Genomic DNA, 64,704 nt, shown 5'->3' on the forward strand with positions numbered 1-64,704 from the left:
CATCAAGATGGACACATGGGTGAGTTCCTCGCAGGAATTGTAGACGGACAGCCTTGGGCTGAGCACGTCCTTACCGCACGAATAACCGCGAATGGCAAAGAGAGGGGCATGGACTACAATTCGCTTTATGCTATGCTGGCCTCAGCCTTGACACTCGTAGACAATAGAGAAAAATCGGACACCTCATCAAAAGGAAATCCCGCTGACTCGGTGTTCTATGGTGAGACCTATGGAAAGCATATCCCAAGAAAAAGGAACACAACGAACAGATATAGCTCTAACAAGTTAATCCAAAAACAAAAACGCCCAGCGAACTTCAGGCTCTAAAACAAAGAACAAAATGTCTAGTCTGTGAAGGTTGGCCACTGGAAAAATGAATGCCCGGACAAAAGGTCTACGATGACAGACATTATCAGAGCTCGTATCAAAGAAAATGGAGGAACGGACAAAGCAGCTGCCCAAGTCCTTTTCCTTAGCCGACCAAGAGGATTCGTATGCAGAATATGCTGCACAAGCCGAAAATGGGCATGGCCCGTGCAACGGAAGCGAAGAACACAGCGCTCTCAACCCTTTCGAAAGCCTTTACAGCACCGCGGAGTCCGGTTCCGGTCTAGACGATTCTCTTCAGAATACATTCGAAACTTTGCGCACTGGTCTAGGAAGCGATGAGGAGCCCCAAGAGATATGCAACGACATAGGGGATTTTTGACTGCCAGCGCACCTTTCGTGGACAGTTCGCTGGCTAACAAAGCTCCACTACCTACATACTCACGATCCCCAACGCTTGCTACCGGTTCTAAGATGCATAGGTGTAGAACGATTTGTGGGACACGGCGGAGCATCGGTCAAAGGAAATGGCAACACAGTTTGCCCGAGGAACGGATCCCGATCGATATACACTACGTGAGAGACGCCTTTCTCAAATCGAAAAGGTTTTCTGCAGGCCGACCCCCGAAATTTGCCGGTGCATGCATTGACATTGGATCACCTCGATCCTTGATCGGGCTCAGCCAAGCAAAAGCTTACTGCAGGGCAATGTGTATCAAGCTAAATCTGTCTCCATCTCGGACCTGTTTCAGATTTGGCACCTATCCTACACGCTCACTCGGCAAAATAGCAATCCTACTACCAACTCTGGGAAGTACTATACCATTGAAGGTAGACGTAGTTCGTGAAAATATTCCGATGCTTATTGGACTAGACGTATTATTGCAGCATTGCTTGGAACCTTCAGTACTGAAACGATCCCTCAATTGTACGAAACAAGATTGGTCACTCCCTTTGCAAATGAAACATGGACATTTGTATCTCTGTTGGAACCCATGCTCGTTTTCAGTATTTTTCACTCGGAACCAATTAGAGAGGTTACATCGACACATGCTCCACCCTTCATCACGCAAACTTTACGACCTTTTGCGCAAAGCTGATCCCGAGAACCTGCAACCCGATACTCTGAAGACCCTCAAGGATGTATCAAAGGAATGCGAGACGTGCACTCTATATGCTCCCAAACAAATCACATTTCGCATCAGAGACGCAGATAAGATCAAATTCAATCATCGCATATTGATGGATATCATGTTTCTGAAAGACAGACGGCAAAAGTCTAGACCCGTGTTGCATGTTATAGACGCTGGAACTCGTTTTAGTGCCGCAGCATTTTTGAAGGACAGTAGCACAACCACAATTTGGAATACGTTTATCAAAATTTGGTCTTCAGTTTACGTTGGATTCCCGGAATCATTACTTACAGATCAAGGGTCTGTCTTTCTTTCTTGAGAATGGAAATACAATTGTGAATCCTCCCGAATTGAGCTACTTAACACAGGAACAGAAAGTCACAATTCCTTAGGGATTGGCGAAAAGTATCACCCCACACTCCGAACAATTTGTAGAAAAGTACTCTGTGATCACCGCGCCTTGCCCGAAGATATAGCCCTTGCTAAATCGGTCCAAGCAATGAACGAGACCGTCGGACCTCATGGACTGGTGCCCACGCTATTGGTTTTTGGGGTAATCCCGAAACTGCCCGATATATCCGAGCGTGATTTTCCTGTACAAAGGGAGCGACTGAGAGCGGCCTGCACGGCAAGAAAGAAATACGAGAAAGTGGTGGCCAAGAGCATTGTGCAGCGAGGCCTACGCACTGTACCGCCACCGGCTGCGGATCACGTTTACGTACCAGGAGACTTCGCGTACGTGTACCGGGAAGGCCTAAAACAATATACTGGTCCACATCTCGTAGCATCGGTGGAGGAAAAATGCATACGTCTGCACCTAGGAGAAAGTACTGGCCCACGTTCTTTTAACATAGCTCAACTTCGACCGGCACCACTGCAACGACACCCAACATATGACGAACAACTCTCTAGATCTGCAACCAACCATAACACAGTAATGCATACCGAAACGCTGGAACCTGGAGATGCTAGAGAACATCTGTTCGACGATGCTAAAAGAAAAGAAATACTCGGGCTAATTGAGAAGGGAACCTTTAAGATCGTACTGGAAGAGGAGGCAGGACCACATCCGAACATAGTCCCGTCACGATACGTCCTCACAATCAAACACGCAGATAATGGATCCACACTTTATAAGGCTCGCTTAGTCCTTGGTGGACATGGCGATAGAGAAAAGCACTCCGTCGTGCACAATACATTCAATCTGAAACAATCGTCAGTGCGCATTATGTTGGCATTGCCTACTATTCTTGGGTTCGAAGTATGGTCACTCGATGTAAAACAGGCGTATCTACAAGAAGCATCAGAGCTACAACGCAAGGTGTTTACTCGCCCAGCATCCATTGAACTTCGACCAGATGAACTAGTGCAAATATTGAAACCATTGTATGGATTAACTGACTCCGGAGATTATTGGTGTGAGACCAATCACAAGTTTCACCTAGGAAAACTGAGAATGGAACAGTAGACAGGGGATTTTGCTCTATTCTTTAGACGAATAAGGGAGCAACTAGTATCCGTATCAGGCTCGTACGTGGATGATGTTTTTCAAGCAGGTACAAAGGAAGAGAAAAAGCGCTTGCAAACCCACTTCAAGAATGAATTCGACATCAAACTGAACAACGAAACAAGTTTCACCTATACAGGGCTCCAATGTGACACCTCGGATAGGAATGAGCGAAAGTTATCTCAAAAGAAATATATCGAAAGACTAAGGTTCCTGACAAAGACCTCCACGTTTCAAGAGTTTAGATCTCTCCGGGCTCGTCTGGCCTGGGTCGTACACACGAGACCAGACATAGCATGCGCTGTGTCCTTTGCTGCACAGATCACTGAACGCATTCATAACACTCACTGTAACCAGGCTTTGAACAGAATTGTCAAGCATTTGAAGCAAACGGCAGAGGTTCAGCTGAGATTCCCAAAGCTCGACATAAATTCGGTCAGGCTGCTGGTGTACACTGACGCCTCACATAACAACAGGGAACAGAACAGGTCGCAGCTGGGGTACTTGATTTTGTTAGCAGACAAGTTTGATCGATGCGCGTTTCTGCATTACTCTTCATACAAATCCACGCGAGTGACGCGATCATCAATGGCTGGTGAAACTCTCGCTTTTGTAGAAGGCTTTGACTGCGCATACTTAATCAAACACGACCTTTCAAGAATTTTAGGGCGATCAATTCCGCTGCTGATGTTCACGGATAGCGAGGCTCTATTCCAAGTTTTGACTAAGTCGAGGTATACAACAGAAAAAAGACTAATGGTTGACATATCGGCAGCACGAGAAGCATATCAAACGAAGGTCATTTCTAATGTTGCCCTTATCAGCTCCGACGTTAATTACGCTGACGCCCTGACGAAAATTAAGAGCAACAGCGCTCTACAGGGATTGCTCCGCTCCCACCTTGTGCAACACGACGTCCGACAGTGGGTCATGGCCCCGCCGCACAAACAGGTGTTGTCCTCCGACAAGAAAATTGCGGGTGTGTAGAGAAACAGATGTGCTTGTCAGTCGTCAACACTCGTGTGTACTCACAACGGACACACGTGTGCGAGATGGGATACGTTGACACAGATAACACGTGTAGAAGCTCGTTGCTGATAATGTGGAAGAAGCAGACAGCATTTCGGAGACCTGACAGAAAATAATGCAGACAGCGAGCGCAACTCTTAGAGATGCGGCGTTCTCGTTACTGACAAATGTATGTACCCCACCGCTTTGTAGAGCGAGGAAAAGAAGAAGAAAGGGCACGTAATAAAATCACCAACTGTGAGTATTCACGATATTCTTTGGCAAGAATTTGCTACCGCGTTCGTACGCGAGACCCCGTGCGCTTCTGCGCGAGACGACCATCCTTTGGATATTGTCACACACACTGGAAGAATATTTTTGTATCTTCCCCCCCTGGATTTCACAACAACAGTAGACTCACTGATATGGCACGATCACGCAGTTGTAGTTGCAGTGGTGGCTAATCCGGTTGCTTCCATGAAGATAGTGGTCTAAATCGCGAAAAGCCGTAGACGCTTGCCACCCCATGTATTTGTGTTGTGTTGCAATGGTGCGTCATAGTAGTTGAGGGGGGTGGGCTTCATTTTGATGATGCAAATGCTTGAGAGTCTTGTTTCATGGACGTTGCTGGCAACGTTCATGTCAAAAGGAAGACCGAGTGTAATTTATGGAGTCGCTGCGTCCGATCATATGCGCCTGAGGATGCCGATCGTGGGGCCTTCATCACACGCCAGTGGATGTCGAAACGACGGCCTTTCGTCGCCGAAATGACAAAGAAGGACGAAACCGGGTTGGTTGAAATGCTTTGTCGCATAGCGGCATCAGAAGGGCGTGGCATTTAACAATTTAGGGGAGAGAGAATAGTTCTGGGACGACGGTGGAAGAACCAGCGAACCCGTTTGACTGTGCTGATTCGTCTATTGCTCCGAGTGATCGAACGTCGAAGGTGTATATCAACTTCGACAACTGGCTGCCCCGAAGGCTTGAGAGACCGGAGGACGAAGGGGACCCACTCCTCACTTCCTTTTGTGTTTTCGATGGAGACCTTGCCGAGGAAAAATTTGTTGAGGAATAATTGTTGGACGAGAGACGACAGCTGGGACAGCGTTTACGAGATGCCGTTAAAGCGGAAGGTACCCGCACTGAGAGCGGCATATTTATATTGAACATACGCAGGCATTTCACCCACGGGAAACTTCAAGGATCAATTGTTACTTGATCTCGAGGGGGCTTATTCGCTTTGGGGAGGAAGTCGAGCTTTACTATAGGCGGGTCATCGTCGACGAGCTCAAGCCGTGACCCCACAGAAAACAAAAGACACGGGAAGTTCGTCGAAAACTACGAACTTTTTTCGTTCTGCTAATTCCCAAGTTCCTAGTTGCCAAGGGGACGGAGGACTATAAATTATTCACTTTGGAGGGAAGTTTGCACCACGTTGCGTGCGCATGTAAGGGCGTTATGATTGAGATTTCCCCAACACCGGTTGCCGGTTTGGCGACCAAGGAGAGGAACCCCATATCAAGCGTTAATGGGTTTGTCGTCGACGGGATATTCAAGGGCGGTATGGAAAACCGAAAAACCGAAAATGATGAGGGCAACCTCGGAGACGCAACTGTGATGACCCACAAGCCAGCCACAGACTAGGCCACACCATTTGAGGTAGGTAGCAGCGCCAGGACCGAATAAAAGCGCGCCGTCGGCCGCCCCACCGCCGCGGGACGACCGGAGGCACGAGACTTACTTCGTCACAGCAACGAAGCGAGTCGGTTGAGGAAGGGAAGTAATTTATTCTGTCCCACGTGTAGCATAAACCCCCGGTCGCGTTGGGGGTTTAGCTGTGGTTCTTCGAAGACCTGTGTACGCGAGAGAGGACAAAAACACACACACCAGAAAAGAACGCGGGCGGTGGTAGCGTGGTAGAGCGGTGGGGAGCGGACGCGAACACAGTACGCGGTAGAGCGGTTCGACGCGCTCGACGCCCCGGGGCGGCGCTAGTTAGCGTTCTAGCACCGACGGGCGGAGGCGGATCCAGCTCGCGCGCGTACGTTCGCGACCGCTACCCGCGTTAGTTTCTAGTTAACGCGCTCGCGTTAAGAGAACGCGTTTAGAATAAGCGGACGGGGTTAGACCTGCGGTGGAGGATCTGGTACCAAGCCCGTGCTTCTCCTTCTCCTCCCCCCGCCGCCGGTCGCCCTGTCATTTAATATACAAGTAAATAATCTATCATAACATATACTACAGTATCTAGGTAGCGCCTTACACGGTAAGCTCGCGCGCCTTACTCCGGATCGTCACGCTGTACACATGCACAGCGAGCAGCAAGCGCGTACTTACAGCCGCGCGCACACGCGCTGTAAAACGTGTCATGGGTGTACAGTAGCCGCCCCCAGCAGTAAATAGTCCCCTTCGCGATTATGCTACATAGCCCCCCCTTAGGCGTGAACGTCCGCGTTCACTCTTTTGGTAGGGAGCGAGGGGGGGTTCTAGTCGAGAACGACGAGTCGAGTACCCATGCTTCGGCATCCACACGTCCACTTCGACCCTCGGCCCGGGGTGTATGCACCGCGTCTAGCACTGCCTGTGTCTATCCGGTGCGCGCTTCTGATCCCTCATTCACCGTCACGGTCCATCGACATGGCCTCTTCCATCGCCCGTGAAGGCGTGCTGGGCCCCGTGCGACCAGCAATACGCGATTTGCGTTGCCGCGGTGTACTCTAATGAGCGAGTAGGTCCAATTTTTCCCTCTGCGTCGCCGTCCGGTCCTTCGTGAGGCTCTGAGCGTGTTCTTGCGCATTCCGGGGTTCGACCCGTCATCAAGCGTGGATCCCCTCATCCCCCTTCCGCTTCCCCTCGAACTCTTTCCGATACCCTCGCATTGCCCATCCGCGAGTGAGCCGCAATCGTTGTTCCGCCTCGTACCTCCCCTCCTGGGTTACGGCCTAACGCGTTCGTGGAGGTCAGCGGTGACCTATCCATCCGTGCGTGTGCGGCGACCCCGTGTGTCATGCGCGCGAGCCGGTCTGAGGGCGCACTCATTAGGACGCATTCAGTATGATACGGCGCAGGGGCAAGCGGAGTGCATACGCTTTGCTCGTTGGCTCGGCGGTGCGTCGTGCGTCCTTCGTGAGAGACGAAATCGGGGTGTAGAATGCAGATGCGTGCGCAACCGACGCGAAAAAGGGAGAAGTAGTCGGGAGAGCCGCCTCGAGGACGGTAGCCGGAAACTGCTGGCTAGAGGTCGTTCCGCACAGCGGTGCGAACCCCCTTTGTATAGCCATTGCAGTTCACGAGAACTTAGATTCCGTCATTCGCAATTGTCTCGGCAGACTGCTTTGTACTCACATTCGAGATGTCTCTAATGGGCTCTGCGTCTCACTCAATTCGCTACCGCCTACGGTGCAGTTAATGCGTAACAGTAACATTCCAGGTTACCACTGCTTCCGTGCAAACCGTACATACTCTGAGTCAAGCAGCGGTAGGCGTGGTATTGTAATCAGAGGACACGTAAGCGATTTTCAGTCTTGACCGCGACCCTTTTAGCACGGTTCAGTGCTGCGTCACGGGGAGGATGGGTGATGTATGAACTTGCGTCGTGGTTTTCTTTCAGTGCAATTTTCTTCTCTTGTGGTGCTGGCTGATACAGAGGCTTCGTGTTCTGCGGTGCCACCGTTGTGGTTACTTGCGCCGTGGCAAAAAAGGGGTATTGAATGTCTGTGGCTGAGGCCGTGGCTTTGGCTATGCTGCATAGGTGACGTAGTCGACATGAGAGGCTCTTGGGGCATCGAGGAGAGCACATCCGGTTCTTGCTTTCGTTTCCCAGCGAGCATTATAGGCTCTGCAGAAGCCTTTGGCCAAGCATTAGCCCCGGCATTACTCCGTCGATCCGGCTTTCCACGTCTCACACGCAGACTCGCGGTTCCGAGTCGCTCTGAATACCCGCCTGGACTAGGCTTTTGGTCTCCGACTAGAACGGCCCTCCTTCTTGTCTTCACACGCGCTCTCGTTGTCCGTAACACGTGCGGAGATGGGCCCCGTTCGGCGTGTCTGCGGCCGTCCCCTCTCGCGTGACCTGGGATCTGGCAGCCTGCACGCCACGCCATATGCTGAAAATGTGCTGACGAGGTGAAAATTTGCCCTCCATTTTTTCCATTTTTTTTTCTTCCACAGCCACGACGGCGGCGGACGCGTCAACTGATCGAGCGCCAAAAGCTCTGCCCCGCACCCCGCTAGTCGCGGGCTGTCCTGTCGTGCCGCTGGAGGTTTTTGCTCTTGACGCGCTCTCTTCCCGTCTCACCGCGCTCGGTCCTCCTCTTCAGATGCCCAACCACGTCAACGACAGGAACTCGGGCCCGCGGCCTTCGGGCTCACTTCCTGACCCGCTATCGACCCTGTCGGCCAGCGACGCCGGTCGGGGTACCACAGTGTCGCCAAGTGCCTCGGGGAACCCTTTAGGGGAACACCGTTCCCCGTTCCAGAGGGCCCGCTCACGCGATTCCACGGTTTCGGTCGTTCTCGACGTCTGTGCGATACCTGCCTCGCAGGGGGAGAGCGCGTCCATGCCGCGCGTAGGCGGGTTTCCGTTGGCTCCCGCCCCCACGGGGATGCTTTACCAACCCGAAGAGGGTTCATACGGAGCTTGTGGGAGTTGCCGCTGTCCCGGAGCGCCGGTCAGTGAGCGCGTACGCACTGGGGCGGAGGACACCACCGCCGCGCCGTCCACCACCGAGTGGTTGGGGATGCCTTGGGAAGGTTCCGTGCCGCTCCCCCTCAGCCGACTGCGCTACCCGTGGCGTCGTCATGCGCGGATTCGAGTCACAGTGGCGGAGTTGCTAGCACGTTCTTGCCTCCGCCCAGATCTCGTGCGCATTCGTAAGATCCATGAGGCGGGCTTCGCGGCGGAGTCGTCAGCGGCTCTCGGCCGCCTTATGGCCGAGGGTGGGGGCACGGCGTACCAGGTGCCGGACGAGATTCCTTGCGATCGCACCTTCGCGTACAGCCCGGCGGAGGCGGAGTACATCGATCGCATGGCCTCCGCCATGTTCTCTGGCCCCCGCGGTGGTCCGCACCAGTTCGTGTTGTCTGGAATCTCGTCGCTTTACGTGTGCCCTCGGCCGTACGCGTATTCCAAACCACGCGTGTCTCTGCAAAAGTCCGCGAGTGCGTTGATGCGCCTCCACGGCATTGCGGTGGCGCATCACGATTGGTCGGCGTACAGGAGGATCGATGAAGTCGACGGTCGCGTTTTCCGTTCCGCCTCGTTCGAAGGGGGGCTCACCCCCGCTGACTTCCCGGCCTTACCTGACGCGGTCCGTACTTCCTTCCCATCTTTGGGCATCCATCCGCTGCTACCGTTCATCCTGAAGCATTTTGGATACGCATGTCTCGACCGCCGCCATCCCGCTTGGGGCCTCCTCACGTATAACTGCGAACGCGAATGGGCTTGGTCTATGACCAGCGCCATAATGAGCGAGGTCTGCGTCAACCGGCGGTTGTTTATCCAGCCCCCCGCCACGCTTGCATATTTGGAGAGGGTCGCTATGGGACTTCCAAATGTGGCACTCCATCCTCTGGAGTGGCATTCTACGCACTTCCTCTGGACCTTCGGCTCTGCCATTGAGCTTCTGCAACGCGCGCTTCGCGTCGACGAGGAGGCCCGGCGCTTGTGGACTGACTTCACGTTCGGCGAGCGGGCGGCGTTCCTGCAATACGATATTCGAAACGATACGTTCGCGTCCTCCTCCGAATCGGGTCCGACAACTCTCCCTCGTACGGGCACGTTCGGGGGCGTAGGCTCCGAGGCGCGTGAGGCGCGGCGCAAGAGGTACCGCGATTTGGACGCGGTTAGTCCGACCCTCGACGTCGTAGGTGGTACGCCTTCCCGAGTTGCCAGGCCGTCGGTGGCTGGCCCTGCGGCGAAGCCGGCTCCTGTCGTGCCCCCAGTTCCGCCCCTGGCGCCGCTGGGGTGTGGGCCTATCCGCGGGTCCGAGGTGCGCGACCTCCCCGTTGCCCGGCGCGAAGTGGCAGACATACCCAAGCTCTCTCGAGCTCTGGGTAATTTACGGGACCGCGCCTGGTCGGTCGGGGAATTATTGGTAACGTTGTCCACCTGGTTCTTGGAGCGAACGGATGACGCGCACCGCCGAGCCAGTGAATGCGAGCGGCTGTCATCGGAGTTACAGCTCGCTACGGAGGAGTTACGACGGTCTCGGGAGGATAAGCTCCAGCATATGGACGCGTATGAGCGCGCGTGCGCTGACCGGGACCGGTACCGCAGGGAGCGTGACGCACTCCGCAACAGCAGAGCGATGTCTTCCCGCGGGGGTGGCCTCCCGCCCCTGAACCCTACTCCTGTGTGGCGGGAGCCTGTCCGCGATCCGTACGCGCACATTCCAACCTACGCCGAGGTGCATGAGGTCCCTCGTCATCCCAGCTATTGTCCCCCGGACCCCTACGGTGCGGGTCCGGAGGGTGCCCCGGGTAGGGCTAACCAGTGATTTCGAGACTTGGTCATAGTTGCCCGTCGGTAAGTAGTCGTGCGTGTAGATGGTTACCGTAAAAAAGAGGGCTGCTCAACGGCCGTCTTCTTTGCACCATTCTTTTGCAACGCGTCCAAATTTTGCAACGCAGCAAGTTATCTTTTGGCAGTGCCGACCGTTTCACACATCACAGAGGCGGGTTGGCGAATCGTCCGATAGCACGCCGTACCTCCCGTCTCAGCTGACGGGGGACCTTTCTACAGCGCCATCTGCGCGTATCGCTCCTTACGCGACCTCCTCCGGTCTCCTTTTTGGCACATACCCTCCCCTGTCTCGCTGTGCTCGACGGGCGACGAAGAGTGCCAGAAAGCAGCGGTCAGCGCGGGCAGGGGCCACGTGAAGCATGGGGGGGCGTGCCTGCGCGGCGCGACATGCGCGCGTACGCATAGGACAGCCGGATGCTCTTGATCAAATCACATAAAATTTTCCGAAAAAACTCCGGAGGCAATTTTTGGCCAAAAATCCGGCATGATCGGTGATTGGTGCGCTCTCGTGCGCGTGCCAAAAATTTCCGGAAATTAAAATACGATGGCGTCGGGCGTAGCCCCTGCGGTGGCACGCTGCTCGGCGTACAGTACGAATGCCATGCCGAGCTGCAGCGCCCCAAGAGGAGCTGCTTCCTCGCTTCCGCCGGGACGGCCTCTGCATACGGCTTGCGCTTTCGCTCGTACTCTGCAAACGCCTCAAGGTGCCCATCGTTGGATCCGAATACGTCTAAGGTCACCATTCGCACCGCGAGTTTGTATATCATCCATGGCATGCAGTTTGTTTCGCAGAGGAAGATGTATCATGACGTGTGGCATGAGATGGATAATGCGTCGGGCTATTTGCTGGCCAGGGGAATGCAGATTGAGTTTGAGCATGTCGGAGAGGTGGCGGCGATCGATGAATGGAATCAAAGAGCACAGGAATTGGCGAAGGGTGCGGCGGGCGGTGAGCCGCATATTGATAAGTTCTCAAGGTGTGTGACTTGCGAGATTGACTTCGATGATGGCTTTGTCACTGTTGTCTCGCATTTTAAGGATATGCACCTCGATCCAGCGCCAAACGAGGAGGAAAACACTCCCGTGCGTGCCATGCCGAAGGAAACATACAACTGCAAACTCTGCCCCAGAGTCCTGGCAGACGGCTTCGCACTTCAACAACACTTGTTGGATAAACATGGGCGTTAGGGCGCTGCTTCTCACCAACAGTGATCCAGCCGAGTCGCCTTCTCCTTTTTTCCACGCCCTGCCTCTCATGGGACATGAGTAGGAGAAGGTAAAACTCATGTCCATGCTGACGATGCGGTGTCTCCGGCTGCGTCGCCCCTGGCCTCCAGTCCCATTATTAAAAATGTACACAAGGTTTCTGAAGGACAAACTCTTCCATCTCAACACTGCTGGCAGTTGCAGATGACTCCCTCACCGGCCACAACTGACCTCATGGGGAATTCTCCATTTCTCCCTTTTTCATCTCACCCAAACGTCATTAACCGGAGATGTGCCATGTCCAACACCTGCTTCTGTAAAGAGCTGCTTCTTAGTCCATCAACGATGGATTCTTCGCCCTCACTGCGACACAATGTCCTGAACTTCAGTCGCGGCGCCAGCGTTTCCCCCAATGCCGTTTTCCACAAGCGAGCACCCCGCATTTGAATAACAATGGTGAACAGTCTTACTCATAATAAGCCCAAGACAAACAGCCGTTGTGTGCAGCTATTTCGCCTAACGACAATGAGAATTGAGGAGAAACAGCATCAGAGACATGATATACATGCACAACAGTCCTACGTCAAAAACATATTTCATTCAGATTTGATTCCACTTGTGCACTTGGCCATGCAAAAAGGGCAGTGATGGCTTTGACAGCTATATGAGGCTGAGGCATCGCATTGAAAGCAAAACGGTTGTAGATGGCGCGGAAAACCGAGAGGTTGGAAGGCGTTATTTCGGATGAGCTCTTCTGGAATCACTGCTGTATCTTAACATGTCTCTCTTCGTTGCGGAGGATGTATGCCTTCTTGCGATTGCGGCGTCATGGGTTGCCTCAAGCCTTCAGGGTGAAGGCGCCGGGGCAGGTGGCGTGCTTGTTGAGGCGGTCCGAGGCGAGGTCGTAGACTTCGCCGAGGAAGTGGGTGGCGAATTGGGTGAGCAGGATGAAGAGCCAGCCGCGGAGGAAGGTGGGGGGGGTGCAGCGAGGGGACCAGGAGCGCGGCCGCGAGGTAGGTGGTGGCCGAGAGTACGGTCATCTTCGCGCGCGAGAGCTGCACGAGATGGCGCAGCATCGGCGCGGCGGTGGAGATGGCGACTGGTGGCGGAGGGTGTCATGGTGGCGGTGGCGGCGGCAGTGGGGCGGACTGAGGGAGAGCGAGAGCAGTGCAAGTCCATATCACGAACTGAGAGCCAGATCGACGCGCGTGACTCCCTATCTGGTAGTGCCGTGTGCAAAAGTTGCTCTCGAGGCCCCGGTCACGTGAGTGTAGAGTCCAAAACGTCCGGCATGGTCGTCGCTCCACTGACAACTCCAGTATTTTTAGCTCCAGTTCGTCAACCGCGATCCGGATTTGGTTGATCACGCGGTTATCAGCTCCTCCTGCGCCTCCGGCTTGACATTCCTTATGAAGCTGCACAATTTGTAGTAATGCGTAATGTCTTGAATCCCGAACGGTGTCAATATGGGGGTCTTTTGTCGTAGGGTGCGCCATTGCTCTGTTGACTTGGCGTCGGTTATGGCAGAAACTATGCGACGGCGTTCTCCTCAGGGCGGCCTCGGGAGAGTAAGATACGAGGGCATGAAAGAATTGGCACGGGTCTTCCGGACCAACGAGACGAAAGGCGTCTGGTCACCGGTTCACAGAGGCGTATACGCCGCGAGTGGGGGGTTGGCCTTGCTCCTTGGTGGAGCGGGGTTTCGGGCACATTGGCAAACTATATTGCTCCTCCTGATCCTTGCGAGTCCGTAGCAACGAGTCGGGCTGTGCCGCAACTGTGCGCTTGCGAGCGAGGATCTGTGCTCGGGCGACGTTTGGTTGATCATGTGGCATGCCGCGTGGTAACAGGCCGCAGGTGTGTCGGTCGAGGGTAGAGTTATGCCGTCAGGGTGGTGTCCGAGTAGCCGGGAACGTTCCGGACGTGGTGTGGATGGCGGATTTCTTGTAGGGGCCTTGCTCGCGGTGGTAAGAGTGCGCCATTCCTTGGTATCTTCTATGGCCACTTGGCCTCTGCCCCGTTGAGCGGCAGTCTTATTCATCTCCTGTTCGTCGCGCGACAGTCTTCTGGTCTTCTCTTCTCTTCCCGTTGTTCATGCCCCAAGGGTGTGGACGTAACTCATATTGGTTGTCGCGCGACGAACTCCTGCTTCGCGTGCGCGGTTCGCAAAGACGACAGATAAGTCAGAGTCAGTGGCCCCCGAAGGGGTCATACGTGATTGGAGAGGCGTCTCGAATGTGCATCCGAGTGACTCAGATAGCGCTTGCGGGACGATCGCGGCTGCGCGGACATGTCGCGTATATATGGCCGCGACTGCGCGATCGTTAGCATAGCTAGCTCCGGGCTGCTTCGAGGGCGCGTTCGCGTACTTGATGCGCGTTTGGGTATCAATCGCGGGACGATCGCGTCTGCGCGGCCATGTCGCGTGCAATTCGGCCGCGGCTGCGCGATCGTCCACAGGGTCCGTACCCATGATTTCCAAGGATCTGGTGGCGAGGACGGGTGTCGGCCGCCTGGATCGGGGCGTGGTGCGAGTTACCCAGAATTGCGTGTCCCGCGTACGGGGCGCCAGTGCACGCCATGTCGCTGACCGCGCCATACGACCTAATTTCTCGTTAAATTTCCGCCTGGCGGCGGCGGCTTGGCCACTGCACGCAAGCGCACAGTACCGGACGTCATCTCCTGCCCATTCATGAGGCGTTGGCTCGTCTCGTGACTTGCGGCGTCTCACGTCTAAGTCCTGGCGCCTATCTCTATTGTTCTTCTTGCGCGTGTGTATCTCTGCGCGTCGGGCGTCGCGTCGTTTGTCCCGCTACTGATCGTGGGGTTTCCACGGCGTGTTCTATGCTTCAGTTGTCCATTGCAGAGACCTAGAGTCAGCATAGGTATAGTAGCCCCGCCGAGCGTGGAGCTTCATTGCGCGTGTACTGTTCTCTCTGCTGTCTGTCCGTGGACCCAGTGTTCCATCTCACCTTGCGTATTATTCCGACGTCAACCGTCTCGTTCCAGCGTTTGGTATGGTATCTTCAGCCTTCTGGTTTTTTCTAATACAGTCCGCGTTCGTCTGCCTCATTTGCACGGCTGCTCAGGGTCCAATTCTTTCTTGAATGTCGACTCTGCCGTAGGGCACGCGTCCTTCGTTTCTCTGAATTACTTCGAACGCGATGCGTCCGAAAGCGGTTGAGGGCCCCCCCTTAAGGTTGAACGTCCGCGTTCAACTCAGTTGTCAGGTCCCTACCCGTGCGTGCGCGTAGTCGGCTCGCGTAACGCGAGACGAGTTCTTCGGGGATATGTGTCCTTGCTGTCCACGTGGGATCCTCGTAGTCTGCCCACTTCACCTTGAACTCCGCGGTCCCGTTTTCCATTACGCGATGATCGAGAAGCCGGTCCACCGCGTACTGTGTCCCCGTGGTGACCTTGTCAGCAAGGTCACCGGGCGCGGTTGTGCTTGCCCGTGGTGCGTCCACAGGTAGTGGCGCGTACACACACCTATCAGCGGACACGCGTTCTGTGACCCCATCACGATCAATCGTGATGGTACGTTGGTCATTCGCGAGGACGCGGTAAGGTCCCACGGCTGGTGACGCGAGCTTATTTGATGTCTTCGCTCCGTCCGTAGGGTCGAGGTATACATAATTTCCAGGCTTGACTCGCGTGTTTACGCGTCTCACGCGTTTGTCGAAATCGCGTTTGTAGCGAGCCTGCGTTCGTCGCAGGCTGCTATATGCCTTTTGAATTGTCTCGTCCAGTTTCTTAAGGAACTCCGTGCGATGCGTTTTTCTATCTGGAAGGGGCGCGTTCCCCTCCGTCCTTCGAAGCGAAATTTCTGGGGGAGGTCGACTGAGTACAAGCTCGAATGGGGTCGTACCCGTAGACCTGTGTACGTGGGAGTTGTACGCGTAAGTTAATGGCCCCACGTACACATCCCAATCGTCTTGGTGTTCGTTGACGTAGTTACGCAACATAGACGCGATAGTGCGGTTGTAGCGCTCCACTTGGCCGTTGGTCTGGGGATGGTACGCGGACGTATACAAGTTCGTAATCCCCAGGATCCGGCACGCGCTGTGGAAGAACTTCGCGTTAAATTGAGGTCCATTATCGGACAACAGAGAACGCGGAATGCCGTACTTGAAAACCCACGCGTCACAAAACGCGGTCGCCACTGTGTACGCGGTCACTGTCCTCAACGCGACGACTTGAGTTAACTTTGTGAACCGGTCCGTTATTACCAGAAGGTATTGTTTTCCTTCTTTGGTCTTCGGAAGCGGTCCAAGAATGTCTATCGCGAGGCTCTCCAATGGACACGTAGCAGGGAACAATCTCAGCCGGTTGAGATGTTTTCGGAGTTTGACGCGATTCTTCGCGCATGTCCGGCATACTCGTACTGTCGCTGCCACGTCCGCGGCCAAATGTGGCCAGTAATACCAGCGTCGGAGCGCGTGATACATGCGGTTCTGCCCCGGATGTCCCGCGATCGCGGGGTCATGGCAGAGCCGCAACAGACGCGCGCGTAGTGACTGAGGGACCACCACTTGAATGATTTCAGGATCGTAGGGGTGCTTGCGCTTCAAAACCCCTTGGTGGTCCTCAAAGAACGCGGAGTCGCGACTTTCCGATTGTCTGGCCAGTACGGTTTGGCAGAAATCGTCGACGCGTTGCTCCTCGGCTATCTCCTCCAGGGTGAGAGGGGCCGGCAGGTCGTCCTGTGGAGGAGCGACCTGGGAGCCTCACGCGTCAATTCCTGGTTCTTGAGCGCGTTCAATATCCACCGCGTCGAATTCTTCTATCTCAGCCCATAGGTCGCCGCGTTCTTGTAAAGCTGGGGCTTCTTCGTCGCCCACTGGCCCGTCGCGTGAACGCGCTTTTCTCCTTCTCCCCGCCTTGTTTCGCGTTGTGACGAACACGTGGTCGCTCTTGTGGTCGCATTTCGCGGTACAAGTATGGTCGCGTAATTCATCTGACACATCGCGTACGGTAGTGCCGTCGTAGGTGGGAATGTCGTCATCCACCTCGACGGCCTTCCGAGGATCGTCGGCGGTCCTCGGGGAAATGAGAAGCGACAGCGCGTCGGGTACTTGATGAACGCGTCCAGGTCTGTATTGGATGGTGAAGTCATACTCCGCTAACCGTAGTCGCCAACGCGTCAGTCGGCCGGAGCTTTCTGTGAGGGACATCAGCCATCGTAACGCGTCATGGTCTGTCCTCACGGTAAATTTGGTTCCCTCAATGTAGGGCCGTAGTGTGCGGACGGCCCACACTACGGCGAAACATTCGCGCTCAGTCGCACTGTAGTTCCGCTCACTATCGTTGAGGGAATACGACCAATAGCCGACGGGACGCCAATCGTTGGTCCCGTCGTGCTCTTGTAAAAGCGTGCACCCCAGTTGATACGCGCTCGCGTCAGTATCAATCATATACGGCCGTCCGTATCTCGGGAGCGCGAGAATTGGGGGCGCGATCATCCGCCTCTTGAGCTCTTCGAACGCGTGAACCTGAGCCGCGGTCGGGTTATCGTAGTCCGGATCCGCGTCCTTCCGCGTCATATCGGTGAGGGGCGCGCGATTTTCGCGAACCCCTGCACAAAGCGGCGGTAGACATTACATGCCCCGAGAAATGACCTGACTTGTGTCAACGTTCGGGGAAATGTAAATGTCTTGAACGCGTCCGCTGCGGTTTCTGTCACGCTTAACTTCCCTGGGGATATCACATGCCCCAGGTAGTGTACGCGTGGCTGAAAGAAGCTGCATTTCTTCAACTTGAGAGAAATGCCGGCGCTTCCCAAAAGTCCCAGAACCGCGTCCAAATGTTTCGCGTGCTCTGCGTGCGTACGCGAAAAGACGATAACGTCGTCCAGATACACTAGGCAAATCTGCCATCGTACGCGTGATAGAATTATGTCCAGCGCGCGTTGAAAAGTGGCTGGAGCTCCGCGTAACCCGAATGGCATCCGCAAATGTCGGAACGTTCCCATATGGGTGGTAAAGGTAGTTTTGTCGCGGTCTTCCGGCGCGACCGGAATCTGCCAATATCCTGAGTTACAGTCCAGCGTAGTGAACACAGCCGCGTCCCCCAATGAATCAATACAGTCGTCCATACGCGGAAGCGGATACGAATCTGCCAGCGTTTTCGCGTTCAAGCGACGGTAGTCCACACAGAAGCGTAGACTACCGTCCTTCTTTGGGAAAAGGACAACCGGGGACGCCCACTCCGTATTGGCGGGCTCTATCACTCCCGCGTTCAACATTTTCTTCACTTCTTTCGCGACCATTTCGCGCATCGCGGGCCCTTTGCGGTAGGGCATGGCGCGTATCGGCTTCGTGCCGGGCTCAAGTGGGATGCGATGTTCTGTCGCTCGGATCATTCCGAGCGACCCGCTCCACAAACTGGAGTGTTCGCGTAGCATCTCAAGCACCTGTACGCGTAATTTCTTGTCCTTCACATGTGATAGATCAATCTCCTTTTCCCAATCTTGTGCGTCCGATTTGGGATCCTTATATTGTACGCGTCCGGTATCTTCCGCGAAATTTTGGTACCTCGCGTGCTCCTCGTCCGCGTTCTTGTTCGCGTTCTTATTCGCGGTGGAGTCCGGCCGTCCTGCTCCTAATGTTCCTTCTTGGCCGTCCAAGTTGGAAATGTGCAGCGCGTGCGCGATCTCCTCTGCCACCCGACGCTCCGGTGTCAGAATGGCAAGAGGGTTCCGTTTCGCGTATCCGACGACTGTATTTTTCGGCAGTCGTCGTACCTGACGCGAAAAATTCGCGACCATAACCTCGAAGGCCTGGTTTGGTAGCACTTCCGCGACACCGTTGGTCAGCCGCACCCCGTGGCGGTGCTGCAGCGACGGCTTGGGCTCCAAAAATACCAGGCCTCTCCCCGCTGTCGTAACGCGTACGCGAACTTGCGACATAGCGGGGACATTTACCCCGCGCGCGATCCGAATCGGGTGCTGGGCTTCTTCGCGTACTTCTGCCCGGTTTGTCTCGCGTCCATGTCGCCTTGTAGGGGGAGACGGCTCCCCCTTCGCGTTCACGATGGCCACGGCGCCCCCATGCCGAAGCTCGAGCCTCTGGGCTTCTATGTCGATGCTCCGGACATGCGCGTCAATGAACGCGGTGCCCAGAAGCACGGGAACAGCCAGTTGGTCCGCGACGACGAACGGGACTCGGAACATCGTGTTCCGAATCCGGACAACCAAGCAGACCATTGCTCTCAGCCTCAACGGATTGCTGTTTGCTCCGGCCAGCCTTGGCAATGGCGCGTCGCGTATCGCGTGTCGCGTCCAATCGGGAGGAAGGTCGGCCTTCCTCACCAGATTGTAGCCAGAACACGTATCGACGGCGATAGTGTACGGCTTGAACGCGTTCTTCTCAGTAGCTATCGAGCCCAATATATTGTAGATCTTGGACGTCATCAGACAGACGACGCCCTCGACGATCTTAGGAGGGGCCGTTCGCGCCAGGTCATTTCGCTTTGGGCGTCGGCGTCGCGTCTTGCCCTTTCTTCGCGTTCTTCTTCCTTGACCGCCGGGGTCCGAGGCCTCGCGTTCGTCTTTCGGCCCTTGACTCCGTGGGCCCAAGGGGGGCCCCACGCGTTGTTCACGTGTTACTTCTTCATGCGGCGCCTTCTTGACGCGCACGTCGCGTTCTTCTTCTTGCACCGGGCTCTCGCTGGCCCTGGTGCCTTCACGGCGGATCCGTGGCATCCGACCTCCGGCGGTCGGGAAATATTCGCGTTCGTGGGGTGGTACCGGGCTTACGGAAGCCGCCGTAATTTCGCGTTTGATAAATAGTTGTTTTTGCACCGGACTGGCGGGGGTCTCGGTGGCTTCGTGTTGCGGCGAGGGGAATATTATCGGTAAATATTCACCTCCCCCTTGATAGGGGTATATGGACGGGTCGGGGGTATAAGAGCGAGACGGTTCACGTGACCGCGTAAACGTGACCGCCTTTACGCGTTTTTTGAGCTACCTGAACTATCCGTGCTAGTCGCGCCGCTATCTGTAGCCAACGCGGCTCCGGACCTCCGTTCGAGTGGCTGGCCTGGCCCTACCCACTCTGGAGCGGCAGCATCCGCGAAGTACTCGGGTAACTCGCGGGGTTGATTTTCAACGTTCGGACGTTGTAAAATCTGGGGGGCGGCGAGAGTCGGCTCTCGCTCGCTTTCCTGTAGGGGCAGGGGATTCGGATCCCCTGCCCAGTCCTGGAGGTACATTATCGCGTTCTGTACCCCTGTCGGCAATCTGGACCGACCGCGTTCTCCTCTTCCATCTTGACGCGGGTATCGCGTGTCGGCTTGTCGGAAATCGCGTTGTTCGCGCCTGTATCCTCCTCCGCGAGGGGCAAAACGGACGCCGCCTCCGGGGCGATTCGCGTGGCCCGAACGCGGACCACGGTCACCAGCGACCGACTGTTGGAGGAGGTTCCTCATCCCTGGACGCGTCTGTAGTTGGTACCGGTAGTTTCGATACGCGGTAAACATCCGCTGCTCCGGCGCGAGGAAGGGGCACGCGTACATGGCATGGCCGTGCGTTCTGCACAGCCAGCAGACGTACGCGCTCCCGTCGGCTGAGGCGAAGGTCGCCGCCTGACGAGCCTCTTCCTCGGTGAGCCGGGGGACACAGGAGGGTATGCGTCCCCCTCCTTGACGCGAAATGTCCAATTCCGCGATGCGGTGGTCCGGACCACCTATCCCCGCTGGGGTATGCCCGAACGCGGTGGCAAAGCTGCCCGTGGTCTCCGTCGACGCCGGCGTTGACGGCCGGCCTCCTGTAGCCTCCCCGCCTCTCATGACGAGGACGGGGTCAGCTTCCCAATCCTCCTCGTTAACGTGGAGGGCTGACGCGGGGGAGCTCGTCGCGTTCGACCTGGCGGCTCTCCCTCCTCTCGCTGCCGATTTCGGGTCCGGCAGCGGTAGTCCGCGTCGGGCGCGAAACGTGGTTCCTTCTGCGGTCGCGATGCGTCTGATAATTGACAGGTCCGTCTTCTGGTTCGCGGGCAACCTCTGGACGGTCTCTGCCACCGCTGCTCGCGTCGCGGGAGCCAATCCGCGTACAAAATAATGAGCCAAGGCTTGCTCCGTAAATACCGCAGTGCACTTGAACGCGTTCGATTCGAGCCTATCCGCGAACGCGTTTTCCGTCTCGTGCGGCTTCTGATGAGCCGACGCGACGGCATCGTGCGCTACCCCCAGTACGTCATCAGTGAGGTAGCGCTTGATGAATTGATTAATAAGCCCAGGCCAGCTCACATCGTCATGGAGCTGGCCTGCGCGGATTCCGCGCATAGTGTAGCTTGTATATAATCTTTCCGCGTCGCGTTCAAGAAAATGCGCGAGTACGCGAATCGCGACCCCTTCCGTCAGATGTTGCGAATTGAACGTGATGCGCACATCTTTCAGGAAGGGGAGTAATTCAATCGCGTTCGTTCCATCGAAATTGCGCATCGTGGGACGAATCCCACGACAACGCTGCACATATTTCGCGATTCGCCCCGCGTCCCCTGACGTGACGAGGGTCGAGACGTTGTCCAGGCGATACATCCTGTAATTAGCTACAGAGCTAAATTCCTGTATCATCGTGTGGACCGCCTCGACCCCGGGGACCGCGGGGCCCAATGTGCCAAATGGGGTCACCGGTAGCGTAGGGACGTCTACCGGGCCCCGACGCGTAGTGAGATCCTGGGGCTGATAGCCGCCCCACCGGGGATCAAAAGCGAGAATCGGTTCTCTCGATCCCCGGGTGGTATCCCCGCGTCTAGTTTCGTCCGCGTAAGGTACGCGAACCGTCTGCCGCATGTCTCCGGCGACATGCGGCAGGGCTTGGGTTTCGGACGCGAAAGTTGCGTCCATCCTTGTTCGATCTCCGCGTGCGGGCCGACTGGTGTCACCACCAGCCGGCTCCACATCTTGAGCGCCGGACGCGTTCGGAGGTACAGTACCACCGGGCCCTAACGGTGGGGCTCCGGGTGACGTCGCCGTCGGGGTACGTTCCATCTGACGAACACGTCGGCGTGTAGAATTTAACTGCGCGGTCACATGGGCAAACGCGCGCATCTGCTCCGCGGAAGGGAAAGGTCTCGCGTCAGTACGTCCCGCAGAGACCGTCCTCTCGGGGCGGCCTTCCCCGAACTCGTCGGGGGAGTCGAGACGCGATTCCTCGACGAGCACCAGTCGACTCTGCAGTTGATCGACTAGTGCTCGGAGGTTATCCAGAGACTGGGAGACGCGTTCAAACCTCCCTTCGCGAAGGGATCGTAGTTCTTCCATGCAACGCGAATATACTGCGTCGGTTACGTCGATTCGAAGCGCGGTCCGGACCTCCTCAATATACGTCGCGATCCGGTCATACATCGCGCGTGCGCGGCCTTCTGATAATTCAGGCGACGGTTCGCGGTCACTGAGACCTGCGCCACCGCCGCCGAATGGGACGCGGAGCGCGGCTGACTCGGAGGTGCGGAACGCGGTTGACTCCATATTCGCTGGCTCGGATTGAATTGAGGGGGCGGATCCTTCTTCCATTTCGACGCGTGCGGACGCGGACTCGAAGGATAGTCTTCTCGCGATAATCGTGTGGCCTTCTAGGTCGGGAGACCAATGTAGCATAAACCCCCGGTCGCGTTGGGGGTTTAGCTGTGGTTCTTCGAAGACCTGTGTACGCGAGAGAGGACAAAAACACACACACCAGAAAAGAACGCGGGCGGTGGTAGCGTGGTAGAGCGGTGGGGAGCGGACGCGAACACAGTACGCGGTAGAGCGGTTCGACGCGCTCGACGCCCCGGGGCGGCGCTAGTTAGCGTCCTAGCACCGACGGGCGGAGGCGGATCCAGCTCGCGCGCGTACGTTCGCGACCGCTACCCGCGTTAGTTTCTAGTTAACGCGCTCGCGTTAAGAGAACGCGTTTAGAATAAGCGGACGGGGTTAGACCTGCCGTAGAGGATCTGGTACCAAGCCCGTGCTTCTCCTTCTCCTCCCTCCGCCGCCGGTCGCCCTGTCATTTAATATACAAGTAAATAATCTATCATAACATATACTACAGTATCTAGGTAGCGCCTTACACGGTAAGCTCGCGCGCCTTACTCCGGATCGTCACGCTGTACACATGCACAGCGAGCAGCAAGCGCGTACTTACAGCCGCGCGCACACGCGCTGTAAAACGTGTCATGGGTGTACAGTAGCCGCCCCCAGCAGTAAATAATCCCCTTCGCGATTATGCTACAACGACGCCGAACTCGATCAGCACGAGAACGTCCTTCGTACATGGCATTACGAACCGGGACGACCGACCGACTGCCCCATAACGTACATCTTCACATACACGCTCAAGACAGACCCGAGTGGCGCCATCGTGAAGTACAAAGCACGTTGTGCTATACGCGGGGACCGCATGCTCCCCGGACGGGATTATGATAACGACCGCAGCGCCGCGCATACCCCGTCCCACACCGCGAGACGCCTTCTCATCGCGCACACCGCTCGGCACGGGCGGCACATCGAATCGTGGGATGTACCAGGAGCGTACTCGCGCGCACCAGCTGACCCGCATTTCCACCAAACCATGACACAACCCACACGATCCGATGGCACGCAGACCCATCCCGGCTGTATCGCAGTCATGGGCAAAGCCATGAATGGCGCGGTTGACGCCAACCGACTGTGGGTAGACTATCGCGATGGAAAACTCCAGGAATGGGGATGGACAAGACTGGAATGTGAGTCAAGCACGTTCTACAAACAAACAGACGCCAAGTTTGTCCGCATGGTGGCTGATACCGACGATTTCCTGGTCAGCACGAACGACCCAGCTTACCTCTCAGAGCAACGCCAGACGCTCGAGGACGAATGGCAGATCACAACCCAGTACCCACTCGCCCAGCATACAAACATCCGTATTCAGCAGTCTCCGTCCGGCATTCACCTCAGCAACGCCAAAGGCATCGATGCCCTCCTGCTTGAGCACGACATGGCGGACTGCAACGCCACGCAGACCCCGCACATCGATGGGCACGACCGCAGTGCCCCAACTTGCGACGCGGAAGTGCTGCCGGGCAAAGATATTGTCGCCTACCAGAGCCTGGTCGGATCCTGTCGGTATATTGCCGACACCACTCACCCCGAAATAGCCTACATCACGGGGCTCCTCGGCCGCCACCTCCACTGTCCCACAGCACGACACGCTCACGCCGGCAAACGCATCCTACGGTACCTCAAGGGAGCCCGCACAGGCGGCCTCTCATACCGACGTAATCGGCCCGACAATGCTGACAGCCAATCACTACTCGCCTACTCCGACTCTGATTGGGCGCCATGCCCAGATACACGCAAATCAACTACTGGTATCATATTCATGTACGCGGGCGCCCCACTCGACTGGGTAAGCCGCAAACAACTCACCGTGTCACACTCAAGCTCGGAAGCCGAGTACATTGCGGCCAGTCACGCAGAACGTGACCTTACGTGGCTCCTACAACTGGCCAAAGGTTGGCACATTCCACTGTGTGGGGATGTCCCGATCATAAACCTCAGCCCGCCCACCCTTTGCCTCGACAACAAAGGGGCGATCGACATGGCGCATACGAACGGGTCTACCAAACGGACCAAGCACATAGACGTCAAGCACCATTATATTCAGGAACAAGTCAACGGCCGCCTCCTACGCCTACGACAAGTCCCCACAGCAGCACAACTTGCTGATATATTTACCAAACCACTCAAAAGAGTGCTGTTCACCCGTAACATGGCAGCAATCAACCTGCACGCCACCACAATCGAGGGGGGGTGTTGACCTCTCACACATGGACTTCGATTATGGTGCCGTACATGCCAACCACTCACACATCATATCATACTGTGGAGGACAAACTGTCCTCACCGCCGTCGTACTGCAGGACGAAGAGTATAAGTAGACTCGAGTCCGTCCGGTAGACCAAAAGTAAATGGAAGCTAGAGTTCTTGGACAACAATGATGCCAACATAATTGTGTACGCCTTACCCGCGCATACGAGCGGCAAGCTGCAGCCTTTGGATGTTGTCATGTTTTCACTATTTAAGAAAGCCCTGAATGACGCTATTCACCTTTCGTCTACAGAGAAAAATGTTGACATGTTTAATGTGTACGACTTTTGTGGAATGCTGAACAATGCTTATCAAACTTCCTTTACTGCGAAGAATATAAAAGCCGCATTTAAAAGATCTGGCATGTAGCCGGTTGACCCTAAGCAGCTCCTTTCTGTTCCCCGTCCCCAATCGCAGTCGGATCCTAACACTGTAATGTCGGTGGAACAGATTTCTATACTCATGGAAAAGAAGAGGGAAGAGGTGAAGGAATCAGTGGTATGTTCGGACGCAATGATGCTGGGGAATGGGTATTTAGACACTACGAAGGGGATGGTATTAACTTCTGATAACGCTTTAGCATTGATAAGGGATAAGGTGGAGAAAGGAAGAGCTGCCTCTCTGGCAAAAGTAATTGAAGCAAATCGGAAGGCAGTCGAAGCTGCCAGAAGGCTAGAGAAACATTGTATAGAAGTTGCTCGGATGCGTGCGCTGGAGATGAGACGTCGTGCCGCAATGAGCCGAATGAGGGTTAATGTCTTTCGGGCACAGTGCAGGTCGTTGAAGGAAAGGCGTGCCTTGGCCCGGATGGGAGTTAAAAAGAGAATGCAAGATGATATCGGCAAGCAGAGATCTGAAGGCTCTTAAAGATGACATAGACGCCGTGGTTTGTGTCAAAGAAACAAAAAAATTCAGTAAAATCTGATCTCTTTGTCCCGCGATTAGGAATTCCTAAAACACAATAAATTAATTTATTGTGTTTTTGAAGCCCCGTTGACCCACTCCAGTCTATCTCATACCAATCAATCCTTTTCAGAGCATGGCCATTGGCCCTTTCTACTACGACTGTAGGCACGATGGCCTTTTAAACGCACGTCGATTGACTCCAAACGTCCAATTTTGAGAATATTTTTTGCCTATTGATACAACTTTTGTCCCGTAATTAGGGGACCCCCCCTTTACACCGCCCCTTTAAGTCTGGTCATACAGTGGTGGAAAAATTATAAAGCACCCCCCAGAAACGGGCATTGCTGGACAGAGAAAAGCGCGTGTTTAAAAAAGAGCTTGGCAGCCCCTCAGAAAAGGATCGTGAAAGACGAATCTGTAACCAGTTTTATACAGTCGGCACTATATTTTGCATTAAAGTTCAATAGTCATTTGGCAAGTGGAAATTTCTATAAAACAGCGTGTCTTATTGTGCTCTGCATAGGGTCTCTAATACTTCGTTGCCAGTCCGTTGCTTTTAACAACGTCAAAACAACGCTTTTGCATTGAACCCACTAAGTTGTGGAGCGCTTGAGCTGGTATGGCATCCCAAGAAGCCAAGATGCACTCTTTGAGCTCTTCAACCCCTCGAAACTGACGTCGATGCTCGTACACCTTCCGAGCCAGAATTCCCCAGAGGTTTTCGATGGGGTTTAAGTCAGGAGACTTAGCTGGCCAGTCCAGAACCACCATATCCTCCTCATTAAACCATTCCCTCACGATATGAGCGCGGTGTATCGATGCCCCATCTTGCTGAAAGACCCATCTCGGTCCCAGTTCTTGGTCCGCAAACGGCAACAGGAAGCTCTCGAGCGTCCCAATGTACTTAACTGCTGTTTTTTTGCCTTCCAAAATCGCCAGTTCACACTTTTCCCCCCTGCCAAGGCCCCCCAAACCATCAATGAGCCGCCCCCTTGCTGGCGGTTCGAAAAAATTAGATCTTCAGGTCTTAGATCATGCCAACAACAGGCAAACCCGTCCGGGCCGTCCAAATTGAACTTCTTTTCGTCACTCCAGACGACGTTGTTCCAGTCCGGAATGGTCCAGGTAACTTTTTCGGTCGCCCAGGCGACGCGCGCAGTCTTGTGATGAATAAGCATTTGCGGAACTCTCTTAATCTTTTTATACGTCAACGTTGGGTGTTGGTTCAGTATCTGCCGCACGCTTCTTGTTTGCACAGGCAGTTGTAGAGCTTGAGAAAGCTCTCTAGACCCTAAAATACCCTTGGATGCTTCGCGAAGGAGCATGCGTCTACCTGCGACTGTGAGCTTTCTTGGTCTGCCAGCTCGTTTTTTGGACCCATAGGCTTCTGGGTTGCGGAGAAAGTTTTGCACGGCCGCCCGACTTCGCTTTAGCTCCTTCGCGATGCGAGATTGGGACCATTTGGCTTGGTGGAACGCCAAAAATTTTCCTCGCTCTTCAGCGCTGAGTGACGGACCGCGAGGCATGTCTTCGAGCAGTAAGGGGGATGGAAAAGGGACCTGTGGTGTTCGTGGTACTATTTGAAGAGCTATTGTTGCCTTTCTCCTGCCAAACACTGAACAACTTGTCCGTGTGGTGTTGTTGGAGTGTGGTGCTTTATATATATTACCACTTGTCAATTTGATTTTGGACTGTAATGCAAAATATTGGCCGTACTGTATAAAACCGTTTACAGATTCGTTTTTCCCGGTCCATTTATGAGGGGCTACAAAGCTCTTTTTTAAACACGCGCTTTTCTCTGTCCAGCAATGCCCGTTTTTGGGGGGTGCTTTGTAATTTTTCCACCACTGTATCTACCAATCCCTCTTCAAATTTGCTTGGCTCAGTCACAGCCACATTGCCACGATGAGCTCCTAATACATAATCAGACATTAATTCGAGAGACCGGGGATACCTCGAGTCGTATATATACAGTGCTGGCAAAAACTATAAGGCACCTGGTACTTTTGCATATTCCTAGAAAAGTTTTTATGCTATCATAAAACCCTTTGCCTTATTGAAGGCCAATGAGGCGCTGATACTGCCCATGCAGTTATTGTTTAAAAAAATCTATGGTGGTGGACGCTATCGCGTCTTATTCCCCAAACGCGTGGAAAAAACTATAAATACAGTTGCATACACGTGCAACAAAAGACCTCTCAAAAAGCTCCTTTCGCGCCAAAAAGCTTTACACAGTGCAAACTATCTCTTCTTCATTGCTACGAGCCACTGCGGTTCCCTAAGCTAAAACAAAACACGCACAATCATGCGTCGAAACACAAGGCTCACAACTTTTGAAAAAGGACAAATCCTTGTCCATCACTCCAACTGTATCTCCCTATCTGCTATTGCCCGCGAGCTGGGACGATCCCGCACAGTTGTTACAAACTTTTTGCGGGATCAAAAGCGGTAAAATCGCAAAAATGCGGGAGGAATGCCGCCAAAATTAACGGAGGCTGATAAGCGAAGAATTTTACGGGAAGGCTCGAAAAGAGATTTGGGGTCAGCAGGGATTGTGAAAGCATTGCAACTGAGTGTCAAAGCTCGCCGTGTAGGCCAGGTTCTTGCTGCAGCCGAGCATTTACAATACAAGCAAATTGCACGGACACCAGCGATGCGTGAGCGTCATGAAAAATCTCGGCTCAAGTGAGCGATGACACGAATGGTGTGGAGCAATGCAAAATGGTCTCAAATCGTCTGGTCCGATGAGAAGAAGTTCAACTTAGATGGACCAGACGGTTTGGCGTATAAATGGCATGACTTGAGAAAGCAGAAGGAGTGGTTTTCAAAGAGACAAAATGGGAGTTCGAGTGTTATGGTTTGGGCATGCTTTGCCGGTTCAAGGATATCAGAGCTTGTTTTTTTGGAAGGAAAGCAGGATGGAGCGAAGTACGTGACAACTCTAGAGAACCATCTGCTACCTTTTGCGGAGGATCTACCAATTACTTGGACGTTTATGCAGGATGGCGCACCTTGCCATCGTTTACTGCTGGCGAAAAAATGGCTCTCGGACAACGGTATATCGCTGCTAGAGTGGCCTGCGTACTCGCCAGACCTGAACCCAATTGAGAATCTGTGGGGTATACTCGTGAGGTCTGTTTATGCGCAACAGAGGCAATTTGAAGATATTGAGTCTCTTACTGAGTGTATCATGGAAGCTTGGGCAAATATTGCACCCAATACGCTCCGAAAACTTACTTCCCCTTGTACGCCAAGGGGAAGAAGATATGCTATTAAACACTGTTCCTTGTCTAGTTCCGAGCGCATTAGACCTCTGTGTATGCAACTGTATTTATAGTTTTTGCCACGCGTTTGGGGAATAAGACGCGATAGCGTCCACCACCATAGATTTTTTTAAACAATAACTGCATGGGCAGTATCAGCGCCTCATTGGCCTTCAATAAGGCAAAGGGTTTTATGATAGCATAAAAACTTTTCTAGGAATATGCAAAAGTACCAGGTGCCTTATAGTTTTTGCCAGCACCGTAGTCTGCGACCTGATAAGCCGCCTCTTTTGACTGCCCCTCACTCACGATTGAGAGATCGGCGAGAATCGGCTGTATTATGTTAGGCGTCTCTTCTATAAGATACTCGTCGTAAGCGTCCCTGTTGTCTGTTTTTGGAGACTGTTGGGTGAGTCCTTCGATCTCGAAATTTAAGACATCCGCTATCAACACTTCTAGCCTCGTTCCGTTGACCGGGCGCTCAGTGTCCGTCCACGCATCTGAGCTCAACTCTCCGGCCTCTTGGCTGAGTCGCAAGTGCGCCACTTGACGGCTACCCCCCTCCATTCTCAACCTCCTGCCCTGCCTATCAAGCGCCCATCCTGCCTCTTTAAGGACAGTGACACCTAAGGCAAGACCAAGTGGTACTGGCTCAAACTGGATCCCTCCGGCTCTGACAGTCTTCATTCTGGGTAAGTAGCACCCAGTGGGCTCATTTCTTTCCAAGAGTGAGTTGGGGTTGTCGAGGAAGTGCAACAGAGACGGTACGGACACCTGAAGTATCGCACTAAACTCTACCGGTCTGGAGTCTCTCTCTTAGCGGCCCTGATCGTAGCGCAGTCTTAAACCTTCTCAACATCTCCCTCTCGAGCATCGTAGGTGTGGCCCACACCCCACCATCGCGTCCGCTGAGTTGTTGACCGTTTTTGTGACCGGCCTTAATCGTGCTCCGAGCAAACACCTTCCACTCTTCACTCTTAAACGTCGGGCTCAATTCATGAATGAAGAAAGCTCCGTAGTCTATACCGACCTGCGTTGAATCAATATTCAGTTGGCTTTCTAGAATGGCGACTGCTGACCAGTCGGGTGAATCTAGGTCTTCTTCAGCGACTAAGAAGTTACACCATTCACCTCCGTTGGCCGCTCGGGCGTGTACTTTCTTAAAGAAATCTCCCATTTCAGACATGCCCCTACCCCAGAGGTCTCTGTATACCTCTGTGACCATTATCGAGGGAACAATGTCATTTCGTCCCCAAGGAGTGACCCCTCTACTGTCTAACATATCCAATATATACATCTCCCTTCTGTGCAATTCGACTGAACCGCTGCCCCATACGAAGCCGTACTTACCAGGGGGGAGCACCTTACCAATTTCACGCCCGGTCTCCGAGTAGAACTTACCTTTAAGCCTTGCCTGCCTCCTATCTGTTATGAGGAGTAAAGGCTGGTCAACCACGATCGTTGCTATCGGACTGCTAGTGTCCTTTGCGATTGGTATCTCCGTGCCGTGGTGGTCTTGTAGTGCTAGCCTCCCTGTCAGAATATAATCTGTCATGACTGCTACTAGACGAACCTCGTCCTTTGTTATGTCAGAACCCCCACATTTTGACATCTTGCTGACAGTCCAAGACAGCCCCAGATCACTTAACTTGTGAACGTTCTTGCGGAATATCCCCGGTTCCTCGAGGAAAAGTCCGTTTCTTGTTAAAGTCAGCCTCGGTCCAAAACCATCTGGACTTTCGAGTAGTGTAGACAACCCCGTCTCGTGTAAAGATGGCATCTTAATCTCGCTTGGTACGATTAGTGTTAAAGGGGCGTTGCATGGCCTTGTGGGTGACCCCGAACAGGAACAATGATGCTCACAACGAACACATTTGCCACACACTGATCGCCTGCTACATCCTTCAACAAAACACTCACAGGCGCAGTGTCGTTTACAATCTGTGCATCCATTACAGTACCTACTCCGTCTACAATGGGGCTCGTAACAGAATGGCATTTCGTGGCGATCTGGACACGCGGACCACGAAGCAAGACGAATTTGTGCGCGGCCGGACGAGGGGAAGCGAAACCCGGGGAACAGTTCCAAGAATAGATCGAGCGAGGAGTCGTGCGCGCCACCAAGAGGAGGTGAAGGGAAACTACCGAGTACTGGGGAGCGGGGGCTGGGGCGGGCGAACGGCGGAGGGTGTCGGTCGTGAGCGCCAAGGGAAACCTGGTCAAGGATGGGACAAGGGCAGTCTAGAAGCGAGGAGGAGCGAGATGAGAAGGTGTTGGAGGAAGGGAAACCGGCGGGGGCGTGCGTAGAGTGGGTCCTACGTATTAGTGCCGCCCCATGCGAGACCCCACAATGTGCACTAATGCCGTCAGATGCAGATAGATGTGAACATCTATCTGCATGCACTCGGTAATTAATGTCTGCCTGCTCCGTGTTGGTTCTCTGTTGTGTTTCGCAGTGAGAAATGCGCGCTTTGCCGACCTTGGATGCGATAGAGCGTCTGGAACTTGGCACTCAGTCGCCAAAAGTTCTAGCTCTCCGAACAATTTCGCGATCTCGACGACATGGGGTATAGTCTTTCTCTCTATTGCATTTTCTGCGCTCTCATCTTTCCTTTAGAATGCAAAAAAGAAAGTTAGGTTGTAGGAGAGGGGAGCAAAATTGTAGAAACTGAATGAGCTTCGAAGGAACAACAGCTTTGCTTATAGACGTACCAAGCTTCTTCGCAATATAAAGGTAGCTTGCTCTTTGCAGAATAGAGTTTGCTCTCTATTTGATACACGGCTGACACGATTCTGTGGAGAAAGTTATTGTATTCCACTCTGACACTCTGAATTAAGTTGCAAAAAGTTATAAATTATGACAAGAGCAACTGTGCTGTTTTCATCAGCTGCTGTCAAAGGCTTTCTGTCAAAGACATGACTGCGAAGGTAAGTTTGGATAAATAGTGAAGGAACAAGTTGAGAGGGGCATGCAGTCAGGCAGGATGAATGGGGCGTTCTGAACTCTGTGCCCCTGTAGAAATAAATAAAAACAGAGTGCAGATGCTAAGAGCACCCCTATCGGTTTGGCTAAATTTGGTGGCTAAATGTGTAAAATTTTGCGTTTGCATATAGCATTTCTGTGCGCAACACTATCGGTTTAGGAGTAAATTTGAAATTGAAGTGCCCTGATAGGGCATAGTGGGCGCCTCCGGAAATTATTTTTTGTGTCAGAGTCATATTTTTCTTTTTTGTGAACAAAAAATGAGTTTTACCACGGAAATGCTTGCGCACATAATGTGCGTCCCCCTACTGTACGCATGCTTTGAACTCGTTCCTAACGACGAGCACGGCACCGGACGCCGGCGATGACGCCGTCGGAGCTCTATCTACAGTGTGTGCTGTGAGCTAAGCTCAATCATGATGGTGTTTTCACCGAGCAGCCACCGTCAGAACCATGAATGACCAAATGGCTATTCTATTGCTACTTCTCATTCAGAGCCATGCTCGGTAGGATGTAGATGTCGAGTCTCGTCGGTCGGGCGGCGGCCGACGCTTTCTCTGTGTACAGTAAATTTGGATTGTACGCGCGCACATTTTGACATTTGTGCGATACACATTTAACCTAGCATGGGGTCGCCCGTCCGAGAAAACGGCGCGTTGTGTGTGCACAACGCGCCGTTTGTGTGTCACAAAATCCCGATTTGGTCAACACAATTTGCGATTTTAGAATTTCAGGAGTCGCCCAGTGTACGAGGGGTGCGGGGCATCGAGTACGAGAGGTACTGTATTGACACTGTTCTATGGTCTTTTGGCCAAGTGGCGCCATGTAATTCGCGTCTCTATATGGTCAAATGAGTAAATTTGTCGCCATCCGGCTTCCAATATAGAGATAAATATAGCCAAAAAGGCCAAATTTTTGGAGATAACCAGTCCGATAGGGATGAAAGAGGCTATATGTATCTCTATATGCCAAATATTTACATATACACAGCACCGATAGGGGTGCTCTAAGTGTTTAATTTAGAAAACGCTCAAGCTGAGGGCATGTCGGGTATGCAGTGTTCCTACAGTGATGGTGAGTTGTGGTCCAGTATTGATGCAGGGCTTGGCGGAGTACAGAGAGCTCCGACAAGAACTGTGACTGTGACGACGACCACCGTATGAAGGGAGTAGGCGTAGAAAAATGTGTAAAAGTCAGTATTTGTGACAGAAGTTCCGCACCTGAAATCCTGACATTTAAATCCAGACTTTTGAAATGCTGTACAGTAGGGGTGCTACAGACTGTCTGTACCGTAAATAGATGATGCGAAATCATCAGAGCTCCCGTTGGAGCCACGGTTTGGTTGGCACACGTTCATCTCGATCGCGGCAACAGGGTGTGTGGATGTGCAAAATTTCAACTAAATTTTCATGGCAGCAAGGTCGGTGAACCGTGTGATGCGCCTCTGAACAACAAAACGAAGAGCACAGAAGAATGGAGCAGGTCTGATCCTGAAAAGGGGGTCATTGAATGTTGGATTTCGCTACTACATATACTGTGCACACCCCCCCCACCTGTCTCCTGGCCAGGGGGCACTCCCTTTTACCACAGGTTATGGTCCCGTGGCGCATCCTGCTGCGCACTGATGCTCAACACAAGTGATCGCGAGTTCAACTTTCAACGTTTTCCAAGATTTTCAACTGTACGGCGACTGTCAAGCACCCCCCTTACAGCACGCTCCAACACCAAGGCCTCTGCTACTCACCACCCTCTTACAGCACGCTCAAATACCAAGGCCTCTGCTGCTCATCATCCCCAAGCACGCTCAAACACCACGGCCTCTGCTTCCTCACCACTTCCCCGCTTTCATTCACCTCACTACAAGTCAGATCGCGGCGACTGTTGGATTTCGCTAACGCTCATCCTTCCTACGATCTTCCCCTACGCTCCTTTCCTTACAGCTCCATCGGACTTCGCTACTACATATACTGTGCACACCCCCCCCACCTGTCTCCTGGCCAGGGGGCACTCCCTTTTACCACATTGAATAAGGGAAATATCACGATAAAGAAATCTCCCCTGAAAAGCTGGTGATGCAGTGCTGTACCTGTACTGTACTGTAGATATTTGCAGGTTTGTGGAAAATAGGCGGTGCATCTTGCGTCGCTGGCCGTTGCAGATGTGGAAAAGCAAGGAAGAAGCAAATTTTGTACTGCTTTGCACGCGACCATTTTCGTGGAAGTGTGTGGAGCATTGACGGCAAAGCGCACTACGGAACCGTTGGCTCCGTACAGCAGCTGTACAGTACTACTATCCATTTCGACATCCGCCACTAGCGTTGGGACAACAGCAGTTGAGACAATTCGTCCGTTTGACGCGTGACTGTGGATCTGCTCCACTATGTGCGCAAGGAAGGGTTCGTGCGGCCACCACGCGCTGGCCGCAGCATCGGATGCTTTCACTGTATTTTCCTGCGGAACTCTTCTGGTCTTGTAGGACGCCTGCTCTCGTGATCCTCGCAGTGGACTTATGCCACTTTGAGCTCCAGCGGCCGACCCCTTCTTGGCTTTTGCACGAAGTGCCGCAGCCAGCGTACATCCGCGATCTCTGCGCCCCGCACTCCCACCTCTTCGGTACAACCTTCCCCGTTCTCCCCTCGCGCTAAATCCGCCTCAGCTCGTTAGGCCTTTTATCCCTGTGCAAGCGACCCAACCATGGCGTTTACAACTCATTGCCTTGTGGCACTTACCGCATTCTTGCTAATATCTGCCATCGAAGCCCAAACCACGCTTGCCGGGTACACACCTGACTCGGACGTAGATGAGCACGCCAAGATTGACCTCGATCAAAAAGACATGGAGGAGGAGTTGGAGGAGTTGACTGATAAAATCGATTGGGATGCCGCACGAAAAATCTACTCAGAGGGAGAACATTCCATGAAATCTGAAGGATTACGCACCCTTCAGGGCTTTTCCACTTCCGCCGGCGACAAAATGAAAAACGAACCCTACTTTGAACTCTTTAAGAAGTTCTGGCGCACGCCTAGATACGCCGATGATTTCATCACAAAAGCATTGAATGGTTTGGGAGATTTCAGTGGCACGGCAGACATGCTCCGTGCCGAATGTGCCAACAAGGGCTCGCAGTATCAAGCCACTTGGATGTACGTTATTCATGAGATGGAGGACGCCATTAATGACTGTTTCAAGGGCGATCTTGAAGATAATGACAATGGGGTCAAGGCATGGGATGAGGCCTGGGCCTTCTGGGTAGGCAGCCTTATCAATGAGGACGGCACTAATCCTACAGAAGGCGTGCTTGGCTGGTCCTTGGCCGAAAACCTCGCCAAAGACTACGGAACTAAGGATGGTGACAACGCAAAAGTTAATGTCAAGATGTTGGCATTATTCAACAGCGGCAAGGAGCAACTTGAAAAAGAAGATTGCCAGGATGCGCTGGAGACAAAGAATAGCATCGCCAGGCAAATGACTATCCCGTTGATTCAGGGTATCATTCGATACGTGATTCAGACCAAAGATAAAGTGGAAAAAGGAGGTGATTCCGACAAAGAACAAGGGGGGGGGGTGGGCATTTTCGGCTGCTGCGCTCCCGCTAATCAACTTTTGCAACAAGGACGTCGGCGATCTCATCAGGAAGAACTTTGAGCCACCTGCGGCACCTATGGACGATAGCATTGAAGATGTCATGAAAGAGTTGCAGTCAGTTTACAACTGCATGGGCTTTAAGTGCGAAGATGTTGGGAAGCAGGACAAAAGAGAAGGCGAGTGCAAGGACAGCGGGGCAGAATTCAAGGCGATCCCAGGCTCTGACAAGTCCGCGAGTGGGGAGAGCGGTAATGGAGGGCTTTCTGGTGGGGCCATCGCAGCCATTGTGATTGTTATTCTTGTCATTTTGGTGGTCATTGGCTTCTTTGTGCTCCGACGCGGCAAAAAGAAGGCCCAGAGACTACCGACAGCTGGGGGGATGCTTGCAGAAGAAGAAGTTACCGCGTAACTGTTGTTGCCAGGCCTCGCCGCTAGCATTTGGGATACAAGAGAGCCCCGTCTCATGAACTTTTCAGTGTGGGCATGTGTGAGGCCTCTAGACGTGCTTTTCGGAGTTCGTTTTAAGGGCTGCCGAATGACCGTCAGCTACGGCAGTGATGGTGGAGTACTGCAGATTTGCAGTTCAAATTGTAAATATCTGCTCAACCTTTGCATTTGACGGGGCTCCATGGTGGCTCTGTTTTTATTAAAATGGTGTCTTTACACGTGCACATCCCCGTAGCAGAACATCGTTGCAGCGAGGCCGCGACAAGACGCATTGGGTTTTCTTCGTGGTACGTGCGCACATCCATCTCGCACATGGCATAGCTTTGTTGAAAAATGCTTGTGAACAGCGAAAATGCATGCTCTCGTACATGTACGTGTAAAGTTAGAACACTAGTGTCTAGGTGACAAATGACCTCATATGAGGTCACTTTTCAACTTATTTTTCTCGACTTGTGCTAGCTCAACAAGATGGAAAAAAGATACTCTCGACACGGCAGTTGACTTCTGCGTTGTGGAAGGGTGGAGTTTGGTGAGATCTGCACGTCTTCTCCAGCCATTTTTAAAATGCCCAAAAAGGAGCCTTTTTTGACCAACCTCAAAAGGTTTTATGTTGATATCTTCACAACCAAAACGCCTGTTTAAAAAGTCAACTCATCATTGATACTTCATTAGATTCTTAGTCTCTCTGTGCATTGAAAACCGCCATCCCAATGTTTTGCAAGATGTTATTGCCGAGCGCGTATACGTTAAAGAAATGGTGTCCAAACTGAATGTTTTAAAGTTTCGATTTAATTTATATATTTTTGCAAAAAAAAAGCTGGCCTCATATGAGGCCATGACTGACCTCATATGAGGTCAAATTGCTTGTCGTCTAGACACTAGAGAGCAGCGAAAGGAGTTTGCAGCGGCGTTTACTGCCGATATCGGAATTCAATAAGCGAGAGACAGCAACGTACTGCACAATAATATGTTCAGTCGCAAAGTACAGCGTATCGGGCCAAGCTCTATATCTCAAAATTGGAGCAGAAGGGCGTTCACAGAACGGCCATTGCAACCCGCTACGGAAATTCGGTACAGCGGCACTACAATTTCATTCTCAACTATGAGTGGGAGTGGTCGTTTGGAGACGCAAAAAGCTATTCGTCGTGCGTCTCAAAAAGATTTTCTCAGAAGACTATTCCGATACCCACCATCGCAATGTTGCAGGTGTAAGGAGATCTGTTTCCGTGACTATGAAGCTTTCCCTTTCCGACGCCCTTCACCTAGCCGCCTGTACGTGCAAGTACGTGCAAGTACACCCAGGGAGCCTAGGGCGGAGGGAAAAGACAATCAGCTTTGAGTAGCAGTAAATCTTCTCAGACCAAGGCTCTCCTAAGGTATTTGGAAACTGAGGAGAGTCCTTATTTCCATCGGTTATAATGGGACGGGATTGCAACTTCAGTGATAGTACAGATACTTCGTAGAGTCGCTCGGAACAGTTGCGGGGGAGGGGGGAAAGCGAGAAGGATGTAGGGTCGTGTTGCCGAGGTCTGTACTCGTGCAGGATAGAGGTTGCAGTTGACAGAGCCCGTCCCAACATAACCATGCGAGCGATTGCCCCAAACCTGCGGGCAGAACCTGCGAGCAGAAAATAGAAAATTTAGGAAAGACCAGCCCAAATAAAATGCCTTCTGTCAAGTTGAGAACAATTTCAGTTTTTTTGTTGTGATTTAAATTCTTTAATTGCGTGCGTGTGACGGCCAGAAGTTGTATTCCGGCGGCGGTGGCGTAACTTGTCCGGACATGTTATCATCACCCTGACAGACTATGCCGGGTTCAAAACGGACTCGCAGCGGCCGCCAACGCGCCAATCCCAGCGCCGCAACTAATCCTCGGAGGAAGGAGGAAGCAGAACTTGCGCGGTTGTCAAAGGCGGTCTCAGAGATTCCGCGGTTTAGTGACCGTTTTCAGCTTTTCCGACAGAATCGCCGCCAACGGGCAAAGAAGATTTCGCAGCAGAAAAATTCAACTGAGCAAGACGATGAGGTCCAAAACCCTGTCTTTAAAGCAGCTCGGTTTTCTGATTTACCGCTTTCCAAGAGAACTCTGGATGGTCTTGTTGCAGCAGGCTTCACAGAACTAACGGGCATCCAAAAGAACGCTGTGCCGCAGGCATTAGCTGGCCGTGACGTATTAGCAGCAGCTCCAACCGGGTCTGGTAAGACTCTTGCATTCATAATACCTCTCCTGGAGGTACTTTGGCGAAACAAATGGAATACACTCGATGGGCTCGGTGCCCTTGTGTTGAGTCCCACCCGAGAACTCAGTATGCAAATTTTTCAAGTGCTGAGGTCTGTGGCGAGGAAGCACACAATTTCGGCAGGCCTTGTCATCGGTGGGAAGGATTTCGATAGTGAACGGGAAAAAGTTGGAAACATGAACGTTCTCGTCGCAACTCCTGGCCGAATGCTACATCACATGGACCATGTTGCTGACCTGGATTGCTCCAACTTGCAACTGCTGGTTTTAGATGAGGCGGATAGGATTCTTGACATGGGGTTTGCAAGAACTGTCGATGCAATTCTGGACAATCTCCCAAAGGGAAGGCAAACCTTGCTGTTCTCTGCCACGCAGACTAAGAATGTCAAGTCTCTGGCTCGGCTTTCGTTAAGAGAACCTGAGTATGTAGCCGTGGCCAGTCGTGAATCGCCGACTGAGACGGGAAAGTTGGCGAACGAGAATGAAGGCCTCGGCAACGGCAAGCGGAATGAGAACACTTCTGGTATCAGAATTGTGGGAACTCCAGTTGGGCTTTCGCAGTCATTCGCTGTTGTGCCCGTGCACGATAAGTTGTCTGTTCTGTGGTCGTTCATTAAGACCCATTTGAAGTCAAAGATGATAATTTTTTTTGCGACTGGAAAGCAGGTGAGGTTCGCGTTTGAAACTTTTTGCAAACTGAGACCAGGGATGTCCTTGCTTCATATTCATGGAAACATGAAGCAAATGAAACGCACAGATATGTATGATATATTTTGCCGCACCAAGTCAGCTGCTTTGTTTGCCACTGATGTAGCAAGTCGGGGCCTCGACTTCCCAGACGTGGAGTGGGTTGTTCAAGTAGATTGCCCAGACGACGTCGGAACTTATGTACACCGTGTTGGTAGAACTGCACGCTTCAAGTCTCAGGGGAGAGCTATGTTACTGCTCAGCGAGGGGAAAGAGGAAGGATTTCTGTGCAGATTGAAAGAAAAAAATCTAGAATTACATCGGACGAAGATCAACCCCAACAAGGTCACTTCGATCGAGCCCCGAATTGCAGCAACTGTGGCATCTAACCAGGAGCTCAAGAAGCTTGCTCAGAGGGCTTTTATGTTTTACGTGAAGTCTCTCTACCAGCAAAGCGATAGGGAAGTATTTGACATCGATGGGATTGATTTCAGACTCCTTGCGAAAAGCTATGGCTTATCACTGGTCCCGAAAATTTCTTTCAGGAAAGCAGTTGGTGTGGGTCATGCGGACAAAGAAGCAAAAGAGAACCAAAAAACTGTCTTTGGGTACAAAACCCGTCGAGACCGTGAAAAGACGAAGCCACTAGAAAAAACAGCAGGCTTAGAGGACAGGGAAAATAACGCATCGCCGCGAGAAGATGATCATAGCGGGGGAGGAGAGGTACTAACCCTGAAGAAGGTTCATGAAACTTGGGAAGGGGACACCAATGCTGGCGAGGCGGGTGACAGCATTCATGAGGTTTCCGAGGTGATTCGGAAACGCAAGAGGCGAAAACTGGATTTGCTAAAAGCAATGCCTAGCGCCAATCGTCTCATATTTACCGACGATGGGAAGGCCGTCAGAGCGTCTGACATGGGGAATGACAATGAAGACTCATCGGATGCGGAAGACCATCATGGTATATCTGACTACGCAATGACGGTATCATCTCGTTTGGCCCAGAATGCTGAAGAGGACAAAGATCGTGAGAGAGAGCGAGTGCGATCAATTCATGCCCGCAAACGGGCGCTGAAGCGTGAATTAAATAGAGTTATTCGGCCTGCCGCAGATTCCCAGGTCTCTATTGACCAGGGCTATAGCGACGATTCAGGAAGCGAAGTTCATGAAGATGGGGGCTCTGGTAATGTGAGCTCTAGTGCTGAAGATCAAGTGGCAGATTCATCCATTGTTGATGAGGAAAGACTGGCGTTGCAGATTCTTAATTCTCGAAATTAAAGGATTGTCTTGCCAGGCCAGATCTTATGCTACATTGCCATACTCATCCCAGCCATGTGGCGGTAGCGGTAAAGGTTTAGTTAAGTTTGTACAGTACATCAGTGAAGCATTAATTGAGGATCAGTTAATGAAGTTAGTTCATTTGAAAACTCTGCATGAGTGGGAATAGACTATAACGGCGAAGAGACGAAATCCTCGTTTCGGCCGATCGCAGATGTTTCTTGCACACCTGTTAAAGACATAGAACAGAATCCCAAGACAAAGGGCCGGCGCTGCGGGGAAATCGTAGGATAGGTATCAACCGTTTTTGGCTGAATGATGATGGGTGCAATCTTCCCTTCAGCTGTGAGTGCTGATCTTGAGGGCGCCACTTTTTTCAAACCGCTTGAATTCTTTGGGCTGCGAGAAAAAGAACCTGATGGGTTCAAATCTCGTCCACTTGGGCCTGTTTCGTTGTTTCGTGACATTTGAGACAGCGGGTCCCGCGTAGCTGTATTATTATCTGACGCCAAGACGATGCCTAGTGACGCTGTTTTCGACAAATGCGACTCAGTGCGTGTGGTCTTCCCTGGCATTACAAGAAAGTCTTGGCGTTTACTTGTGAAAAAGGAAATGGGACTCTTCCCTCCTCGCTTCTGTAAGGCATCGTCATAAAGAATCGCCCGGATCTGATATGTTCCAATGGAAGGCACTCGTACTCGAAGTGTGTGTTCAAAACTTCCTGATCGGGATGCCAATGCGCCAATAAATACTCTTTCGGTGGCTCCCACCACGATTACCCTACTTGCCTCCTGGACATCCCCGTGACCATCGTTTTGCACAACACCAATGTCCAACACGGACTGAAGTGGCAACTTTGTGTCACCTTTGTTCCAAACGTGAATTTTCGTTTGGCAAAAAGCCTTTCCAGGAACCGCGCTTCCGCGAGCGTGAGTATTTGCTGTGAGAGCCTCATTGGAATGACTTTCCACGCTAATGGCAATTTCAGTTTGAGCTACGCAGGGAATACAACTCGGTAAATCTGCAACAGGACCATGCTGGTTCAAACCGTGGGTGCCACAGCGTGCGACTGCTTCTGACAATTCTTTCATATCTATAGTCACAAAACCGTGCCGGCCAAGAGCCGAATAATTCCATCGAATACAAAAGGGTGTTCTCTCTGCGGACTCTGAGGGCCTTGAGCCTCGGAGTTTCACCAACAAAGGTTTGATGCTCTCCACTGCTAAGTTACATATTAGTCGCGCTGATGCTCCATCTTCGACGAGGCATTCTTGATCGGCGAAAGTCCCCATTCCCTTCCCACGTCTTGAGGGGCTTCCACTGCTTTGGGGGCACAATCGATCAAATGGCGCTAAACTCACAGTGGCCGGCGCAGAAACGTAATTCCTTACCTCCACGTACATTGACAGCTCGGGCGGTCCATTTGCTCGGAGTTCACTGCAATCACGTCTGTAGTTGCATACATTAATTCTGTGAACTTCTATTGCTGTGAGTACCGCCATCTTCACGTATGCTTTAGATTCTCGAACCATTCCTGACGATTCCGAACCTTCATACTCGACATTCACTGAGACAACAGCCGATCTTGAGCTCGAGCTTCCCTCATCGTAAGGGAAAGATCCCTTGGCCTTGAGCGACCCTCGTTTACCTAGCACTTGTACTGAAAAAGATTTGGACGCCCCTTGACTCTCGAGCCCGTCTAATATGCCTTCGGACTCGAAATCATTCCCGGATATTTCTAATGCTTCCGGGTCGCTTGAAAGCACTTTGACTCGCATCCATGTGATCGGTTCGTTCCCAGTCTTTTCAATATCCATGCGGAAACGCCTGCGCTCCCCCCGATAAACAGTAAGAGGGGCCTGACTCGAAATGTTTTGCAATGTTCCTCCGTCTACGCTGTAGCTACTCAATCGTATTTGCGGGAGGCTAGCAACAACGTTCACTGGAGGCGCCTCCTGGTCTCTTTCTTTCCGCAAGACCACAAGTGCTCCCTTGAAAAGACGTATAAGGAGCCCGTCGACGTGTAGAGGTCCGGAGCGCTTTGGAATAACAGTGATCTTCTTCAAATTTCCAGACTGCGAGCCTTTGGACGGCAGAACAAAAGACTCTTGGACACTCTTTGCAATTTTGCTTGTTTTCCTTAAAGCAGTTCGGACCCGCCGTCTGTGGGCTGCACTTTCGTTGCTAGGGTCCTGCGTGCTACTGCTACCCTCAACGCTATCTAGGGAACACTCAACTGTAGACTTTTCCATCTCGCCGTCTCGAGTAGAGGGGGCAGAAACCAAAATCACAGCAATAACGTCAACGACCAAATCCGCGCAAATTTGGTTGAGGAGACGAACCCCTACTTGTGCGGGTTCACCGCGTACCCATGTCACAGCACGTCTGGCAACAGCCTCCGCTTTTGCGCGTTTCTTGGCCTCGAATGGATTATATATGAACGGTCCATCTTTGGAAATAGGCGTAGACTCACTTACGCCAGACTCCGCTTTGCGAGCCCGTATGGTTAGGCCTTGAAGTTGAAGTGCGGAGATATCACCAAGGCGAACAACATGAGTAGCGGCTGGCAAATGCGCTGGCACTTGCACAGTGCTAAGTGCTTCAAGGAGCTTCTTATCGTCCTCCGATCTTTCCGTGGTCCCTTGCGGGGCAACGACCAGGGCCTCTACTCGTAACCGAGCTGTTGTGTGCAAATCTCCTGCTTCCTCAGCGTGCTGCGCAGCGGTCAGCAGTACCCGACGATTTAAGCTTGCCCATGGTTTTTTTGCACCTTTCGTAAGCTGTCGCTCAGATGCAATCATCAACGTGACTGCAGAGGACCAGATCGATTGTGACGCATTGAGATGTCCAAGTCGATATAGATACAGCGCGGCCTTTCTCCGGCAACCCATCCAATCGCTGAACCTGGCCAATGCTTGCCATAAAACAGCTCGTTTTTGTAGCCTCAACCCCTCACCGACAGTGGCAGCGTGCCCTGCTGCATCAAGAGCATCTTTTCTTCGATTAGTCCATCGACCCAGAAACTCCGCTAGTCTCAGTGCTGCTGCTGCCTCTGGCTCTGCGACCCGCTTCTTTTGGTAGAGCTTGTAGATCTCAGTGTAGTGTTCGATGAGCCGATCAGAGAGCAACGGATCACTCACCGATCCCCCCGAACCTACATGATTCAGCACATGGGCTGCTGACCATCCCTCCATCGCACCCGCAAGCCACAGCCGGTCGCTGTTTGCTTTTGCTTTTTCAATTGCCGAATTGTATTTCGCAATAGCTTCTCCTGGGCTCCCCATTAAGAGCAAACTGTCACCGAGCAGCTTATCGAGACGGCCAGGGCGACGCTTCGCGAGCTTCGACTGGCGGTCCGCAGAATATCTCTCATCGATCGGTGATAAGAATAGATCTGTAGGAGGGCTTTCCCTTCTTTTCCAGCAATCCCTGTCCAGTGCATGCAACAGGAGTCCTGCAAAATGAGTAACCTGTGCTCTAATTTCCAGGCGTGTCTCTTCGTATTTCGATCGCTCAAGGACATAGCCTACACTGAAATTCAGAGGGGTCGCTGGTTTGGCACTCCTTGCAGGAGACTTTGGATCGTTTAGCACAAAAGGAGCGTCTTCATGATTGGCATCTTGAGAAGTGAAGACAATCAACCGGCGAACTGACGCGTCTTTAAAATTATCAAGCGTTTCGTTGAAGTCATCATATGCGTCAAAAATTGCTTGCTTTCGTCTTTCGGGGTTTCCAAAAGCTTCATCCTGGGTACAGTCAGCAATACCAAATACTCCCCAAATCTTGCTTGAGTGAAAATCGTCCCACTCCGAAAAAGGTTTCATGATAAGCACGCCAGACTGATCACGATGGATAATGTCATAGCGCAAACGGAAAGAGCAATCAACCTCAGGTCCTGTCATGTCCAGGTCGGTAGTATGGCGTGGAGAAAGAGGGGTTGAATTCTCCATCTGTCGAAGTGATACAGACTGGAGCTCAACTTTCGTCGATGAGTAAGAGAGCTCGGAGTTGCTCTTAGGAACCATCTGCCGAGAAACGCCTTTCCGAATGGAGGGAAATGAATTTGGTTGAGAGGGCCGCCCAATGTCTTTCGAGGCAGAGTGACTTCGTAACAGAGGTGAGGGAGGAGACGCTTCTGCAAGAGCTTCTCTGAGGGCGGTTGGCATGGACGAGAATGTCGCGTTTCCTGTTGTTCGAGGGACTGCTGCTCGCCGTGGTAATGCACTGACTGGTACTTCTCGAAATGCAGTGAGGTATGAGGTCAATTCCTCAAAACGATGATCTGCTATCGTCGCACCGGCCGGAATTAGTGCGATTCGAACACATGAGAGTTCTAGAAAGGAGCCACCCACGTCCATTTCGACGACACACGTTTTTCAGCGCAATCTCGCTTGGGCTGTGCGACACAACTTCAGCTGTGGCGCAATGTGGAAAGAGTTGAAACTGACGTTGGAGATCCAATGATGTCCTTGTTCGCATCCCCGGACGGTCATGTGCTCAACTCCTGACGAGCATTGGGGAGAACTGGGGCCCTCAATGTGGAAGCTCTCGGGGAGGTTCTCAGATAAGAAATGTAATTGGATAGTTTCCGAAAGATTTCGCAGCTAGTGAGTATGATAAGGTGTTCCTGACACAGCAGTGCAACGAACTGTGAGAGCAAATGCATTTCCTCTTACGTTTCCGCCAGCTTTAAGAAGCCCGTTGTTCAATCTGCACCCCGTGCCATCCCTCCATCCGCGCCGGCTCCTACTAATCTGCCGTGAAAGCCACTGCAGTTGAGGGTAAAAATGCCGACATTGGCGATTGTCTCCCCGAATGATCGACCAGTCTTCGAAGCGACGTTTCCTCAAGCGTTTGCTGGCAAGCACGTCGTCGTGGAACAGCTAGTTCTTCACAGCAGCCTTGACATGGTCGACGAAAAGGTGCGCTTTCGAGCTCGAACAATGCCGATGATTTTCTCCTACCTTCCCTCCTTTTAGAACTTCTAACGCTTGAGTTCATGACTCCCACTTGTATGCCCTCATAGATGTGGGACACGAGAGACATGTATCTGCGAGTTGTTGACCGATATCATGATCAATCGATTTCTGCGTTTGTTACGCCAAGCAGTAAGTTTTCAGACCTCAAATTGCTCTATTGCGCTGCATTGCTATATGCTGACAGAAATTTTCTGTCGATAGACTACCGATTTCTTCTGTTGCATGACACTGGCGAGGAGGACGGCATCAAACATTTTTTCACCGATCTACACGATCTCTTCATCAAGGCAACGCTTAATCCGCTTTATGTAGAGTCCGAGCCTATTCGATCGACGTCATTTCATGATAAGGTTATGCTCCTAGCTCGCAAATATTTATGAGCGGCTTTTCGCACTACTGACGCGCCACATTCTTCAGCGCATTCAGAATAATGTAGATAGCGTACGCGCCGGGGTCGCCATGGCTCAAGAGCTCCGAACTACGGACCTTCGAGCTCCTACCGTGCTTTGCTTTTGTCATTGATTTCGTCAGCTCGTATCCCGTGTGGGCTGCTTGAACCGCTTCTTGCAGTGGTTTTCCTTCTGCCAGCACGTCAGCAGCTGGTTTTAAGGCGTCAACTAGTGTCCGGTCTCCCAATTGAGCACCACCAGCTTTCATCACAGCCCGCGTAGCGTCGGCAAAAGCGGCGCGCCATGAATATTCGGGTTGCTTATTGAACGACTCCGCAGCCGTGTCAAGAAAGATTGAGGTAAAGCCTCCACTGGACCCTCCCATGGATTCTCCAGTACTAACAGCTAAGAGCTTGAACAAATGAGAAGGGTCCCCCGCTGCTGCTGAGTACGCACCACTATCCAAGTCTGCTCGGATTCTGTTACAGGCGCGCTTCACTGCTCAGCCCGGATACATAACGTATTCGTGGTAGCAGCTCAGATGTCAGACTCATCAGTTGTTCCCCTGTAAGTCGAGCTCAGCAGATAATCAAACACATCGGCTGAAAAAACGTACCTGTATCTCCCATGTCGCCATCTCCAGTCTTCCTGTCGAGGGTGGCAAGATCTTCTGCAGCATCCAGCAGGGAAGCAGTGATTGCAGAAATGTTCATTTTCGTTCCAGGGTCAAGCCCAGTTCTCTTGGTGCTTTTGTTCGCTTCTAGTGAAGTTCTTGAAGATGGCGCTGGAATTACCCGGCGTTCACTCGAAGGGAGTAGAGGAAATCCACAATCCCAGGCATCCACCGCGGTGCTTGTATGTAGCAGCCGCTCCATGTCACCGTCATCGCAAGGCAACATGAAGCATGATATGGATATTCCCACCATCTGCAAGGACGTCATGAACAAACCTTCAAACATGTGCGATTTGTATGTTTGGCCATTGAATACAGGTGCGCCTTTGGAGAAGAGAAAATCAGCAACTGCCTTGCGCACAATAAGCATTTCTGTTGTCGGCACCGCGCCAAGGTTATTGACCATCACAGCCAATGCACTACAAGTACTTGTTTGTTTGAGTTTTTCCTGCAGAGCGACATCTAGATGAGTGCATATCGTTGTCACAACATCGCTCGTGAAGCTAGACATAGCGTTCTTTGGAAATACTTGTTTTTCTACTCCTCCTTCTCCATGAATGCCCATTCCGCACTCGTCTATGCAGCGAGACAGCAAGTACGTGTTCATTGAGTGCGATGTTAGAACAGTGTAGTCGTGACAATTGTTAGAGTTTCTGTTGGTCGGAGTTGGAGAAGATATCTTTTCATGAGTAGTTATTAAGTGAATATCCGGCAATGCTTACATTCATTGTGGCCGAGACGCTCGGTATCAACTGTGTGCCCTGGTATCGTGCACGGTTCAAGCGCAACACCATAGCTTACAACGCTCTTAGATGCAGTCTCTGCTATTTTGACAACCTCCTTCATGGGGCGTCCATCGTCCGCTGCAGCACATGCAACCTTGATCACGAATATTGTCCCAGCGATGCCTCTAGGTTCGGAATTGCCTGGCAGTGCCACATCATCACCGACGACGACAATGTTTACGGGACAGTTAGGATTACTAGCCTTCAAGGCATCGACAGCTCCCCCAAAGTTGAGACGATCACCTTGGTAGTTCATGACTATGACGACAATGCCAGATGAAAAGGGCGCGACAGTTTCCAGCAGAGTAGAAATGGCTGGGATAGAAGGTGAAGCGAAAACTGCTCCCGCGACAGCCCCAGCCAGCATCCCATCGCCAACGTAGCCGCCAGCCATGGGTTCATGCCCTGAACCGCCACCACTAACAACGGAGACGCGCGGAGGATATGCTTTGGCTGCAAGCGAGGAGCGGACGGCAATGGAATGACCACATGCTGGATCGACGAGGGTGACACGGGAAGAATCCAGGGCGAGACCTTGCATGAGGTCTGGAACGACATCTTCGGGGTCGTTGATGAAACGCTTCGCCATCTTGCCCTTGTCTCAACGTTTTAGAGCTTTTGGAGATATGCAGATGGACGAGGGTTTGAGCTGACCGTCTATGCTGACAAGTCTAGTATTGCAATTGATTAATTCGCTGGTGCTAGGCTGAATGCTGTAATATTTGTCTCATTGGACAAGAGTATCGCCTATAGAGGTGTCGACTTTGGAAAATGAGCTCATTTTGAGTGAGCACCATCTCGGTTGAAGAGATTCAAGGCTTGATATGAGCGCTGGTGGTGTTGCCACTGTTTGCACCGTTGCAGGACCAACCCTGAACAAATCTGCAAGGCCCTTTTTCGTAAATGCACAATATCAACGCACGCGCTTATTGGTTTAAGATGAGATGAGACACCATATGTTCTAATTTCCATAGCCATCAGCTGAGTGCAACCCCTTAGTCCTACATCATTGTTTTGATCGGAAAGGAGATCGATCTTACATTCAAAATTCTTAAGGCGTGCTATGATTTATACAAGCAGCAAGGTCACCCTACGTAGGTTAGATCAGACGCCTGCTGACTCGGTATGTTTACTGGGAGACTTGTGTGACTCAGGTTGCGAGTAGCTTCTTATGAAACAATATCTCGAGCGGTACAGCGCTTCGCATGTCAATGTCGCTGCCCACATAGATTGCGTCTTTTCGTCTTGTGATGACCTCATCCTGTAAACGACCCTTTGGTAGGCTTGCAGGTTCACGTGGTGATACTACATGTTTGGCACATGGTCTGTATCTTCTTGCAGTCGTCATTAACAAAAGCGCGCCTCCGTGTGTAGATGCTGTACTATCATAAAGTCAGTATTGTGAAGCAGTACTATTCACTTCCCAACCCAGTCTCTCATCGCAAAGACCCGATGACTTTCGACGACAAGACAATGTTGAATCGCATTCCGCATGATTATGCTGAAGGACCGTGTCAAGTCTCGTCGGTGTGGGTGCTAATGAGGATAACGAATTTCCGGGCGAAATAGCGCGCGTTGTGGGGCTAGCTCCGCAGGATCCCTGTTCAATTCTAAATGAGCTTGCACACATGACATATCACCACTTGAACAACGCCACGCTGCTAATTTTGGAGCCGCTCTGTCCGGTTCTCATTGAAGAGGGCGCAGTACAGTACGTCATCGCCTGGCTGTGTCAATGCTTCTGCAAAGCGCATGATAGCGTGAACTCGCGACTTGTCTTTTTTGTTTCAATCTGAAACTGCAAGAAAAGAAGATACGTCTAAGACCACAATAGGTACAGTACCTACGGATTCGCCACAAATGGTTCACGAATCTGCACCGAAATGATATCGCACTCACATGCCCATCCCTTGCATATGATTTGCCATCACATCCTTAGCTGCCTTCAGTGGTCTACTTTCGTAAACCGTATGAACAGCCTCGCGCTTATACTTTGTGAACTCACCCCTCAAGCCGATGTACATAATCCTCGTAACCTCAGCGCCAAAATTTTCGCTGACAAACAACCAAAGCTTACTGACATTTTGAAACTTTGTGTACTTTGTTGGATACTCGACGGCGCCTTCTACATTTCGTTCGACAAGTTCCCACGTCTGCACTGGCGTGGTCTGCTCGGCGTTTCCAAAGTCCATGGTTTCGTTGTTGATAAAAGCGCTCATCTTTGCCGGGTTCTCCACGTCACCACCACCGATGATACAGATCGACTTGAGCTTGATGGGAGATGTGAATGGGATGCACATGAGGAGCTGCTCGTCAGCGTCAGAGACCAACATCGGTAGACTGGCATCGCAACGCTGGTGCCATGGGCGAAGAACATGCTTGAGGGAATTTGGTTGGGCTTCGTTGAGGCATTTGAGGGCGTTGGTGTCTATTTGCTCATAGAGTGACCAGGCCTCGCCGCCGCTGTCCTCGCCGTGGTCATGATCGTGGTGCTCGTGGCTGCACCCTCCACCGTGTCCGTGGCCATGGCCGGACATGTCGAATCTCAGGCGTGCTCCAGTTGTCGTCAACAACCTTGGATGGAAAATGAGGTACATGCCAACAGGATGGCCAGGTGCTGAAGAAGGGTTTCGTGAGTACAGGAGCTGGAAGTACACTTGTACACGTGGGTAACGAGGTGTAATGAAAGTCGAAATGGTGCCTTACAACAACTCTCGTCCTCCGCGGCGTTTTCGCACAAAGATCATTTCAGATTCTGGACATTGCTCTGTGCATGAATGGTATGATGCCACTTGGAAGATATAGTCTCACTGCTCCTCGCGTACAACCTCACAATCTTTACACGTCTTGCGCCAATCTATGAATCTTCTTTCAACCATCGGTTCTCCAGGATTGCGTTCGGTTATCCCCATCCTCCCAACCCCCATCCCAACGCGTTTCTTTACTCACTGACCATTGAGCATCTATTGAGCACGTGCTTACCCAGGTATGGCAGTTCATCATCCTAAACCAGCCGCCACAATGGAAGCCTTCGCTCATTCGACCCCGCTCCTCTCCAGCAGCGCCGTTCGTGACCTCCCAACCCGCCTGCACCCTTCGCACCGCCCTTTGCGCGCCGCCCTCCCCCGCCGCCGCCGCCGCCAACCCCCGAGGTGCGAGGCCTCCACTTCTTCAGCCTCCAATTCGTCAGCCTCCAATTTATCAGCCTCCAATTCTTCAGCCTCCAATTCTTCAGCATCCAATTCTCCCCCGGTACAAGGCGCCCCCGGTTTCGTCTTGTGGGGCCCTCCGGGCTCCGGAAAGAGCACGCTATGCGAGTCATTGAGCAACTCGCACGGCCTGGTCCACATCTCGACCGGTGCGCTTTTGCGAGCACACGTTCTCTACGAGACCGATTGGGGCGTAAAGGCCCGCCCTTTCGTCCGCGCAACCGCCCCAGTCCCAGACGACATAGTCATCCCCATGGTTCTGGAGCGCTTGCGTCAAGTCGACTGCGCCGACCGCGGGTTTTTGTTGGACGGCTTCCCCCGCAACAACCATCAACACGCCGCCTTGACAGAGGCCGGCTTTGATTATAGCGTGGCATTCATGTTGCATGCCCCGAGGGATACGCTCAGCAGAAGAATTCGCTACCGCCGTCTCGATCCCGAGACCGACTCTTTGTATAACCTCAAGCTTAGGCCGGCGGATAGTCAGGAGGTGCTCGAGCGGCTCGTCGTGCTGGACAAGGATCTTGGCGCGAATGTCGCAGAGTTGTTCGCGACGTACGGGAAGAATACCGCGGAAATGTACGACCACCTCGCGTCTCGCGCTGCCCGCGTCGATGCGGACCGCCCGCTGGAGGAGATTTTGGAGGATATCGCGACCGAACTAGAAGTGAAGGGTGTAAAGCGGCAGAGTGAAATTGGTGAACTGCCGTCAGCGAGGGTTTCCCCGATGGTGGCTACACCACCTAACGTACTTGGCCGGCCTAGTTCGATAACTGAGCAAGATCTAAAGAGCGCCGATTCTACTAATCGTCCGATTTCTGCAGCCGCTGCGATGAGAGCGCAAGCAGGTCTTGGTCAACTTGATCTGAAGGAAGGCAAAGGGGGGCAGGGTGTCAAGTCACCGATTACATTGATACGATGTGATGGGTACATGTGCGAGCGAGAGAGTGTGGAGGGAAGTCATATTGCATTTAGGGGCGCTGCGACCGAGCAAGTCATGCTCGTCTGGAATAAGGATCCGAAGACTGTCCTGTTGCTTGCGAAGAGGGGTCCCGCTTTGATGGGAAACGTGCTGGAAGCAGCCCGGTATTTTCTGGAGGTGAAAAAGTTAAACGTTATCGTCGAGCCCCAGGTGCAAACTCAGGCAATCGCCAATGGTTTGTACCTCGATACGTTTTCCTCGACCAAATCTCTACATGAGATTGTGGATTTTGTTGTCTGCCTCGGGGGAGATGGGCTCATTTTGCATGTATCTTCACTATTCAAACAAGCCGTCCCACCCGTGATCAGCTTTAATTTGGGGAGTCTCGGCTTTTTGACTCCATTCCAGTACGACCACTTCCGCACCGAAGTTGAGGATGTGATGAAAGGTAATTGCAACCTGAGCCTACGCATGAGACTAACGTGTCGAATTGTGCGGGGAGATGAAATTCGAAAGGAATTTGAGGTTCTCAACGAAGTTGTGGTTGACAGAGGCTCTTCGCCCTATTTATGCAATCTGGACTGCTTCTGTGATGGAAAGTACATAACGACAGTACAAGCGGATGGAATCATCATGTCAACCCCAACAGGTTCAACGGCATACTCAATGTCTGCTGGAGGGTCTATGGTACATCCATCAGTGCCTGCAATCTTGTTCACACCCATCTGCCCACACAGTCTATCTTTCCGACCGATCGTATTCCCAGATTCTGCAAAGATTAGAATACAGATATCCGAGGAGGCACGATCACATGCATGGGCGTCGTTTGATGGGAAATCAAGACAGCAGTTACAACGAGGAGATAGCATGATTATTGAGATGAACTTGTACCCAGTTCCTACCGTTAATAAGACGGATCATACTGGGGACTGGTTCCAGTCTTTGGATAGGGCGTTCAATTTCAACAGTCGGGCCATTCAGAAGAGTCTGGAGCCGCAGCATCCACCCAAGCGGCCGCCAGTTCGCCCTCCTGCTACAGGGAATGGAGCCCTGAGTGAGGAGTTTGCAATGGACGGAAATGCAGAGCATGAAGTAAAGAGTCTGTAGAGGTCGTGGGCTGTAAAGAATTACTATTTTAAAGGGTTCTAAGAATGTTCCAGGCTTGTTACGCTTGTCATCGACGTCACGAAAGGTCGCAACGAACGCTACACGTGCGCTCGAAACCGTTTGCTTCGTAGCGTAGCGCAGGAGGAAGGAGGGCGCAAGTCAAATCTCATGATGCCTCACGCTCGAGAGTTGTTCCCTGGTGCCAAGAAGCGAAACCCCTTCCATCTCCCTTTTGCAGCTATCCTACATCGGCGTGCTACTTGCCAATGCTGCAAGCGTCCCTTTTATGCCCCTCGATCAAACCCCCTTTAACAGCGTTCAACAGGCATACCAACCCATAATAGTATGGTCAAACTTCCTCAATGGTTTATGTTGTTCCACTCATGCGATTCACCTGGTCTGTCACAGACATCGGTAGGGTCTTTTAAAGCCCGCCCAGTACAGTTTCGTTTCAAGTCACTAACTCGCGCCTCGCCTTCTCTGTCGAGGTTCCAACCATTTTCTCATCGTGGAGCCGATTCAGGTCACGAACAGCGCACAGTTTGCGCTCCCGCGCCTATTCACTGGATGTCTGCATGTATTGGCAGACGTATTCTGGTCGCCAAACCAGCCTCTGAGTTTCCACTCTGCATCCAGAAAACCGTAATGCGACATTCATGCTATCATGCTATCAGCTTGCTGTAGCATTGCTTAGGACAATCCAGACTCCACCTGACAGAGTAGCTGTAGCCGATCCGTTTCGACTGCTGTCCGTAGCATAACATTTGGTTCTGCGTCTGACATGATTATCGCTCACGTCGGGATTATCCTTCATAGGACTGTGCCCTGCCTGACATTCGGATGCCCATTCAATTTCAAAAAAGCTGATGATAAGCTCATGACCGTGCAGGCCTTCATCTCTGTTCCTCGATGCGTGCTCTTCGCGACTGTTTGGCGGAACAATTGCATCCTCCGTTGCCCCTTACCGCCTTCATACCTATTTGGCACGATGTCGTAGTTGTTGTCCTCCATTTCATAGAAAGCTAACGAGGACAATGCTTGTATTGAATCACGTCGAGGTAAGCGCCTTACTTGTGATTCTCATTTTCTTCCTCCTCACTTTTGGGATCATACGTATCTGGATGATAGGCATGCTAACCAGCAGGAAAGATTTGATGCCTCATGCGAACACGTACTGTACACCGTAGTATACTGAGACATCCAAGTCCATGTGCATCATCCAAGCTCATGCGCATCATTCAAGCGTGTAGTTTTTAGAGTTACTCCAACCATAGCGAGTCTCAGTATAGTTGCCATGCGGCATCCAAACAAGGCAGTTCCGACTACAGCAGCTGGGCTCTGCTTGGGATTATCACTTGCGTAGCCTGTCTCAAATATCTAAATCAGATGACCAGTACAGTATAATGTAGTTTAGTGTCCAAAATCACATTTGAGATTGTCTTCGTATGCTGTTCACGCACCATGCTCTTATCGTTGGTGAAGGCAAAGCAAAATATCCAAAATATACACAGGATCATGTTAGATATAGTACACCATGGAAGCGTTGCCTAGATTTTAAAGGATAACTCTCCTTAACCCAATAGCTGCTCTCACAGATCCTGCGGAACCTTGATCAGACTGCTCAACAAATCACTGCGGTGGCGTTTTATGCTCCACAAGACCCTCGCCGAAAGCCCCCTCACAACAGTGAGTCAACATGTGCAACTTGCGGAAGTTCTGACTGCAATCCAAATAGAAACTGAGGTTGTCAACAAAGTTTGGGTCAACAGCGATCCTTCGCCTCATTTATGCCCATTGGACTAACCCTGTGAGGGGGACTACATTACGACAATAGAAGCAGACGGGGCCCTTAGTTGAACCCAGTTTCTACGACGAAAAAGACGAATCACCGTGCGGATTGTGATAATCCATCGGATAAGGGGTTCAATTAAACAAGCGGGCCCTCTACCCTCGTCTAAAGACGCAACCTCTACCCACGGGGCCGGCAGTTCGACCTCCTGCTGTTTGGATTGGAGCACCCAGTGAGGAACTTTGGAAGGGACCAGGATAAAGAGCAAGAGACGTAAAAAGTTTCAGGGAGGTGATATGTGTGAAGGTATTGCACAGAGCTCAGAGAGGATAGGGGACTTCTCTACACATACAAATACAAGTACAGGGGGGGTCGCGCAATAGTGCCACTTTGAGTAGTGCTTCCCACGCATTAGTGCTATGCAAAACGCCTTGGCACGGTTATCATACTTCCTACACGTGTTCATACACGTGTGCCCGCTGCACATGTCGCACAGCACGTAGCGCCGCATCACGCACAGCGGGCACGGAATCTGCTCCTTGACTTTGGCAGAGAACATCTGGGGGGGCGCCGCAGGGGGGGAGGGGTAGAGCGAGTGCAAGGGAGAAGAGAGCGGACAGGGGGGGAGGCAGGGACGTATGCAGCTGTCGCCTATTGAGAGGTACAGTAGAATTCCTCTTCAAAGCCTGGCATCTCTGATCGCTCGCTTCCAGGACATGTCCTGTTTGAAGCGAGCGATCAGAGACAACTGTATGTAAATGATTGTGTTTTGGCGCTTTCAGTATAGTGCCATTCACGCAATAGTGCCATATGTCGAGGTCTGTTCCGGTATAGCACTATTGCGTGGGACCCCCTGTATTTTCTCTTTTTCTTTATCACAGAATATGAGGGGGGGCATACACTACAGTATCTCATACTGCAGATTTTTAGCTTACACTTGGCGGGGGTGGGCGGTGTCAGCAGCATGGACCAGCATGCGCCCATTACGAATGCAAGTCATACTGGACAGTACGCCTTCGTTTTCTCGGGTCCGCTGGTGAGCGACTGCATCTGACGTGCATGTGTTTATCTTATTAGCGTGATAGGGTAGCGTTTTGCGCCTTAATTATCACTGTTGCCAAGCAGGGAGATACTTCTTTTTTTTACGGCAGTGGAGGACAGCATCATACAAGTGTAAGTCTGATGTAAAAATGATATGAAGGTACGTGGAGTTGCTAAAAAAAGAAGTGGAGAGCTTCCTGGAAGTTTGCAGCGCCCAGAAAGGAGAAACGGCCGATGTTCTTTCCGGAAGAGAAGATTGTTCCAGAAAGGTATACTGCGAAGAAGGAGAACAAAGGGTTTGGGTATTGTTGTGTCATGGCAGGCGAGGAGCGGTCCGTTCAAAAGCTAGGACAGGTGCGCATGCTAATTGGGTGCAATCAAGAGAAATCGAAACCGCGTTGGTCAGAGCAGAGATGACGACGTCTATGGAATGTGCTAGACTTTTGAAAGGTGGGCAGTGCTGCGCAGACATAGGGCCGTAAAAACAATAAGGAACGAAATCAAAAAAATATTCCCCCACGGGGAATTGAACCCCGGCCTCCCGAGTGAGAGTCGGAAATCCTAACCACTAGACCATAGGGGAGCGCCGCACTGGAAGTGCCGCAACAAATCTGTCCGATGTGGATTTTTCACTGAATTTATATTTGTCTATTAAGTATGATAACCAAGTCCATCACGGCGAATATGATTGGCTAGAAACAGGTAGAGTTTATAATAGCACATTCCTAAGCGAGTTTTGATTGGCTGAGCTGTGGAATACACCGTTAGAAAGGAATATCTGCAGCGGGCCAATGTCTTCTACACTGTACTGCACTCGTGCCTCACGCGAGTACTTCTGTACCTTGGGCATTGCTGGTACTGACACCTGGCACATGTGGCCGAAAGCAAGAGCAACTCACTGGCACATCATCATTGGATGCAGAGCATTTGTGAGGGCAATTCGTCTCTCCCAGCCCATTTCTCTTCTTTCTAACCCACAACGTGCCTGCACGACGTCACGCACAGCATGTCCCATCCTCCAATACTCTTCGTCGACTTTCCAGCTCCACTTTGCACCCCACATGCGATCCCGCTGGTGATGACTCAGTTTCGACGTCGCCGTCTGCACTCTGCATGCCATCGATGTGAGCATGGCTGCTGTCGATACACTGCTCGCTTTCTTCCTATATAAAGCCAGGGCACACACCCTCCCCGTCCCTTCACATCACTTCCTCATCGACTTCCCAAAGGACTACCATCCCACCTCGTATTTCCGTCACTATCTCAACCATCAAAATGCCGTCTTCTGAACTTAAGCTCTCTTACTTTGGCGTCTCTGTAAGTTGAAGCACTCACAGCCCTGGTCTCCTGAGCGCCTTCCCCAGTTCCCAACACTAACCTCTTTCCAACACACACACTCCCACACAACAGGGCCGTGGCGAAGCTGCGCGCCTCGCGCTAGCGATCGGCGACGTGGAGTTTGAGAACGACACATTCGGGTTTGGCGAGTGGGCTGCGCGCAAGCCGAACACGCCGTACGGCTCTGTGCCGGTGTTCTACGTGGACGGGATGGTGCACGCGCAATCGAACGCGATCCTGCGGTACTGCGGGCGCGTGGCCGGGCTGTACCCCGGGTGCGTCAAGCACGCGCTCAAGGTGGACGAGTTGATGGACACGACGTCGGACGTGATCACGATCTCCGGACGCGGGTCTGGCGAGGGTGAGGAGAAGCTCCGCGCCGAAAGGAAGAAGTTTGTGGACGTGGAGATCCCCAGGTACTGCGGCGGCATCGAGAAGAGGCTCGAGCAGTTCGGAGACGGCCCGTACGCCGTCACGGAGAACCTGACGGTCGCTGATCTTGCCATCTACGCTATGTACCTCATGCTCACCAGCGGGTACTTGGATCACGTCCCCAAGGATGTGCTTGACAAGTACACGAGGTTGACCAAGGTGTGTAACACGGTCAAGGAGCACCCGAAGGTGGTCGAGTGGTACAAGAAGCAGGCTGAAGCCCAGAACTAATGCGACTAACAACACGTGCTGTGCCCGGTCGGGGATGGCGCTGTGGTTTAGATGGTGCAGCGCGAAGGTGAATTGTAATCGCTCTGTAAACGTGATAGCTCAATAGGCTTAATTAAAGTACTTGGGCCGTTTTTCGGTCATCGTTACGTGGATGAATGAGGGTGTTCAGTGATGGCACCTACGACAGCGACAGCAATTACGAGTTAGGGGGCCACGTACTAAAGGCAAAATGTCGGCTTTGATCGAAGACATTGTGGCTCCTCCCCACAGAGGGACATCGTACGGTCGTACGGTAGTGTATACAGGGGGTATCCTCCATAGTGCGTACTTTATTAGCACATGTACGTCAACAGTGCGCTTTTCAGCCCATGTCACGGATTCCGAAACGTGTACAACTGTACGCTGGGAATCCCAGCAATGAGACTGAAGAGAGACCTACAAACCGCTTTGCTGTTGCTTCTTTAGGGCGAGACGTCAACAGTTCGTTTTGGGGGGTCTGGCACGGGGATGCACTAATGAGGGGGGTCGACTGTACCTAATGCATTCTTGCGCAGCAGTGGATGGTACGGCAGCGGCAACGGCGACTTGGACCCAATACGCAGGCTGTCTGTGTACTGCTCAACTGCCCGGGCTGCGTATGGAGTAAAGTTTAGCGTACCCAATACGCAAGCTGTCTGTGTACTGTATCATACTGTACAAGTGCGCGGGCAGCATGAAGCAATGTAAAGTTGCCAAAAGTCTCGCAGGATGGAAGGCATCGGCGTGCACTCTAACATGTGTTACTGATGCGTCAGCTCCAGCGGATAACAGGGGTACAGCACCGGTACAGCACGGGTGGTTGTGCCATTCCCATGCTACGTAACATAAAGTACCAGGGTACTGCACACACATTCGTTTCAAGTTTCGTTATTTATTCCATAAATATCAACAAATCTTGTATATTATAAACTTGTAAAATATATGGAAAATTCATATATACGATCCTCACCATCCCTACAAAGGGTCCCGCCCTACAAACCGCTGTCGCCAGAGAAAGGCATCCCATGGACAAGCCCGTCCCCGACACGCAAGGGCCGCTTCCAGGCAAGGCCGCGGCGCGGAGAAAAGCGGCGTGCGCGTGATGATGCGCGCCGCGCGGCAGCCGCGCTGCGCGGGGGCAGCGGGGCAGCGGGGAGCGGGTGCCCGCGTGTGATTCCGCACAAACACTCAAATAAGGCATAGCCTTATTTATAGGCGTACGATAGGACATAGAGTTGGTAAATATACCGGCGCCGGCGGCCCCCCGCGGTCAGGGGAACCCCGGCATCCGGATCTCCTGATTCACACCGCGAAAAGGAAACGGCGCGTCCGCACTCGTGACATAATCTCGCGCGTGCTCGCCCAACCACGCGCCGCCACATGCCCACCGCGATCTGCCGCAGCCGACTCACCGCCGGGCCGCTCCGGCTGCTGCCGCCGCGCGCCGCCGGATCGCGTCCCGGCCGGGCCCGCACTGGCTCGCCCAACGCGTGCACACGGAAGAAACACGCCGTCCAATCGCGCGCGGCCATCGAACCACGTCCGCTCCCGCCGCCTGAAGCCCCCGCGAGTCCGCTTCCAGAACTCACCACCCCGCGTGCGCTCCCCTACAAATACCCTCGCCCGCCAGCTCGTTCCTTCGCGCGTCCCACCGCTCGCACACAGACAACAGATCCGCGCTTCTTGAACTACCCCTCCGCTCAGCCACACTCGCACAATGCCGGAAATCAAGCTCACCTACTTCGATATGCGCGTAAGTTCCCGCTTCGTTCCAGCCTCGCTCCCCCTTTCGCGCGCCTGTCTCTGTGCGTCAAGTTCTGACCCCGTTCCTCGTGCTATTTCTGACTCTCCAGGGCCGCGCTGAAGCATCCCGCCTTGCGCTCGTGGTGGGCGAAATACCCTTCGAGGACGAGAGGGTGGTATTCGACCACTGGAAAGAGGCGAAGCCGAAAACCCCGTACGCTGCGCTGCCGATGTTGACCGTGGACGGCATGCAGGTGGCCCAGTCGGACGCGATTCTGCGCTACTGTGGAAAGCTGGCGGGTCTGTATCCGTCCGACCCGCTGGAGGCCGCCAAGGTGGACGAGGTGGGCGGTGTCATTGATGACGTCACCCACGCCATGTACCGCTACCGCGGCGATGATAAGGATAAACTCCGCGAGGAAAGGGACAAGTTCTCCAAAGTCGATGTGCCGAGGTACGTCGGCGCGCTGGAGAAGAGGCTCGAGGCCTTCGGCGATGGGCCGTGGGCCGTCGGAGGTAACATGACTATCGCCGATTTGCACATCTGTCACTTGGTCACTAATATCAGGTGCGGCATGCTGGACTTTGTAGATAAGGATTTGTTGGAGGGGTATGTCAGAATTGTTAAGTCCTACAGTGCTGTTATGGAGCATCCCAAGGTCACGGAGTGGTACGAGAAGAAGCCGGTGAAGATGTTTTCGTAGCGATGTCAGCGTGTAGTGCCAGCAATCGCAGCGTTGCTTTAGATGCGTGGTAGGGTTAGTTTGAGCGCCTCTGGTGTGCCTCTTTATAAACTCATTGTTGCCATACCGGCATGTGCGGTACATATCGTATGTAGGGTATTGGTAAGTGTACGGGTTGCTCGATATTGTTGCGGGATCATTTGAGCTCTGAATCGCTACAGTAGGCCTTTTCGACAAATCCATCCGCACTGTAGAGATCATGACCACATAAACAAGAATGGCTGCATTTACGAAAAACACATCAACTTTACGTAAAGACAGAGCGATTACAGGGGGGTACCCGATTTAGTGCCTCTATATATAGTGTATGTCCCGGTTTAGTGCTACTCTAACGGCTCTACACCAAAAGGTATGATAAACAAGTGCCCCCCGGGCCCATTCAGCGGAATGGATGGGTCTAGGTGTGTTTCATCTGGGCGAACTGAAGCAGAGCATACAGATACAGTGATGGAGGAGATTTCTAATGCTAGTCAGGCTCGTTCTCTCTCTTTGATCGAAGCAGCGAATGAGTTCTCAAAATTAGAGGCGGCAGCGGTAGCTCTCTCGCTACCTGATGCGTCTTCACATTTGCGCAAGGCTAGACGCATCATATTTGAGGCTCTCAAGCCACAGAAGAAGCAGAAACAGACGACCTTGACGGGTTTCCTTAGTTAAATACTATATTCAGTCTTCTTGTTAAGTTACCGTTCTTGTGCCAAACCCGATTTAGTGCCTATTTTATCACGCTACACGGGGTAGCACTAAATAGGGTACCGCCCTGTACACAATACAGTATCAATTATCATAAACAGCGTCGAAATGCAGAATTTCAAATTTTTTTACACAACCCCGCCCCTTTGCGCATTGCCACGCTAAACGCTCATAAGACACATTTCCCACCGAATTCACTTCAACATTGCGCATTAACTGTGCACAAATTCTGTCCCAGCGCTATCACCAGACCAATTCAGCTCCTTTTTTCCTCACCACTATGCTGGTTTCTCCCAATCGCTCCCGTGCCCGTCCTACACCTCCCAATGCTCCTTTAGCGGAGCATGTCGGCGTTAATAACGCACTGAGACTGCTTGCCGATGCAGCTGTTGAACGCGAGGCAGAAATTGACGAATACGACATCAACCCCACAAAAGAAGACTCTGATGACGAATGCACGTCCAGCTCTCCTGTGTTTGATAAATTTTACAACACAGGAGGATCTGAGGCGATCATGCAAATGTCAAACTTCGATGTAAATGAGTTTGGAAAGCTTTGGCTTCTCTTGCAAGACCACGTCACAACCAACTGGAATGTGGGGCAAGGACGAAAGTCACAGTTTAGTGGCAAGGATGTTTTGTTGTTCACTTTGACAGCACTTAAACACGGTGGGCAATGGCACTACTTGTAAAGGCTGTTTGGTGTGAGTTGTCCTACGTTTGAGCCCACGGTTATGAAGTGTATTAATGTAGTTTTCGAAGAACTATATGAGACTTTAGTGCTTAACCTGGGGGAGTCTTGGACAATGGCAAAGATGCTACAGACACAAAAGACGTTTAAGACATTTAAGTTTTGTCTTTATGCTACAGATGTTACTTTTCAGCAAGCTTTCAGACCAAGTGGATCTATGGAAGAGGGAAAGAAGTACTTTAGCGGAAAGCATAAGCTGTACGGTTATAAGGTGGAGGTCTCCGTGTTACCAAACGGACTGTCTATTGGATGCTGAGATCATTATCCGGGCTCCGTTGCTGACATCGACATTATGAGAAAAATGGATGATTTTCACATTGATGCTATGGCCAAGAAGGAAGACGAGCTGGACATTGCAGACGTTGGCATATTATGTGAAAAGTATGATAATACCTGGGGACTATTGGCTGATAAGGGCTATCAGGGCTCAAGTGAGTTTTTGCAATCTGTCATACCAAGGCGCAAACCCGTGAACGGACACTTGACGTTAGAAGATGAGGCTCAAAACAAGAAGATTTTGTCAGATCGAATAATTGTGGAAAATTTCTTCGGGAGATTGTGCACTGTAGTATAACGACAGACGCGCGCGCGGGGAGATTATTATCCGTGCGGCCGTGCACGGTATACACGTGGGCGGGTGTGCCCACGTGTAGGGAGCGCGCTCGTGCCGAGTGGTCGTAATCTGGCGTACGTGTACAGTAGTGCACGTGTCGGCCAAGCGGTAGTTTGCTAGTATTACGCGTGTACGCTAGCACACGTGGCATCCGTGCGGTAGTCTGTAAGCAGCGCGTGTGTACAGTAGTACACACGTGTACCTGCAGCGTCCGCGCGGTAATTAGGAATTGAGGCGCTAGTTTTTTAATTGCGTACAGTACCTGGTACGCACTAGGCGGCAGGTACTGTACACTGGGACAGGTGTCCGAGGCGTCCCCCTGCGGGGTTAAGACCTGACACCCGTCCCCACCAGTAAACGGGGGCAAGCTCGCCCCCGTCCCTTTCGCGCCTACGTACGTCCGTTTTCGGTTGTCTATCGCGCGCGCTGGCTTCTTACCCGTTACCGGTCGCTCCCGTTCACGCACCACGGGGCGACTGCGCGTAACCGGCCAGTGAGCCACTCCCTTTTCGCGAGCTCGTCCGATCGGTTCAATTAGCGCGTCGCGTCCGCGCCGCGTGCTCCCTCTCTACTGGAATATTTTGTCAAGCAAAAACAGGTGAGCTGAGAAAAGTTATGATAAGATTTTCCGCTTGTGTATCAGCCTGACAAATCTCCATGTCAAGTGGCATCCGCTCCGTGCTGCTGATTTGAACCGTCACAATCAGGTTAAAAATAGGCAATACGCGATTGGGGAGGATACAGTACAGAAGAGGAGGCGTGCGCAGGAACAATACCGTGCGAAGCGCCGCCTTCGTCTTGGGTTAGAGCTGTACACGGCCGACAGAGACAGTGATCGTTATTATTCTATCTTTGATTAATATTTGGGTACATTTTTTGTAGTACTGTAATCATCCAGTCAAAATTGAGTACACACGTTGTCATCAAAAATGCAGAATAAATTTGAAATTTATCCAGCTATACGTAGCAATCTGGTGTTTTCGGTAACGACTCAATCTTTCAACAATATGTCGTTAATTACGCACGAAGTCTGCATTTACAGAGTATATCTAGTAGACCTTCTGAACAGTTGTCAATTGACAACGCACATATTATTGCCATACAGTAACCATGGGGGTAGCAACGGAAACGACCGAGTAAATACGGAAAGACTATCTCCCAATTCGATCTCCCCCTAATTCCTATAAATATTTTTGATATTTCATTCTAGTCAATCATACCATGAGCAGTGCCACCAATGCTGAGCGCAGAAACGCATCATCAGCATTGGGCTGTCTTTTCAAATCATGCCATCTCACTACAATGCGATCCATCCCTGCATATCTTCACGTAATCGCACTCACCTCCCATGACAGCTACCCCCAAACTTGCCCCGGACGACGGCCCCATTCGCCACCCCTGATGGCGAGCACCCCAACCTTCCCCGTGACGGCGCCCACACCCACCTGCTCCCTGACGGCGCCCATATCCACCTCCCCCGACGGCGGCGACACCCCCCTCCCCTGACGACGTCCACATCCATCTCCCCTGACGACGAATACACCCACTTCCCCTGACGGCAGCGACATCCACCTCCCCTCACAACGACCACGCCCACCTCCCCCGACGGCCGCGACACACACCTCCCCTGACGGCAGCCACATCTACCTCCCCCGACGGCAGCAGCACTCCCTCCCCTGACGGCTATCACAACCACCTCTCCCCACGGCGTTGGCACTCACCTCCCCTCACAGAGACGACAATACCCTTCCTCGACGGCGACGACACTCACTTTTCCCGACGGCGGCGGCACTTGCCTCCCCTGACGGCGTCCACATCCACCTCCCCTGACGGCCACTACACCTGCTTCCCCTAACAGCGGCACATCCACCTTCCCTCACAACGACGACACCCACCTCCCCCGACGGCGGCGACCACCCCCACCTCCTCCATCAGCAACCAAACCTACCTCTACCTCCCCAACAGCAACCACACCTACCTCCCCCGACAGCTCGCCACGGTTTGCCAACCCCCCTCCGCATCATCATTCCGATCTCGCTCTGGCCGTCATGGAAGTGATAACGCCCAATGATGCATAAAGCCGCTTCACAGATTTTGGCGGATGCGGCCATTGGCCGCGAAGCCGCTCTCGCGCAGTATCCCTGCGAGGCACAAGCGGACACTGACGAGGAGAATGATTCAGACAGCCCCATTCTGGACACATTTGATAATAACGGAGGAGGCACTGCCATTGTTCAGTTAACAAACTTTACCATCAAGGAGTTTATTCAGCTCTACGGAAAAGTCCGCACCTTCCTGGCCAATAATTACAACGTTGGCCGTGGGCGGCGATGTCAGTACACCGCAAAGGACGCCCTTTTCATGGTCCTAGCTACTCTCAAACATGGAGGACAATGGGATTATCTCGGCCAGACGGTCAAGATGAAGGGTGTGACGTGTAGTATAATGACCGGCGCGAGCGCGCGGAGGTCATCGGACGGCCGTATACGGTATACACGTGGGCGGCTGTGCCCACGTGTAGCGAGCGCGCGCGCATGCCGAGCGGTCGTAATCTGGCGTACGTGTACGTTAGCACACGTGTCGTCCGTGCGGTAGTCTGTAAGCAACACGCGTGTACAGTGGTGCACACGTGTAGTAGCAGCGGCCGTGCGGTAGTAGCAATTATGGCGCTAGTTTTTTAATTGTGTACAGTACCCGGCACGCACTAGGCGGCAGGTACTGTACTACTGTACTGGGACAGGTGTCCGAGGCGTCCCCCTGCGGGGTTAAGACCTGGCACCCGTCCCCACCAGTAAACGGGGGCAAGCTCGCCCCCGTCCCTTTTGCGCCTACGTACGTCCGTTTCGGTTGTCCGCCGCGCGCGCTGGCTTCTAACCCGTTACCGGTCGCTCCCGTTTACGCACCACAGGGCGACTGCGCGTAACCGGCCAGTGAGCCACTCCCTTTTCGCGAGCTCGTCCGATCGGTTCAATTGGCGCGTCGCGTCCGCGCCGCGTGCTCCCTCGCTAAAGCCTCCGCCTCTCACCCAACCCAGGGCGGAGAGGAGTTATCCCACATTTGGTACTCTTGTGGAGGGGATAACTCTCGAGGTTGAGCCGCACGCGTGGTCGCTCGATCGCGCGCAGAACCGTACGGACGGAAAAGGTTGAGAAATCACCGCGTCGATCGCGAAGCGTATTCGACGATGAACCGACCGGAAGAAGGGGGAGACTCCGCCTCCGGGCGTCTGAGCACCCGCAGTGGCAGTGGCGCACCGCGCCCCCGGGTGGAGAACCCGGAAGCCCTGCTGCGACCGCCACCGCGACCGGGCCGCACGCGAGCGTCCGCATCGGATGTT

General features: G+C 52.5%; 13 protein-coding genes; 6 read left to right on the forward strand and 7 right to left on the reverse strand.

The window, feature by feature from the left end:
- Positions 1-26,229: 26,229 nt before the first annotated feature.
- On the reverse strand, positions 26,230-26,961 carry CHC_T00004036001 (hypothetical protein). The gene has a single exon (XM_005715671.1). It carries the CDS (start codon positions 26,959-26,961, stop codon positions 26,230-26,232), a length of 732 nt encoding a protein of 243 aa, XP_005715728.1.
- A 1,984-nt stretch (positions 26,962-28,945) lies between these two features.
- On the reverse strand, positions 28,946-30,697 carry CHC_T00004037001 (hypothetical protein). XM_005715672.1 is given in 2 exon segments: positions 28,946-29,485; positions 29,486-30,697. 1 exon segment carries the CDS (start codon positions 30,695-30,697, stop codon positions 29,486-29,488), a length of 1,212 nt encoding a protein of 403 aa, XP_005715729.1. The 3' UTR covers positions 28,946-29,485.
- A 2,942-nt stretch (positions 30,698-33,639) lies between these two features.
- On the reverse strand, positions 33,640-33,978 carry CHC_T00004038001 (hypothetical protein). The gene has a single exon (XM_005715673.1). It carries the CDS (start codon positions 33,976-33,978, stop codon positions 33,640-33,642), a length of 339 nt encoding a protein of 112 aa, XP_005715730.1.
- A 396-nt stretch (positions 33,979-34,374) lies between these two features.
- On the forward strand, positions 34,375-36,203 carry CHC_T00004039001 (hypothetical protein). XM_005715674.1 is given in 2 exon segments: positions 34,375-35,325; positions 35,326-36,203. 1 exon segment carries the CDS (start codon positions 34,375-34,377, stop codon positions 35,323-35,325), a length of 951 nt encoding a protein of 316 aa, XP_005715731.1. The 3' UTR covers positions 35,326-36,203.
- A 163-nt stretch (positions 36,204-36,366) lies between these two features.
- On the reverse strand, positions 36,367-36,561 carry CHC_T00004040001 (hypothetical protein). Its single transcript, XM_005715675.1, has one exon. The coding sequence runs from the start codon at positions 36,559-36,561 to the stop codon at positions 36,367-36,369; it is 195 nt and encodes a 64-aa protein (XP_005715732.1).
- Positions 36,562-37,518: 957 nt separating this feature from the next.
- Positions 37,519-40,064, forward strand: CHC_T00004041001 (hypothetical protein). XM_005715676.1 is given in 2 exon segments: positions 37,519-39,915; positions 39,916-40,064. 1 exon segment carries the CDS (start codon positions 37,519-37,521, stop codon positions 39,913-39,915), a length of 2,397 nt encoding a protein of 798 aa, XP_005715733.1. The 3' UTR covers positions 39,916-40,064.
- A 21-nt stretch (positions 40,065-40,085) lies between these two features.
- Positions 40,086-43,199, reverse strand: CHC_T00004042001 (hypothetical protein). Its single transcript, XM_005715677.1, has one exon. The coding sequence runs from the start codon at positions 43,197-43,199 to the stop codon at positions 40,086-40,088; it is 3,114 nt and encodes a 1,037-aa protein (XP_005715734.1).
- A 1,449-nt stretch (positions 43,200-44,648) lies between these two features.
- On the forward strand, positions 44,649-45,274 carry CHC_T00004043001 (hypothetical protein). XM_005715678.1 is given in 4 exon segments: positions 44,649-44,702; positions 44,703-44,837; positions 44,942-45,023; positions 45,096-45,274. The coding sequence occupies 3 exon segments, from the start codon at positions 44,703-44,705 to the stop codon at positions 45,272-45,274; spliced, it is 396 nt and encodes a 131-aa protein (XP_005715735.1). The 5' UTR covers positions 44,649-44,702.
- A 13-nt stretch (positions 45,275-45,287) lies between these two features.
- CHC_T00009570001 (dihydroxyacetone kinase) lies at positions 45,288-47,330 on the reverse strand. Its single transcript, XM_005715679.1, has 3 exons — positions 46,679-47,330; positions 45,900-46,532; positions 45,288-45,781 (listed from the first exon to the last, which is right to left on the reverse strand). Exons 1-3 carry the CDS (start codon positions 47,328-47,330, stop codon positions 45,288-45,290), a joined length of 1,779 nt encoding a protein of 592 aa, XP_005715736.1.
- A 304-nt stretch (positions 47,331-47,634) lies between these two features.
- CHC_T00004044001 (hypothetical protein) lies at positions 47,635-49,338 on the reverse strand. XM_005715680.1 is given in 2 exon segments: positions 47,635-48,636; positions 48,637-49,338. 1 exon segment carries the CDS (start codon positions 49,336-49,338, stop codon positions 48,637-48,639), a length of 702 nt encoding a protein of 233 aa, XP_005715737.1. The 3' UTR covers positions 47,635-48,636.
- A 424-nt stretch (positions 49,339-49,762) lies between these two features.
- Positions 49,763-52,021, forward strand: CHC_T00004045001 (hypothetical protein). XM_005715681.1 is given in 2 exon segments: positions 49,763-51,979; positions 51,980-52,021. 1 exon segment carries the CDS (start codon positions 49,763-49,765, stop codon positions 51,977-51,979), a length of 2,217 nt encoding a protein of 738 aa, XP_005715738.1. The 3' UTR covers positions 51,980-52,021.
- Positions 52,022-55,854: 3,833 nt separating this feature from the next.
- On the forward strand, positions 55,855-56,966 carry CHC_T00009444001 (Glutathione S-transferase). XM_005715682.1 is given in 4 exon segments: positions 55,855-56,084; positions 56,085-56,126; positions 56,220-56,810; positions 56,811-56,966. The coding sequence occupies 2 exon segments, from the start codon at positions 56,085-56,087 to the stop codon at positions 56,808-56,810; spliced, it is 633 nt and encodes a 210-aa protein (XP_005715739.1). The 5' UTR covers positions 55,855-56,084; the 3' UTR covers positions 56,811-56,966.
- Positions 56,967-58,486: 1,520 nt separating this feature from the next.
- Positions 58,487-59,437, forward strand: CHC_T00008810001 (Glutathione S-transferase). XM_005715683.1 is given in 4 exon segments: positions 58,487-58,545; positions 58,546-58,581; positions 58,682-59,275; positions 59,276-59,437. The coding sequence occupies 2 exon segments, from the start codon at positions 58,546-58,548 to the stop codon at positions 59,273-59,275; spliced, it is 630 nt and encodes a 209-aa protein (XP_005715740.1). The 5' UTR covers positions 58,487-58,545; the 3' UTR covers positions 59,276-59,437.
- The last annotated feature ends 5,267 nt before the right edge of the window (positions 59,438-64,704 follow it).

This window comes from Chondrus crispus, genomic scaffold (assembly GCF_000350225.1).
Source record: "Chondrus crispus Stackhouse genomic scaffold, scaffold_21, whole genome shotgun sequence".
NCBI lineage: Eukaryota > Rhodophyta > Florideophyceae > Gigartinales > Gigartinaceae > Chondrus > Chondrus crispus.

Excerpts from the sequence above, each read along its gene's own strand:
- CHC_T00004039001 (XM_005715674.1), top strand. The coding sequence starts at position 34,375 with ATGGCGTTTACAACTCATTGCCTTGTGGCACTTACCGCATTCTTGCTA.
- CHC_T00009444001 (XM_005715682.1), top strand. The coding sequence starts at position 56,085 with ATGCCGTCTTCTGAACTTAAGCTCTCTTACTTTGGCGTCTCT. Across the intron at positions 56,127-56,219 it reads TCTCTTACTTTGGCGTCTCT|GGCCGTGGCGAAGCTGCGCG; the intron begins GTAAGTTGAAGC and ends CCCACACAACAG.
- CHC_T00004041001 (XM_005715676.1), top strand. The coding sequence starts at position 37,519 with ATGCCGGGTTCAAAACGGACTCGCAGCGGCCGCCAACGCGCCAATCCC.
- CHC_T00004045001 (XM_005715681.1), top strand. The coding sequence starts at position 49,763 with ATGGAAGCCTTCGCTCATTCGACCCCGCTCCTCTCCAGCAGCGCCGTT.
- CHC_T00004038001 (XM_005715673.1), bottom strand. The coding sequence starts at position 33,978 with ATGGATAGTAGTACTGTACAGCTGCTGTACGGAGCCAACGGTTCCGTA.
- CHC_T00004040001 (XM_005715675.1), bottom strand. The coding sequence starts at position 36,561 with ATGAGGTCAGTCATGGCCTCATATGAGGCCAGCTTTTTTTTTGCAAAA.
- CHC_T00004036001 (XM_005715671.1), bottom strand. The coding sequence starts at position 26,961 with ATGCCTCGCGGTCCGTCACTCAGCGCTGAAGAGCGAGGAAAATTTTTG.
- CHC_T00008810001 (XM_005715683.1), top strand. The coding sequence starts at position 58,546 with ATGCCGGAAATCAAGCTCACCTACTTCGATATGCGC. Across the intron at positions 58,582-58,681 it reads TCACCTACTTCGATATGCGC|GGCCGCGCTGAAGCATCCCG; the intron begins GTAAGTTCCCGC and ends CTGACTCTCCAG.
- CHC_T00009570001 (XM_005715679.1), bottom strand. The coding sequence starts at position 47,330 with ATGGCGAAGCGTTTCATCAACGACCCCGAAGATGTCGTTCCAGACCTC. Across the intron at positions 46,533-46,678 it reads GCGTCTCGGCCACAATGAAT|ACGAGTGCGGAATGGGCATT; the intron begins GTAAGCATTGCC and ends CTCGCTGCATAG. Across the intron at positions 45,782-45,899 it reads TGGCGACATGGGAGATACAG|TGAAGCGCGCCTGTAACAGA; the intron begins GTACGTTTTTTC and ends CGGGCTGAGCAG.
- CHC_T00004043001 (XM_005715678.1), top strand. The coding sequence starts at position 44,703 with ATGCCGACATTGGCGATTGTCTCCCCGAATGATCGACCAGTCTTCGAA. Across the intron at positions 44,838-44,941 it reads TTGACATGGTCGACGAAAAG|ATGTGGGACACGAGAGACAT; the intron begins GTGCGCTTTCGA and ends ATGCCCTCATAG. Across the intron at positions 45,024-45,095 it reads TGCGTTTGTTACGCCAAGCA|ACTACCGATTTCTTCTGTTG; the intron begins GTAAGTTTTCAG and ends TTCTGTCGATAG.
- CHC_T00004044001 (XM_005715680.1), bottom strand. The coding sequence starts at position 49,338 with ATGTACCTCATTTTCCATCCAAGGTTGTTGACGACAACTGGAGCACGC.
- CHC_T00004042001 (XM_005715677.1), bottom strand. The coding sequence starts at position 43,199 with ATGGGGAGCCCAGGAGAAGCTATTGCGAAATACAATTCGGCAATTGAA.
- CHC_T00004037001 (XM_005715672.1), bottom strand. The coding sequence starts at position 30,697 with ATGCCATTCTGTTACGAGCCCCATTGTAGACGGAGTAGGTACTGTAAT.